We start from the raw sequence: 69181 nt of genomic DNA on the forward strand, positions 1-69181 counted from the left end.
ATGTGACAATTTTAACAGCTTTCTGCTTATGTAATTTCCTCTTTATTTGACACACATAAAAAGGCTACCCCACCTAAACAACCCAATAATTAATGTCCTGTATTAATTAGATGGTAATTGAAATAATCATTCTGAGTCATCTTTATAATGTTAACAGCAATGGCTTTTCTTTTTTCTTCTTTTTTTTAATTTTTTTTCCCCATAGAAAGTCCTTCAAGGTCAATATACAATTGTGGGGTTTTTTGTCTCCTGCCACCACCTTCCCAGTGCATCAGTAAACAACTCTGCTGACACAGAAGTTACAGCAAGGGGGGTGGAAGAGCAAACAAGATTTAGATGGGAAATTTCTTGAATGTGACAGGGACAAGTCCTGCTAAAAAATCATAAACCATTCTATAGCATTTGCTCATCACAGCAAACCACTTTGAATGTAAAAAGACCAGAAGAAGCCAGGAAAATTTCTCCACTGGTAGAAGGACAAAATGACCTCACAGTGATTCTGCAGCTTGAAGAAAGAAAAGGCTCTCAGTTCTTTCTCACATCCCCACCAAGAAGCTTCTTATTAATCCTGATCTGACTTGATGCTGATTTACCACAGAAACTTCAGTAAGGATTTGATGCACCCAGTTTGCAGTAAATTGCATCTTCAATTGGCTGACAGCTTATATTTCATTGAAACCTTGTGCAGCTGAGGAACATTCACATTTTAAAATAGACCACAGGACTTTAAAATAGACTTTACATATTTTATACCCATCACTTTTTAAATGGACCAATCTAGCTTAAAAGTTTGTGGTACTGTAACTTTTAGCAAAAGAGGGGAAGCCTTCTTATCAGTTGCTGCTGGGGTTTGCCCTCATTTTCTTGAGTTCCCCCCTAAACAGTGCTGGCCCTTTCTAACGAAAACAATTTGTCAGAAATTTGAGTATCTTTGAATATATAAGTGTGTGATAATTAGTTTTGAGGGTTTGGTCTACAGAGTAGGTAAGGGAAATAATGCTTTTCTTAGCTGAGATTTCTTTTTTTTTTTTTTGCCATACTCAATAAGATGTGACAGGTCTTGATAGCAAAGTGGAAAAATGTCTTTAAAGCTAAAAAGAATAAAACAATGAAAAAGGAAAATAACCTCTGTGTGTTTCTGTGAATGGAATTTAAGCTGGTATGGGAAAGGATTCTATGGCCCTTGTGATGTTTGCTTTGGCTGCCATCACAGAAAATATTTCAGTGGTGGAACCAAAGGTTAAATGCAACCGGCAGGAAGTTATAAAGGTGAATTGCATAAGATGTTTCTGAATAACAGGAGTTTACAACTCCAGCTATTGCTTCTGTTCAGAGTGCTTGGATGTGTTGTACAGTAGTAGTAGTATATTAAATGCAAATTTCAGAGTTTAGGGTGATAAGTTTTTACAGGTTGAGATGATGTACTTTTACAGGATTAAATTGCATTAATTAATAAATGTCATATAGCATACTTATAACATTGTAATTATAAATATACAATATAATTATACTATATAATTATAGTTATAGTTAATATAATATAAATTATGGCATTTCATCAGTTTGAACAGTGAAGTATTATACGTAGCTTTTTCTAGACGAGACTTTTTTTGGAGTTCCTGCTGTTGAAGCAGTTTGGGGAACAACTAAGGGAACTTGTGTATGGCTACCACACTTGGTTGGAACAGTAGAATGAAATAGCAAAGTGAATTTATTGACACTATTCTATCTCAGCAGTTTCCATGGTGAACATACAGCAGTGCTGCCTCTTTGCAGCTTTCTGCCCAAACCATTCCAGAGTTCACCTGCCACTAATTTAACTACTCAACTTTTGAAATGTGAAGAATGCTTTGAAAACACCCTGAATCATTGCTTTTGTTATGTAATGTGAGCACAGACAGGAGGCTTTTCTCCCAGCATGGGCAGGCCATATGTGGAGTAACCACTGAGCTAAGAAATTTGATATTTAACGCGCATCCTTGTTAAGGTTTTCCAGACTGAGTGTATTCCATGTGGCTCTGTCTAGCACCTATTTCTGGAGGTGACCAAGTTGATGAGCAGTGGAAGGCTGAAAAACCACATCCCTGAGCCTGTGTGAGGTATATTAAGCCTTCATGACAAGGTAATTTTAAAAATAAATGAGATCCAGGAGTCACACTGGTTAAAAGGAATGCCTCTCAACACTATGAAATGCAAAATTGCACATGGTGAGGTGTGTGACAGCTATTCAACACCCTAGAGGAGTAAGGGAAGATTTTCCCACTGAAATTCATAGAGGGAATTCTAACAAGGAGATTCAGCTTATTTCCTGGCCATCTGCAAACATAAATAAATACATAAATAAGTTATCACTACATACAAGTCACTATGAAAGGCAAGGAAGTTTTAACTCTAATATTTGTTAACGTTTGTCTTAATTCTGACTATCACAGTCAGCTTTTGTCTGTTGTGTTTAACACCTTTGTAATGCTAAGATTTTGCAGCTCTTCCAGCAAAAGAGTGAGAGAATCCTTCTTGGTGTGGCGAATCACACTGAAATTATGCTGAGATTAATGAGGTGTACCACTCAGATATCACATTTCCTATGGCATTTTCCTTTCAAATACAAGGCCCACTGGGTTTTCTACTTTGCCCTAAGTCTAATATGGACTTGGCAAATATTGCCCATCATTTTATAATGAACAAGCATAGGAAAACCAAAAAAAAAAAAAATTACATTTGTAAACAATTTTTTGCCATTTACAAAACACTTGTAAATAGGCATATCAAAAACTGCCAAGACATGGTTCTCTCACAAGTGGTGATTCAAGTGCATCATAACTTCAAATATCCTTTGATATATAAATTTCTATAGATACAGATATTGATGTATAAATTTCACATGGGCTGAATGAAACCGAGATTCTTGTCAGCTCCAGTGAGGATACTGGCATAGCTGCACTGACAGAAAGTCCAATTTCAATCAAGCTCAGATTCCAGAGATGACCTTTTATTTAGAAATTCCGTACTGGACAGAATTGCATTTAGAATGCCACATTTGTCTCCTGATAAGATTATTTCCTATTAATTTATTTAAAGGGGGGAAAAGAAATCCCAAACAACAAAGTGCCGAGACCTAAGGGAATGGCATGAAGCTGGGTCAGCAATATCAGGGAAAGGTTCTTCCCCCAGAGAGTGGTGGGGCATTGAACAGGCTCCCCAGGGAATGGTTACAGGCTCCTGAGCTCCAAGAGTGTTTGGACAACACTCCCAGGAATGCACAGATTGGGATTTTGGGGTGTCTGTGCAGGGCCAGGAGATGGGTCAATGATCCCTGTGAGTCCCTTCTAGCTCAGGATATTCTGTGGCTCTGTGATTCCACGACTGGCTGGAGATGAACTGCAGAAAGAATGCCCTCAGCACCAGGCACTTTGAAATTAATGGCACATACAATGAAATAATTCTCAAGTAATCTTGAGTCATTGGCCATTTTTTTTCCCCTATTAATTTTCATGTTCTGTATGTGCAAATCACTGAAATTAATTTGCTCAGCTTTGTTCAGAACTGGATTTGTCAACAGCCACTAACTAGAAGAGTTGGTTAATAAGTATTTACTAGAAAGAACTTTGTTGCTTACGTAGCAAAGTGTGGCACATGAAAATACAGTTTAACCAACCAAACAAAACTGGTATTTATCACATCGTGTATTTGGCATACAAATAATATCTAAAATGGTTTTATTGTCTGTTGTAATTATAAGGCGTTGTTCTTTACTGTGTTTTATTCCATTGTTAACTGACAACCGCCTTTTAGTTTTACATAAAATAATAGCTCATTTCATCATGTGAAGCTGTGAAGCTGCACATTTTTTTCATTTAGCTCTGGAGGCATTGTCGGGGAGAAGAGCTTTCAAGCTGTTCATTAAATAGTATCTGCTTATTACTACTTCTAATTTGGGCCACAGCTACACAGGGAATTAGTTTTAAGCAGCACCTAGCAACGTAATGTTTAGAGTCACTCACTAAATTCCTGCTACATTAGCGGGAAGAGTACTTTTTACAACTGTTACCCATGAAGAAGTGGTAATTATATTGCTGCATTTCAGTTCATCCATCATCTAGACATGCTGCAAATGAGTCTCTTTGAACCCATGTGTAATACCACCAGCTCTGGGTTTGGGGGTTTGCTTTGTTTTGTTTTGTTGCTTGTTTGTTTGTTTTTTAATTAGCTAAGTTTGTCCAATGTATTACAAAATCCAAACAGAATTACTTTTTCTGCAGACCTTTTCAGATCAGGAAAAATAATTTTTGTACTTTGATATTCACCCTGCTTCTTTGGAAGTAGCAAGTTTGGGAGCAGCTCTCTAACAGAGGTTCCCAAACTTGACAGCATGAGGGATATTCTCATAGGAGCCCCAGTAGTTCTAGGAATGAAACAGCATCTCTTTTTCTTAAGAGTAACATTCTTAGGATGATTTGGGGAAAATTTAAGAGATTTTGCTTCTTTGGGCAGCTATTTTATAAGATTTTCTACCAAAAAATGCACAGGACTGGAGCTTGTTTTCAGGACTTGTAATAGAAAAGGATGATTGTGAATTATTCTTAAATTCAAAGGCTATGATTCAAAATTGATGGAGGCAGCTGCATAAAAACCTTAGTGTTTGATAAGAGAAAGCAGAAGTCATAATTCTCATAGAGGTGCTGGCCTGTGTAGAATTACTGTGTGTGTTTTGCTTGCCTGCTATCACTCTTTGCAATGAAAAAAAGATAAGGATTTGCTAACCATGCAGGTCTGGGGCCTGAACCACCCCAAGGATAATACAAAACAATTCAAGACAGAGAACCAGCCAGAGGATTCAGGGGCAGGGCAGGAAAAGGCTGGGAAAATACAGGCCTCCAATGAAATGATAGAAGAAAATTATGTATACAAAGTCTACATGGGACTGAAGGAAACAAAAGCCAAATTAAAAACAATGTTAAAAGAAACCCAAGAAGGAAGACCAGGAATTTGAACCTGGTGAGCAAAACGAGACATGTCCAGTCCTTGACTGAAATTCAGCATTCCTCTCCAGGTGTAATGTTTTCTGCTGTTGCTCCCTGAGGCTGTCTGACATGCAGTTTATAAAACAGCTAGGAATTCTATCTTACTACCATAGTAAATTCAAATTTAACTGACAGCTAAGAGTTACCTGCCTGTTGTATTTCTGCCCTTTGTTTAAATTTTGCCAGGTTAAGTTGCTCTTTTGGGGTCTCTTAAATGTTATTTTTCTATACTATATCTAGTCCTGTTGATAGCTGATACAATTTTTCGCAGTGAAATTCCCCATCAATTCAGATGAATTGAATTAGGATATTGCATCTTCCAACTATGGATTTAATGATTATCTGGTAATCCCAGACGCATAAGCAAAAGCAGAAATTAGGAATATTTTGGGGGGGGCCTTTGGGCCAGTCTTCTTTTCCAAATTTAGATTGTAATTTTTTGCCTGTAAGGAAAATATTTAAGAATAGCATTGCTCATTGTATTTGTAAGACATTTCACTGTCAGGCCTTTAAAGTATTCCAAAGATGTCCAAGACTTTCCTCACCTCTGAAACCGTGTTGAATCTTACCAGGTGCCCAAAAACATGCCCCCATGTGCTTTTCTATCTTTTCACTTGCCTGTTCTAGTTTTATGTCTTGTTTTCACTTTTTTAAAGGAATTGCAATGTGCGAACAAAGTCAGAATATGGCATCACTGGGACAACAGAGCAGGGACCTGACCTTGCCATCCTGTAGCCAAAGCTGAGGACTCCGTGATAGAAAGCAAACCCCTAGAGGTCACTATAATCATAAACATTCACAGAGAGATCTAGATTTGAGTAATGTCACCATTGAAATGAACCATCCATAGAAAGGAGCTTACAGACAGATTTTTGGCCTGTCCTGAAGCGACCCCTCCAAAGCCATGCTGAATGACACTGATGATGGTTTGGCAGCACGATCCATCATTCCACATCAGGGCACAGTGTCAAATTGTCAAAAATCACCAGAGCAGAGCTGGAGGTCTGGGGGGGGTTTGTCTTCTTCGTGGCCAAGAGACAGGAACAGGATGAATTGATCAGCTCGGAGGTGGAGTTCCTGAAGGACAGGCAGCGAGCAAGGAGGAGCATTCCAGCCCAAGGAGGGAAGGACGGTGATGTGGAGGGGAAAGCAGGCTGGCTGTGGAGAAGGAAACCAGAAAATAAGTGAAAAAAAGGCTGTGTTCATCACAGTGGCTTGGCCAAGATAAGTTTGCTAAACGTAATGGACCAGCAGTCCATGTTAAATGGGTGAAGGCTTTATATCAGTGACAACTGCAGAGCAGACACTGTGTTTTGTCTGTGCATTGCAAACACTGTCTCAAAGAGGCTTTCTCATGCACTAAATGGGAACAGATCACTTGGAAGCTCATTCTGGAAAAGTGGAGAAAATGAAGTCCTAACACTTGCAACAAATGCTACAGCAAGGGTAAAATAAGTGTTGGATGATCCGTGCACACCAAAAAACCCACATTGCACAGCATAAACTGAATTGTTCACTCTCCCTTTGATTTATAAACATTCCATACTTCATACGGTTGGGAAGCAGTTTATTATGCTGCGCTCTAACCGTGCAAATATTGATGGAACAAAATCCTGTGGGCACCTATATTCAGCCATTGTATTAAAACCCAGATTCATTCACTACCAACCAATTCACCGGGAGGATGAAACAGGAGCAACTTTGCAAACGCCACAGAGGCTGTATCTAACTATGCAGAAGTTTATTTGGGCTTCTGGCTTTTACCTGGTCCTCTGAGGTTCCACAACATGGTTGTATTTGTGGGTATGTGCTATAATTTGACAGCAAAGAGGACAAAGTATGTGGCATAAAGTGCTGGGACTTCACCGTTTTCGTGTTCATGCTTTGCAGAGTATGCAAAATTTATACAGAGCAGGTTTTCCAGATTATGTTTGAATTTAAACATAAGGGGTTGACATTTAAAGGGTGTGTCCCTTATCAACAAAGTGTAAAGTTGATTTTTTTTTTGTGGTGATGACAAATGATGGAATGCACAGACACATGTGTGTGTGCTGGCTGAGCAGAACTCTCCCATGTCATTTTAGGCACTGGAGAATTTGCATAGTCGTGTCAGATATGATACTCCAAGAAGGCAAGGATTCCTGGATTTGCATACAAATGCCATGTGAGAAGTCCTAGGGTGTCCCAAATGCTGCTGGATGCATGTGTTTGGGCAACTAAATCAGACTTACACTGTTCATGTATCCCCTTAACCTGATGCTCACTGGCAGCATATGAAATAATTAATTTTTGTCTCTTTTGTTGGTATGGACTTATCTCATTACCTCATTACAGTAGCTCTTTGTGTTAACTTCATTAAGTTTTCAACACGACTTCTGAAAACAATGAAAATTCCAAAACAAATTGTATAAGATCTTAGATAACAATGACTTCAAAAGAGAGCATTAATCAAGACTTAGCCCCTGGTGCCTGAATAACTTTCAAAAGGAAACAACAGTGTTTGTTTTACTTTTTTTTTTTCAGTTCAGACTGTCCAAACTGAACTTAAGCCTGGGGCAAAATGAGCTGAAAGGAAAAAAAAGAAAAAAAAAAAGTTGAAACTGAGTTTGAAAAAAAAAAAACAACAAAAGGAATAAGGACAGAAAAAGAATGTATATGTATACAATATCCCAGTCAAAAGGACTAAAAAGGCCCACACCAGATCCCATCCCAGCTGTACAAAGTAATGTATTGTAATGTAATTACAGTGTAATGACATTGACTTCTGGAGGATTGTGTTGATGCAATTGAGAGCAGAACTGGTCCAGAGCATGATTCTGGAAAAGCCACTGAATTTACATCGGAGATATTTTTTAAATGCAAAATTTTAAAATAACCTAATGTCTGTTTTTGGAAACACATTTCTTGCAATATACATGAAAGGAAATTTTTTGTGTTTAGAAAACTTTTTGTCCTCTTTCCCATTTTTTGTGATTGCAATAGGTAATATCCTTTTTATGACACTTGTTTCAAGGCAACTCAATATGATTTCGATAAGAGAGGATCAACACTTAACTATGGAACAAACAGCTAGAAAAAGGCAATAAAAACTGATTAGGCTGAAATATTATTTAGTATGGGTAGAGGCCCCTTTCTATAGACTGACATTTATGCAGGGAAACAGTGATTATTTTAGATCCTCTGGCTGAGATGCCTGGTGAAATGGAATGAAAGAAGGACACTGATTAAAATCTTTAATTCTTCCTCCAGCATTTGAGTTATCAAAGAGTCCAGAGAATCTTTTTTAATATCTGCCTATAAACTGGTATTACATGTTATTAGCTAATAAACTACAGGGTGCTCTCTGAGAACTAATTTATACAAAATAAATATAAATATTATATTCTAACAACATATTTTAAAATAATCAGAATTTTTTCACTGACACTTATAAATCACATACAGAACTCTCCCTCTATCAGAAACACACACTTTTTTTCTGAGAGCTAGCATTATCTTTATTCTGCCGTATTTTTCCTAATAATTATTACTGTATATAACAATCTTATTTATATTTTTATATATTTATATTTATACATATTTATATTTTTATATATGTGTTTATCTATTTATTTACATGTTTATATCATTACCCCATTCTATTAGGAGAGGATTTAGAGTAAAGCATGCAAACAAAATGGCAATAAAAACTGATTCCAGTGAACTACAGACTTCAATTTGCACACAGATCTACCAGGCAAAGGTAGAAGTCAACCTGCTCTTGATATGTCAACACAAGAAACTGTCTCAGGCAGCAGAGTCTGTATTTCTATTATTTAGGTCCTGGCTTTTCCCAGGTGATTTCCTCTTCGCATGAAGCCCATCTTCTTCACAGGTTTCTGCTTCCACCAATTCAGATATGGTCTGATTGCACAGATGGGGAGAAGAAGCAGGCAGGCAAAGTTCTCTGCCACGTTTCTTCATGGTCAACTTGCAAACTCACAGCTGAGACCCATTCCAGTTGTGCACTCTCTCCCCATTAGTATCAGAATGCACTTTTTTTCCTTTTTTATTTTCACACAGTTTCATGAACACAATTTTTCATGTATGCAATTCTTGCAGCGATCCCTTTGTCCTTTGTGCATCTCCCTGGTGTGGTGCCTTTATTATTTAGCAGGGGGTTTGCCCTCAAGAGAAGGGAACTGACTGAAAGCAGATCAGCTGGAACCAGATGTATGAAAACTCAGCCTGCTGCTTGCCCCCATGAAGGTCAGTGACAACCACAGTGCTTGGGGGAGCTGATTCCCAGGCAGGCCATTGGGTGACATTTCTTCCGTCCACTTCGTTCCCACAGTTTGTGGAGATGGTTCAAAGCTCATGGAGTCACTGGGAATACTGCAGTTATCTCCTCTGTGCCTTAGGTCAAGTGCTCCAAGCCCCCAGAGGAAACCACTTGTGGCTGGTGCAGGTTATTTTGCTAGAACAGGGAGAGGGGTTTTGTTGATTCACGCAGCATGATCTGGCCAACATGTGACAGTGGCAAAGTGCCAGGAGGGTTTCAGGGGCACCTGCTGCTCCTGCCACTTCTCCTGAGCCTGTGACCTCAGCTGTGGCAGGGAGACAGCTGAGTGCCTTCTGCTCTGTTTATCTCTACCATTTCTTCTGCCTTCGTCCCAGCTTGCTCTTAGTTAAACAATGTAAAAACTGTGGAGTCTTCATCACGGAGAATCTGTGTCCATTGTGGTTTTCCTGTAATTTCTGTAGTACTGCTCTAGCATCACTATTTCATTAGCCAGATTGGGTAGGCTGTTTTTTTTTTCTATTTGTCTCTATCTACACCGTGGAAGACTGGCAAATCTGACAAGAACAGCATCAGTGATCCACAGCACTTTTCTCCCTCATCTCAGCACTGATGGTGCTTAGACAGGAACAGCAGAATTTCAGGAGTTCCCAACTGAGGATTTGTCATGTCCCTTTACCTCAGCCACAGACACTGGCTGGAGAAAAAAAAAAAAGAAATCAAGGCAGAAGAATTTGCTGATTACTCTCCAACAGAGATATGTTTGCATTGTCAGTTTGCACAAACCTCTTCTACATCTTTAGAGAGGAAAGATGGAGCACAAGTGAAACAATTGGTTCAAATAACATTTATTTAGTAGTACAGCTATTGTAGCCCTGGTGCTGTAAAAATATGAGGCAAAACAAAATTTCTAAGGTAGTATATTCCATTAGACCAGCTAATTAGCACAGTTAGAAAAAGTCAACAAACTTGTGAGCACACAAGGCTTTTCCCCAGACTTGAAACTATTTGAGTTCCTTCCTATATGCAGTACCCACAAAATATCCTTTAGCCACAGTGAAGCAGGCATTAAACTGTAGAATATTTGTATGTCCCCTACCTATTCTGTTGAATTTTCATTCAATGACTGGTTCTGAAGGGCTATATATGCTTCCCCTTTGAAAGACAGAATTTAATATGTTACATACTCAAAATAAAGCCCAGAAGCATCATTATACGTACTTGAAGATACTTAGCCCAGTTTTTGGGCTTGGTTTGGGATTTTTTGTTTGCTTTATTGGTTTTTTTGGTTGGTTGGTTGGTTGGTTTGGTTTTGGTTTTGGTGGGTTTGGGGGGAGGGGGGTGATGTCCTTCCCTTTCCTTTTCCCTTTCCTTTTCCCTTTCCTTTTCCCTTTCCTTTCCATTTTACTTTTTACTTTTTCCTTTTTCATTTCCTTCTTTCCTTTTTCCTTTCTTTTCTTATTTTTTTCCTTGGGACTCCTACAGATTTGAATGGTGTTATAAATGGCTTCCTCTTGGGTGCAGTGTTACTGAATAAGTTCAGGGAGAAAAATCTGAACAACCCAGTGTTCCTCGGGTTCAGTGTTACCTGAGTAGGTTCAGGGATAAAAACCTCATCACTTAATTATTTCAGATATTGTATTGATGTTTAACTGGACACAAAGTTCAGATTTTGGAGAGGACTGACTGTTCAGCTCAGAGTGGTGGGGTACTTTTAAAGATTAATTATTTGGACGAGAAGAATTCCCTCAACCCCTGCACTGGACAGCTGTGGGGGGTTTTGCCCCCAGTCTTTTTTCTTTTTGCTGAGGCAATATGCTTGTCTTATACCTGTTTTGAGGCAGAAGTTCTCCACACAGGCTCGAAATCCCTAAAGTCTTAACTATGCTCTTACAATGACTGCAAACAGCTGCTGAAATAGGAGACAGAACAGGTGAGAGCTCATGACATATAAGATTCTTGAGCTTGCTATTCCTCAGATTCCCTTGGAGCAGAAGAAAACTTTCAGCCCTGCTTTTCCCTCTCTCTCTCTTTTTTCTTTTTTAAATAGAAGCCGAATTGCTTGTTCTTGTTTTTCCAATTTTTCAGGAACTCTCCCAGAGGAAAAGCGTGGGTTGTATAAATCTCCATCTGCCCCAGCTGTGATAACCTTCCTGCAGACACTCATAAGCACAGAACAAGAGCTGGGGACTGGGACCTCGGGGAAGGCATTTGAAATCCTGCCAATTTAGCCAGTTGCCTCCCACTCCTGAATTAAGCTGCAATCTTGTCAGTCAAGGGACTGGACAGCATGGCAGTGCAGGAAATTGGGATCCAGGGAAGAAACTGATGAATCTACTTTAGATTATTTGATTTGCACAGGACAGCAATTTTTTTTTGCTAAGTTTGTATGGGTGTTTTTGTATAGAAACAGAGGGACTAAAAAAACAACCTTTTGAGTCATCTAACCTAATCCTCCAAAACAGTAATTCTCAAGCCCTGAAGAAAGGTAAAAGCACTGAACTCCAAAGTTTGGGTCTCCTTTTCCACCAGATATTGGGATGAGTAGGAGGGAATCACTGCTTCCTTTACCTGAAGAGACAGTGAATATTGACAACAGAACACATAAGTCTCCAAGCTCCAAAAAATTATTTTCTTTGGGCAAAAGCCCCAACAAACTAAACAAAACAAACAAACATACAACAGCAAAAAAGAAACACACACACACACAAAAAAAACCCAAACAACCAAAGCAAAAAACCCTAACACACTTCTTATTTACTACTGAAATTACATCTCAAAAATTCAGAAAGCATCCAGGTGCCTATTACTCTAGAATCTGGGGAAGCAAAGTGGGGGTTTAAATTACTCCTGTTCGGGAGTTTTTCCATAAATTGTCGTGGAAGTCTTTGCTATCTCTGTTTTCTTGATGCTGAAAAGGAACCACAATGTGGCTGCTTCATGAATGTCTGAAGTCCATAATTTGAGTAGGCAGTCCAGGGTTTGGAGTTTTAGTTGACAGATGCTCAAAAATCTGAGCTCTGAGTTAGAAACTTGACAAGGACAGAAGCTTGTGATATTTTCAGGGTTTTCTATGTTCATCTGAAACAGGAAAGAAATTTTTTCATGCCTGTTCCCATTTTATCTGAAAATAATAGGTTACCTTCCTCTTCTTTGAGCTTTAAATTAGCTCTGCCTTTTGAATTAAGCCTCCTTCAGGCTGGCTTTCATTTCAAAAGATCTGCTATTCCTTTCTAAATTCAATTGCAATCTTGAAAATATTCCAATCAATATAATAGGTAGATCAGACCAACATCTGAAACTATTCTCTTGTACAGAAGAAAAAGAAAGCTGGATGATAAAAATAATAATGCCTGCTTTTATTAGCTCTGTATGGTATCATAATATAATCAATTATTGCAAGGTAATGAAGCATTCCACTGGAAAGAAAGGAGAAATTAGATAATGTGCTTGTAAAATAGGCACAAGAAAAAAATTGATAGAAGTCTTAAGCTCTGCCTATCATCTAAATAAACAGTCACAAATTTTTCTGTTTGGACATTTTAGATCTAAAAATGCCATGTGAAAGTACCATTTTTTAATTTTTTTTTTTTTTAATGGAAGAACTGTAGAGAATTTGAAGTAATTAAGGTGTCTGGCTGTCTTCCCACTTACTTTGTTTAAGAAAGAATAGACAGACAGGTGTAGCTCTTTTGAGGTAAGCAAGGTTGTAACTGAAGTAGGTGAAGTTGAAACACAACAATGTGGTTCTTAGCCTGTGGCAACCATAACAGATAATAAGGTGAAAGCTGATAGAATCATGTATATTTACCTTTGGTACCTGATAAATGCCAAGAACAATTATTTCTAAAACCCTGTAAGATTGCTAGAGATAGTCAGGACAAATTATTCTCTTTATTCCATGAAAAAGAAAAGAAATTCCATGAAAGAAAAAAAAGAAGGTTTTTAATAAAATAAATCAGGAGATATTGAAAAAATTATGGTCTAAATAGACTTAGGGAATTTTCTGTCTAAATTTCAATATCTCAGCACCAAAATAAACATTTAAATAAATGTGAATTGCTTGTTTTTGGTTTTGTTTTTTTTTCAATAAAACACACATCTAACTAAAGAGGCCTGAACACAACCTCCTGTTTTGGTGGAGAAATGGGCTAAAAAGAATCACAGCATCTCTGCATGAGCAGTGTCAGTTTTGAACTTGTATTTGAGGGTGGTAATTGAACAATGTGCACTCAGAATTCCTATATCCCAAGTCCTGGACTCACCATAGGATCCAGGAACAGCTCAATTGGAGCTGTGAAGTGCAAGTACTAAAGGAGAGGTGGTCATATTACCAATATTATAAGTTTTCAGTTCTTATCTGGTAATCTGCATTTATTTTGACCTGGCAAAGGCTGGCTGTGATTTGCTGAACCAGACACAAATGTTGAGACTTTGGTCATGGTGAGAAAGGATTAAATACGTTTTCCTGCCTGACAAAGACTGATGATGCCTCACCCAACCCAAATTCAAGAGAGAGGTAAGCAAAGAGGTGAGAAGAAGAAAGTTGGAGTAATTTGAGCAGGCCTGAGGCAAAGAGGTCTGGGGGCATTTATGTCTGGCAAGTATTAATTAGTTTTTGAACAGAGGCGAGCCCGAGGAAAGGGGCTTGATAGTCCTGACAGACACTGTGGGTGTGACTTATGCAGGCATGTCTCTATTTTCCACTTATTTTAGTGGCATTTAAACAGATGCCACTTAAAATTTTTCTTCATTATTGAGAATTTCCTACAGCAGAGGCTTTGGTTCCTTTACTTCAGAAACATTTGGGGAAGAAGGTAGCAAGTTCATTTTTGCTGGGAAGCATTTGCCTCTGAGAAAGCAAAAAGAAAGCAGACTTCCTCCTGACATTGAGTAAAGCACTTAAAATAGCTATTTTATGAACATTTGCTCCAGGAGTCCTGGGCTGCATTTTTTTAAGGCTGCCTTTGCCTTCAGAAGCCAAGTTCTTCAGAACCTGAGTTCTGACCACCTTGTCCCAAGAGGCAGCCAGTGGGAAAAGCTTACAGTGTGCAGGAAGGAGTCTGGGGTGAGTAGGTGGCATGGGGCAGCTTTTGCATCATCAGGCAAAAATACTTTTTTCAAGATGAACATTTTTTCTGTTGCATTCTACTCTTAATTAGTTGGTGAAAAATCAGAGAGTCATGGAATGGTTTGGGTGGGAAGGCACCTGCAATCCCATCTTGTCCAATTCCCTTCCACCAGACCAGGTTGCACCAAGCCCTGGCTTTGAGCCAGGCCAAGGCAAGGCTTAGAAGAAGCCTGAACGTGGTAAAGAAATACTTCTTGCTGCTGTCAAAATGAAGAGCTGGCAAGTTCTCAGAAGATTTCTGCCACCTGGACCTGCTGAGTGAACTCGTGGGTACTACAGACCCTCGAGGTATCCTGCTCAAGACTGAACTTGAGCAAAAATAACAGTCTTATCATGCAAAAATACTTAAGGGTAACAGTCCTCAAAGAGAAGAAATTTAACTAATGACTGTTTGTCCAAGCACTCCTGGGAACTGCTTTTTATAAGTGAATTAAAAAATCAGATGGCAGCAGATGACAGTAAAAAAACAGAAATGCTCTCAAAACAGCCAGGGATTATATTTTTCCCTATGATGATTGAAAGTGTCCAAACAGCACTACAGATGATGCTAAAATGATGACATTGAAAAGGGTGATAACTTATTACTATTATTGTTTTCCTGGTTTTCCTGCTATTCTATTGTTTATTATTATTATTATTATTATTATTATTATTATTAACATCAACATTATTATTATCATTATTATTCTGCAAAGTTTCAAATTGCTGAGCTTCATTTTTGAAATAAATATTTATCTACAGTTTTCAGGAGAATGACATCAGAAGATGATCTGCACTGGTCAAAACAGCCAAAATAAATTTGGATATCACAGGCAAATTCTCATGCTGATTGCAGACAAAGAGTTCAAGAAGAGCTCAATTACAAAAGATGATCATGATTATAGAATTTTTTTGCTTTCTGAGCTGTTGGAGATGAAGGAGTAGGGTCCACTGACTTATGCTTTATTACTGAGGTCATTAAATAGCGTGTGATTTCTTTGAGAAGGGAAGAGAAGGCTGAAAAAAAGCACCAAACAGTAGTTAAAATTAAAGTTAAAAAAATTAAGGGAAATATTTTTCTTTGTATACATGAAAAATATTCTGTGTTCTGGTAGCCATTAACCAGTGATTTCTGATTCTGATTTTTCTGTATTTGAATAAAAAGATGACTTTATTTTGAAGACCCATATCCTGAAGTCTTCATTCATTATTCCCTTGGAATAAATATGCATTCATGCCTTGGCATGCTAAAAGGGTAAAAAATGGGCAGAAGAAGAAGGAGAGAGATATGAAAAAAATAAATCCCAAAGAACTCAGTAATTGATTTTCCATTTTCAAACACTCTTTGTGTTTCATTTGTTTACATTGACACAGCCTGCAGGACTCCGACCTCCACCAACTCGCCCCCTGAATTTATGAAATTTTATCCTCTCAAAACACGCATCATATTTGGCCCTGAGAGCTGCAAATGCTGTGCCGGGTGCGTGACACGTGGCTGGGCTATCTCACTGCTCAGCACAACTTCTGTATACATGAAAACCCCTTTATCTTAGAAAGGAAGGGGTGATTAGATTAAATGTCCTTCACAGAGGTCTAGAAAAGGTGTTTTTTCTGAGCTTTCTGAGCACTATTCCAGGGCTTGGCCCTTTTAGCCTCAGGTGTTCAGACAGTGAACCTTTCTCCTTGGTGTGCTTGATGTGCAAGTTCCAGACAATAATTGAACAAAAGTATGCAGTTATTGTATTCTCTGGCAGTTATGCAATGAACCATCAATTTCAGACTTCACAGGAGAGATCTGAGGACATCAGCACTAGCACACAATGACATCAGAGACAAGTTGGATTTCTTTTGTCCCCTAAATTCCAGCAGCACGCGGGGTGTGTTGTATGTTGGCACAGAATCTTAGTGGCGTTACCTCAAGAGGTATTTTTTCAGAAAGCAATGGCTGTAAGAGGGAAGGAGTACCTTGTTTTGGAGCAAAACTGTGCAATTGTTGCTTTTTCAGATGCCTGGAGCACAGTGTGGCACAGTTGCTCTTGCCACAGGGATGGGCTGTCCATTCCCTGGACTACAGGCCTGTAGATTTGCATCTTAAAAGCAGTGGAAACTATGCCCAGAATTTTACAGCAGGAATGATTGCTCACATCAGCTGAGCTGTTTCATTGTGTGAACGTGATGGCAGGAGATCCTCTCAAGGGCTAGTCCTTATCCCCAGTCTGCCACCCACTGTATGGGTTATATGTATGTTTTATGTAAACGTACAGAGGTAAATGTACCCAAACACACGAGTATATACATAAACATATAGTCACTGAAAATGGGAACAGGCTGCCCAGGGGAGTGTTTGAGTCACCATTCCTGGAAGTGCTCCAAAAACATGCAGCTCTGGCACTTGGGGGGATGTGGTTTAGTGGTGGATGTGGCAGTGCTGGGTTCGTGGCTGGACGTGAGGAGCCCAGAGGTCTTTTCCAGCCTGCACCATTCCATGACTCTGTGGGAAGCACACAATCACACAGATGTACAATTACTAAATTGTATGTTGCACTTAAATAATATATACAATGCCTGTTTTAAAATAATACACACGCATATGTGCACGGCCTAACCAAATTTTCTTTATTTTAATGAAAGTTGGCTTATTTTAAGTAGAAAAGGAACTTTTTCTAGAGTGAAGATAAAGAAGTTCTGAGTTTTATGGATGATAACTATTTACTAAATGTGAATGGGAAAAGCAAGGTGCAATGGTTAGAGCACCCATAATTGTAATATTCATGGTATTCTTGAACCACTAGATGCAGCAAGCACAGGACCACCAGTACAAACTGGCAGGATGTATTTATGAAGAGTGCCTATTTCAGAAATTCTTACATAGGAAAGAGACTGGTGTTTGACACAGGTGAAGATGCAGTCAGCATGACAGTGCTGTCACAGAGCCACCTGAGAAACTCTGACAAAAGTTTTAAGTGCTCTCACCTCCTTGTGTCTCCTTGGGCCCACTCACATCCATTCATGTCCATTCATGGCCACAGCTTCTCTCAGCCCCAAGAAACTTCTTTTAGAGAGTGGTGTAACCAATTGAAAATGTCCCTATTGCAGGTTTCTACAGGCTGACGATGTTATTCACTTCATTCTTTAAAAATAATGCATAATTCATAACGACGCTTTCGAATCTGCTTTAATCTGCATTTATGAGATGAAGTATGTGCAGCTGTGAGCAGTCTTTCATTTAGCTTCAAAATAATCTGGCATTAAGCAAGAGTTCGCAGGGGTTTATTAAGAGAAGTTACTGATGATTTTGATCAATGTGTTTGTCTGTTTATTACACAGTATTTTTTTACTCCTGCAGTGTGTTATTTTCTTCTTTCTTTATTCTGCACCAGGTGCAGAATTAAATCAATAGCACATGCTACAAATTTAAAAAAAAAAAAAAAAATGTGCTTGCCTTCCTTCGTTGTTGCCTTCTCCCCAAGCCAGCACTGCCTTATTTAAACAAGTTTGGTCTGGTTAAAGTCTTCCACTGTGAGTTTTGCAGCATGGATTGTCTGTATTTCTTCTTCATGTCACATTAGTGCAGTGTGAGAGTAATTCATGGCTGAACACTCTTGATGTAACTACACACCAGAATTCACAGGCCTTTTGTTTGTTGTGGTTTTGAACAGCAGTGGGAAGACAACTAAACCAATGTCCCATTAATTTATTCCTTGGTTCTGAAGAAACGACAAAACATCTGAGCTCTGGGGAGAATGATATTAGATTTTTATTTTTAAAGGCACATCAATAGATGCAGAAGGCTGTTAGTGATCAGTATGTTATGCTACAATCAAAGATTTTCATTGGAAGGAGAGGAAATCCTTAAAAGACTAAAATCACTTACTGAGATGATGCTCCACCCTGTTGAACATTATATTATTTGATAACTGTCTACTTACAGTATTCTTTCCCCAGATATGAGTGCATGTAAGAAGTGATGTGGTTTAAGCCTTTATCCATGGATGTCCATGAAAAGGAAAATAGTTTTAACCATTCACGATGTTCAGAAGAGAGAACCTGTATTCTGGGCAAATACCTTGGGTTCTCCCCTCTCCTCCTAAACCCTTGCTGAGACTGAACTTCTTGTGCTGTGTTTCAAGTAAAAATAACACTGTAAGATTTTCCTAGCCAAAACCATAGAATAACACCCTTGTCTTCAGCACTGCAGCTTCATCTCTGTTGTGTCTTTGAAAGGTGATATTCTCATTTAATTGGACTGATATTTGCACGTACTATGTGCTTTTTTCCAGAAATGTTCTTTCCTATTATGACTGGATGAAAATCTTCCGCGAATTTTCTGCAGCTTCTCAGCGGAAAAAGGATTTCTGATTTGTTTTTTGAAAAATCCCTCTGCCTATGAAAACATTCCAGTATCAAACTGCAAAAGTTCATGGAGGGAAACCCTTGGCAAGTGCCTGAGTTTTGTCTTCAATAACCATCTTGATTTTCCTGCTAGCTGGGCTTCCCAACCTGACTCCACTCTTCATGAGACATCACAGCCTTGAGACCACCAGAACCTTTTCCCCAAGAAGAAAGATCAGAGAGAAGATTCACAGATGGATCCCAGGTTGTCTTTAGGGAAAGAAGTGGGAATGTTCAGCCTCTGAGCTACAAATGCTATGTGGAGCACTGAAAAACATTGCTTTGGAGTTTTCCAGCCCAAACTGGAGATTTTCACTGCAGAGAAACAGGGAAACAGAGAGGCACAACCTGTCCTTCTCCCACCCAATCCTCTCACAGATAATTTTATCACATTTCTTTTCCAGCAGCGCTGCTAAACAAAGTTTGGGGAGAATGAGTGAAAGTTTCTTAATTTTGGTCCATCACCTCCAGAACAGTTTCATAAATCCTATCAGCTGCATTCTGCAACCACCAGTGTAAATGTTAGTTCAGTACCTTTGAGAAAACATGCCAATTCCTGTTCCACAGCTCAGCCTACTTGAGAGGAGATATATTTACCTGTCCTCTCAAGGATCAAACAGGAGCAGATGAAGGGCACTGTAGAGGCAAATAACAAACTTCTCATTCATAAACGAGGCCTTTGTGGGACAGGTTAAAGAGAAATACTGCAGACAGTAATCCCAAGCCTGGTATTTTTTTAGAGAGTTTTCAGGGCAGAACACCAGCAGTGAATGCCTAAAAGACATATCCTGTGCTTCTGTGACCAGGACTTAATCATGACATCACAGTAATGTTAAATCTTTAATCTGTGTACACAGATGTGCCTAGTTGGAACACTCACATGTGGCTTTTGCCCTTCTCACACCTCATATGGGGAAGGGACAGAAACTTCTGAGTTATGTTCCTCAAATCTCCTGCTTTGCGTATCTTCACAAGGGCTGGGGGTCATTTGAGTTCTGAGTTGGAAATAACTGTTGCTTGGGTATTCTTTGGCTGAGTAAAGGGAACTTTGTCTCCTCTGGCACAGGTCAGCAGAGCCCCTCAGCTGAGCATGGACTGGCCCCGTGGCACTCAGGCGTGACACAGCCTGCAGTGAGCTCCAAGCAGGCAGCAGTTCTGGCCTGTGAGGTCTGGCTGCTTCAGACTGCTCATTCCTGATTAGTTTTCCTCTGCTCTGCTTTCCCCATCAGATGGATTTGTAATTCACATCAGCTGACTCAAGCAAACTTCACTGTTGTATTCCCCACACACGCACACACCTGAGAAGATGGACTGGAAAAAGTGGGGGAAGCTCAGTTGCTAGAGCTGATCTAGATTACATCTAGGCATTCGGAGCATTATTGCCTTCTTCAGCGTTTTAGGGAGTTACATCACTGTTTCCTTCTGATGAACCTGATATGGTCAATTTCCAAGGCACAGAGCAGTGATTCCATTGGAATGTACCACAGCGTGACGAGGAATTAAAGCAAGGCTTACATTTCTCGAGTGCACATTTGTATTTTCTTTTTTTCTTTGCGTTTTTATCTAGAAAGTTTTCTGCCACCACATGGTCTGTGTGCAACTGATTTTTATCTGATTTTCCAACCTTTGCTTCATGAGCAATAGTGACTAAAGCACCAAATTTCTTTATTGCTCTGTCTGGACCACAGACAGCGATAATGATCTCTTCTTGTGAAGATATCTCTTGCAGGGCAGCTGCTCTCCTCCGCTGTGAAATCTGCCATGCATTCCTCCCCAGCTGCATCCACTGTGTGATTAATAACATTTGGTGCCTGGCCACAGAACCTACACCTTGGACATATATCCCTCTCACCATCTTTTCATTCTTTCTCATGCTTTGGACAGCACTAGCAAAAGTGTTTTACAATCTCTTGTGTCATTTACCTTACACTCTTCCTTTATCCTTAGTTTTGAAATAAAAAACATTGTCCAAATGCTTCTTTTCTCCCTTCTTTCTACCACCTCTCTGCTGGATTTGGGGTCAGGACTTTGGTTTGAAACTTTCTTCCATTTCCAGTCAGACCTTTGCATACCTTGAATTATACTTTTGTGGTTTTGTCGTTACATATCCTGCTTTCACACCATTTCTGATGGCTGCCAGCCCAGACAGTTTTCCTTTTTGGTGACTTTTCTATCAACAAGATGAATATGCAGTGGAAGCCTGGTACGGCCACTGTCATACAGCTCCTGACGGATTAAAACCTCTCCACTAACACTTTCAGTATTTTTACTGAAGTTCCCATTCTCTGGGGCCAAATGCCAAATGAAAATGTGAACTTTAATCTGCTGCATGTTCACAGTTAGGAAAGAGAAGTTTGGAACATGAAGGTTATTGTAGGAGCAGAGGAGTGTAAAGAGTATGATTTTTGTTACAACTTTGGGTTTTGAGAGCTCAGTGTTTCTGAAGGTACCTGACAATACCCTTGTCCTTGACAGAGGTTTCTGAAGGTCACTTAGCAACCCAGCACAGCAAATGCTTGTCTGTGACTGTTCCTGAGACTGGTGCCTGAGGACCTCAAAGAAAAAAAATATCAAGGTATGTAAATAAACCATAGGAGCCAAAGGTTGAGATTAAAAAAACATTGAATGCTATAATAAAGTCTTTCTCTTATGAGTGACGGGGCCCTTTCACACTTTATCCTCCTGAACTCTTGGTTAAAGGAGTAGCTGGGCCTCAGAAACATATCATGCACTTTCCTTCCCTTCCCTTCCCTTGTTCTTTATTAAGGAAAATATTTAGACAAAAAGGGGTCCTTATTTCCTAACAGTTCATCCGCCTCTCCTGTTTATTCTCTACCTGGTGTCACAGTCGTCTGAGTTTTGGCAGTGTAATAATTTCCATAGCAGTCCTGCTGGGATGTCACAAGTAGAGGATTAGGATTTCAGATTTTTAATAAATAGAAAAAGAAAGATGAATACTTAAACAAAGGCTCCGTCTTCAAGTAAATATCCTCAATAATGTACAATAAGGAAAGAAAAACAGGGGAAATGTCTAATACCTAGGCAGAAATGTACAAGAACAGTTTAGCTTTTTCAAACTTTTCCACACACTCCCAGATGGACTTCAGGAATGTCATTGCCTTTTGTCTTCATCCTCTGTTAGAAAGCTGCCTCTGTATTTTTTTTGGGCAGAAGAAAGTGCTTGGCAACATTTCATTCTGGACTGAATAAGATTTTAACGACCTTTTTTGCAAAGCTAAATGGAAGGACCCCACCTTAAATATAGGCCTGGATTCCCAAAATAAATAGAGAGAATTCCTTCAGATGGAGGCAGAGCAAGGTGGGTATGAGATGGGCTGGGGAGAACCAGGCAGTGCTGCTGCTGATCACGTTTAGGGCTTGGGGCTGTGAAAACAGCATCAGATGTGGTTCTGAGGAGGCCCTCAGTAGTTTTTTAGGGTTATTGTCACCTCCCCACTGTGGATCACACCAAAACAGGTAGGTGGGTTAGACAAGTTGGGTGGGTGAGACAAGTACCCAAATTAGTGAGCCTGTAAGATTTTAATCACAAGCATGGTTGAGCCTAGGAAGCAATTAGAGTTTGAAATCATGAACACAAACCTCCAGATGTAGCTCACATAACCTCACGTGCAGGTTGAAATAATCACAAGGGGACAGATTGTGCCATCATTATTCCCACAGGGTGGTAGTTTATTCTCCAAGTAAATCTCTTTGAAACCCAGCCTGTTTAAAACAGCAAAATCTGCTGTAAATAGCTACCAGCAAATGACCAGGTGGAAAAAAAACCAATCCTCCGAAAAATTACACTTCCATGTCCTAGTTGTCTAACAGAGTTGCTAAAATAAGGCTTTAAGTGATGTGTATTTTTACTGTTACCAGAATAATATTTCAGTGACAGCTATCCAAGTCGCAGAATTCCAAGTCTTTGTGGGATGGTACAACTACAGTCCTTGAAAAATCTGCATTTTTTTCTGAGATGAAAACACACTGATATAAACCCCAAAGTTTTGAGACCCTCAAAAAAACAATGTGCTGTTTTCCATGGAACATGTTCCACTGCAGTTTTGCAGATAGGTCAGGCAGATAATTTTTATGCTTTGGTTGAAAGAAACAGCACAGTTTTAAAAACACTGGTATTTTAAACATTGAAATTTCTTTTTCCAACAATGATAATGTCTTAGGTTAAACACTTCTCTCCAAAGCACTGGATTGCTTACCTATCTGTCTCTGGGGAAGTAAGTCCTAAAGTACTGAAAATAAAGCACAAAAATAGAAGGTGGCCCTTGAGCACACTGGATAAACAGTCTGCTGCCCTCTCATTCCAGCAGGTTTTCAGGACTGCATTTGCATTTTGTGTTACACGGACCAATTAGTAATACTCTGATGTGTTTTCTTTTACATGCCTGTAGCAAGACATTGTGTAATTTGTTCAAAGAGTGCTTCCATTTGCATATGCAGTCATTACAGTTATATCTGCAAATGAAATATGTATTCATGTACACACAGGGGTTTACCACATACACTTCCTTCTTCTACTGTTTGGACTATACTTATTTTTTCAGGTCAACATTTATCCAGTATGCATAATTCCATAAGTCTTCCTTCTGGATGGGAGCAATAGTAGCCTGCAAAGTACTTACCTATGCCAGGAAATGTGTTTGCTGGCATTTTTACAGCTCCATCTCTACACCAAGTTGTAGAATATTGTGATGTCAAAAACTCTCTCCATTGCAAGTGCAGTTCCTGATGGTTGGAGTGCAAAGCCCTCCACAGCTGAGCTATTCCCTCTGGCATTTTACCTGTGGCAGCATTGTCTAATCAACCACACATTTCCACTGCTTTTGGGGCAGTTTTCTGGCTGACAATGAATTCTGTTGGTGCAGGTGGATTTGCAATGTGTAGCATTACTAGTTGAAAGCTACTTTTCCTATTTTCTCCTACTCTGTGCTAATCTTTACACATGCAAAAACAGACAGGAAGATTTTTTAAAATTAGGATTTAATGTCACTGGGGGCATCTAGGGATTTGGATGGGGTTTTTTTTTGGGGTGGGGTGTTGTCTGGGTTGTGGCTTAGGTGGGGTTTTTCCCTCCTTTTACGAGAAATGATGAGAAATTAATTTCTTACTGTGAGACCCTATGTCAAAGACAAGAAGAGAAACGACAAGTGGGGTGAATAAGTAACTTCAAATCGTTTTCCCCTGCTGTGCCAGGGTGGAGCAATCTGTTACCTGTAGATCAATTACACATTGGCAAGTGGTGGCAGGTTTCAACTGCAGGTATGTGGCCTTAAATAATGGGGTAAAAACACTCTGTACAGGCACCCCCTGTGGATGAATTGTGTGTCACTTGTGCATTTTCAGTTCTTGCAGGTGCATGACCACCACTCATGCATTAACCAAAGCATGCTGTGGAATCCCTGGTGTTAAGCACCCTGAGGTTGTCTCACTGAGGGAAATTTGGCAAAGAACTCAAGGATTTTTTTAGTTCACAGCATCCAAATTCAGGCAGCAGTAAACACTACAAAGCCCCCAGCCCTTCCAGAATCGGTCTTGGGAAACAGGATATGGGATTTAGCATGCTGAGTAGTGAAAAAAACACTACTTTTATGTAGACAAGGTTAAAAACAACAGGAAAGCCAACTTCTTGTGGAGCCAAGGGTCCATAAGGATTTTAAACAGGAATTGTCTTTCTGCAGTAGCACATCTGCAGGTGCAGATGGAAACATCTTTGAGTAGGAGTCACAGAGGAGATTTTTCTCAACTATGGATGATGGAAAAACGTGTGTTTTAAAAGTCAGAGGAACTCCCATAGGATTTTAGGGTGTTCCTAAAATACTGGATAACCTGCTACCACAAAATCCTATCCAATGCAGGATTCATTTAACTGCTTGTTCCTGAAAGACTGGGCTTCAAAACTGCTGTTTATGTCTCTGTGAGGCTGAGGGGCTACGAGGAACACACAGTCAGTTTAATACACCTTTCTAGATGTGGAAGGACTTGTGACAGGTCAGGGTGCTAACAGGAATGTGTCTGCTGCAAGGATAAAATTACTACGCCTTTTAAAAAATACATTATTAGAAAATCTAGGAGTTCTACAGTCTTGTAATGGTAATATGCACCCTAAACTGAACTTTGCAGCTTCCACTAAGGAAACAGGGTGAGAAGTGTGCTCACAGGGGCATTCAGAGAGCAGGAGTCTCTTTTTTGAAGGTCAGATGGAGTTGTTGCACAAGTTAAGGTCAGAAGTTCTTTATTTTCTGACTGAAGAGTTAATCCTTGGAGGGCCAGAGGAGCTGGATTTAGGCTAGGCATTACAATAACAGCCTCTCTGACAGCTCATTTTGGAACATTGGCTTTTATTTTTTTTTTAAGTTAACACAGATTAGAGAGAGAAAAAAACAAAACCAGGATCTGGGAGAAGAGAATTTATCTGGTGAGGAGATGCTGAGGTTTCTGACATTGCTGTATTTTTTTCATCAAGCAGCTCCTTCTGCTCTCTCATGTCCATGAAGTCACATATTGTGATTGCCCTGGAAATACAGCACCCCTTCTGTAATGGCTGGGTTGCTTTCATGTCTTTATCCTTGTTCATTACGCATTTCTTCTGTGAATCATTACCATAATTTTGTTCTAAGCATATTTGGGGTTGAAAAAAAAGTATTTGTGCCTAAAAATCAGGAGACTCTGGAGGGTTATGGTGTCAGGTTTAGTCTCTTTTATTTTAAGAATAAAGACTTTTTTTGAGATTAAATGAATGAGAGATAATCACAGTTCTGACATTTTTAGGACTCGCTGAGGTCCCTTCATGGACCAAAAGTTAATTTCTAGGACACACCACTATTATTTTATTTTCAAGCTTATATCAAATGCATTGCAACAAACCATTCAATTTATTATCTTTACCATAGGAAATGAATGGCCCTTCATTTGCAGCCTCAGACTTTCCTGAAAAAGTATTGGATAAACTGTGGATCAATATAGTACCACTCTTAGCCATTTGATTGAATATTTTCATTAAACAGATGTATGTGAGATAAATATTTTTACAAAAATATTTTCAGGTATTTTCCTTAGCGCAGACCATAAAATGTTTCAGCACTGTGCTGAAGAAGAAAAGTTAGAAAACAAATTGAAATTTTCTGTTGAAAGGAAAATCAAATCATAAAACCAGCAAAAACATGAAACAGGAATAACTGCTCAATTTGTCATGCATGTTTTATTTTAAACTATTAATTGCAGAAGACAAAGCTTTCTTAGGGCTTATGGAATGTATCTTGATTCAAATCTCACCTGCTGAGCTCAGGGTTAATATTTAGTGTCGTAGGAACAGGATCTGTTGCTACAGAGAGAGACATTGTGAGTTTAGAGCCTCTCAGACCTGGCTGGGAGTTCTGCTGTGTGCAGGCATTGCAGCTGATCTGAAATGTCTCAAGAATACTACAAAGCTACCAAGGATACTAGAAAATTTGTAGCTTGGCATTTTCTTGGTTTGTTTTTTTTTAATTTGTGTGGTTGATAGGCCAAGTTGCTAGTTTATTGTACAGTAATTCTTCAATTATTCCTCTGCATTGCCATGAAATAAAATGAAATTGTGAAATGTGGCCAATATTAAAAGTTACTGAAATATGAGCAGTGATTCATAGCATGCAACTTTCCCTTACACATTGAAGATGTGTAAAAATTTTACAAGAAAAAAAAAGTTCTCATGCATGTTCAATTATTCTTTTTCCTGTAGAAAGTTTTACATAGTTTTACATCTATTCAGATGGAGGCATCCTAAGGAATTTCAATTTTTTGCTTCCACATGTCAACAAAATTAAATGCAGCAAGAATTAAATGTATGATTAGAACGTCAGGGGGCTTTGGTGAGTTACCCATATATCCAAACACCATTCAATCAAGGGTTTCACAGTGTGGTCAGAAGGTAAAAATGTGATGCCTTGAGTAAAAAAAAAAAAAATTGCACTATGGTAATGAGTCATTTTATCAAAAGGAACCAGCAAGCATACTCGACCTCTAAAGCTAGTCTTTTTTCAAGAAGACAAGAGTGTGTCTATCCGAAATTTACTTCAGCAATGAAATTTTTTAAGTGTTTATTACATATTAAATATATTTTAAAATTCATTTAATATATTAAACATTTAAAGTGTTTATTAAATCTGATGTGGAGGGGTTGCTGAGGTCAGTAATTAATTAAGTAGAGGAGGTGCAAATGACCTCTGTGTGCTGATCAAGCTGTGATGGGGGTCCAAACACTTGTTTAACACAGCTGGCAACCTAAATGGAGCACCACATATTGCTTTATCATCAACAGCAGACATGCAAGAGTTTGTCACCCACTGCTCTGCTTCCCTAGCACTGTAAAGCTGTGCCAGAAAGAGAATTCCTATATTGCCCTTTAATTTGGACTCCAACCTTTTCTTCATCCTCATGCTTTCACTGCAGTATCTTCATTGAAAAATTGTTTTCTATCTTGGGACTCCCAGGTGCTCTAATAATTCAAGTAACAATATTGTGAAGGAATATCCAGAGCAGTAATTGTCAATTTTGTCTTAAAATAGGGGAAAAGGGATCAAAGGCTGTTAAACAGCTTTAGCAGAAAAAAACTACACAAGAAAGGTGGGGAAAGACCCTTTTACAAGGGCTGTGGTGACAGGACAAGGGGCACAGCTCCAAGCTGAGAGATTTAGGCTGGGTGTGAGGAACGTGTTTTGTGTGCTGAGGCTGGTGAGACACTGGGACAACTTCCCAGGGAAGCTGTGGATGCCCCATCATTGGATGAGCTCAGTGTTAGGCTGGAGTGGCCCTTCCTGTTCTGGTGAAAGATATCCCTTCCCATGGTGGTGGGGGTGGACCAGATGCTCTCTAAAGGCCCCCTCTGAACTTAGCCGCTCCATATTTTTTTTTCCTATGACAGTTTCCTGATTTTCCATTCACAAGATCTCAACCCCCTCCAGCTGTGACTCCCTGTTTGCTCCCCCACAACTTTGGGAAAATGACTTGACCTGGAAAGTCTCAGGTGAGTTACTGCTGATGAGTAACAAGGTGGTTTGCCAGACCGTGCTGCATGAAGGTGCATTCTGAATCCATTGATTGTCTGAATCATGAGAAGGCTGGAACAATCAGGTGTTCACCAAGCAGCACTGAACAACAGAAACACTCAGTACATTTCCAGTGTAAAACACCACCTGAGGTTTCCTTGCCTCTTAACAAAACTTATCACAAGCCTCAACATAAAATAAAATGTTTATCGTGCTTTTTTTTTTTCCCTGCCCTCAAAGAATGCTGAGTTTCACGGGTGAAATAAATCATGTAGTTGACTTTGAGATTGTCCTGAAACGTGATGTTACTCCAAACTTCTTTTGCACTTGTTGCTAAGAGGGGAAATTGCACACAGAGAGGAAGGCTTTGAGACCAGTTTATTGCTACATAAATTTAATTCCATATAAACAGGGAATGTTTGCCCCATAGGGACAGTGGTATGTTTATATGTTTACCATAAAGGCTCAGTGCATACAGTGGGAAGGACACAGATTTGCAGCTTGGGGAAAGCCAGTTCCTTCTGGCAGGGTCTGGAGGAGATTTTATATCATTGACCTTTATTTATGGTTTGTTGCCTTCTATTCTGTGTGTTGAAACATTCAGCATTTCTTATATAAAGCTCTGCTTCAGCCATTATGTTAGAAAGAAAATTTAACATAAACAGATAAATTGCACAAGCAAGGTGGGTCTTTATTGGCTTTCCCACTGAAGCCAATTTAAAGTGTAGATATTGGGGGTTTTTTCAGTTGGTATTAACAGAAACAAAGCATTAGTGAATAACCTTGTTAAACGGTGAACTGAAGTCTACCACTGAATGACAGAAGTAATTGCATATGGAAATATAGGAGCTAAATATCTGGTATACTGAGGGAAACTGTGCTTCTGCAGAATATCCTTGAAGATATTGTCCCTTATTTCCATGTGACTGTTCTAGTAGCCTGTGACTTCAAAAATTAGTTGTAACCTGGATTATGTGCTCTTCTTGTTGTTGTAGTTTTCTGGTTTTAAGCTCCCCAAGCATTTGCATTTCTGCTCTAGGTGTGTGAAACCTGTGACTAGATCAAATATATCAGCACTGCTGTGGATTATCCAGTCCTGTCCTGGCTAAAACAAACTCTGGTCTCACATTGATGTGGCAGGTTCACGGGACGCTTCAATGTAGCACCAACTAGTTCCACTAGATTCACAGCATTCTTGTGCCCAGACACGAGGCTGCTCTGAAGAGCCTCTGAGTCAGAACTGGTTTACTTCACTTTTTTATTTTTTTGGGGGCAGCAAACTTGTTTTAAAACAAGCACAGAAGTCAAAACTTTAGAAATCGCAAGCCCCAACCAATGAAAGAACTCACAAAACCTGCTGTGATAGGGACCATTCTTCAAGGTACTTTAGGTCAAGGTGGCAGCCAAAAAAATAGTGTTACCCACACTGGTTTAGGTGTTTAAATCCCCTTAAAAATCTGGCTTTCACCCATGTGTATTGTATTTAGATGTCAGAACACTTGCAGTGATTCTTTTACAACTCACATTTTGTTTCTGAAGTTGAGAATACATAATTTCTGTGAACCCTATACTTGCCATATTTCATGTGCTCTCCTTCCTTCCCCTTTTTGTTCTGTAACTTTCCTCTAGGAAAAGAGTATGGAAAAAAAGTTGGATACTGGATTTGAAGACGTTCACCTTTTTCATTGTTTAAGAAGCCAGTAAATCATCAACTATTCAACCTCATTCTATGGTAAACCTTAAAGGTTCAAGATCTCTTCCCAATTCCTCTCTCTCAGTATCATGATAGTTGTCAGCTGTTTGCAGCACGGATAGCAATCTGTCTTCACATAACTGGTATCAAAATATACAGTGCTAAAAATTATAAATAAAAGATAATTAGAACTCCTCAGACACAGCTGCTCAAAGTTTTAACTTGAGTTTTCCAGCAGGAAATTCACACTTGTCAGCTTCAGTCACAGCTCTTTAACCTAGGTTTGTTTTGGTTTTTTTTTTAACTTTTATAGGAATATGAGTAGCAAAGTGACCAGAGGAAAAGGAAATTTCTCACCTATGCCAAGTGAAATTGAACAGACCTTTTTTTTAAAGTTTATTTTAAAGGAAAGCCTGCCAGAATGGGTCTGTAGAGATCTCAGACCAGTCGGGGAGAGAGACATTAGGTTCTGCTTCATTCTGCTGTCATCTACTCAGGTTTCACTGTAGTGTTAGAAGGTAAAGCAACTGGAACAATCTTCAGAGCAAAGTGAAAAGAAGATGCAGCAGTTGGTAGCAGATTTGGAGTCCAAGGCTATTCTCCTTGCTAAAATTTCTTAAAAGTTTTTGTCAGATGTACCAAATGGCAGTAATGTCAGGATAAATCTCACTGAAACTTCTGGGAAATGGAGGTTTCTTAACCAAAAATACTGAGTTCATAATGTGATATCAAGCCAGATAATGTCCGCACAGTTCTCAGAAGTGAAATATACCATAGCAATTGTATATTGCATTCAGCAATAAGCAGAACTTCTGCTGCTTAATTGTATCATTTAGAAGCTGAAAATGGGCAAATTTCAAAGCCAAGTCAGGAAGCTGAGCCTTAATGATAAGTTTAATCATACAATTAGCAAGGTATGAATAACCTTGGGTGAGGGAGCCAAGGTGTCGGTCAAACTGGAAAGAATTCAGCCACCACACTCATTAGGGAAAGCACTGAAAAATAAACAGAAATTCTGGAGTTCAAAGTTACTAAGCAACTGCACTTAAAGGAAGAAATATCAGACTATGCATTTCTCTTTGTGTGTCCTAATTTTTTAATTCACTGCAAAATTATTGCAAAGCTAACCTGGGAAATTTCTTAGATATTCTCTCAGTTTTGTTCCCAGTGCCTTTTATTTGTCTGGAACACATTTCATTAACACTTTGTAAATGTTTATGACACGAAAAAAGACAACCTAGGCAAACTGTGGTGTGATAATGCCAGCCAAGTGGACAAATTCCCTAAGGATGTGAAGACTACAAAACTGCATGAGAAAGCACGAGATCTGTACTTTCTCTCATGCCCGTAGCTGGCTGAAAAAAAGGAAGTGGAAATACCAGTTGCTGTTCTACCTCACTCAGACAGCAGGGTGGGAATAATCCTTGGGGACAGAGAAGATTTTTTTTTAAGAGAAATTTCTATAAATCTAGAGCCACGCTGTGTCTGACCCCTGTGCAGAATGCCACTGAGCTGACCAAGAGCCTCACAAAATCTATGGGTCAGTCAGAGCTGCTGTCCAAGCACTTTCCTTCTTCCTCCTCAGATGATTAAATCCCACAGTATGGTCAGAGGAATGGTCCTGACCACAGCTCATCAGCAGCTCAAGGTGGGAGAAAGGGGAGGGATGTCACTCCTTGCAAAGTAAGGGGGGAGCTTTTTGTGAGCTCAGGGAAGACTTTTGATTGTTGTTTCTACCATTTTCTGAGTATAAAACTTTTTACAACATGAAATCTCATTCATTCTCTGCAGTCTATAAGGACAGCTTTTATCTTCAGGAGTGCAATCCTTCCTCACAACAGCAGCAGTCTCTCTGTTATATAGATAATTTAGAGACTCTGCCCCAGACTCCACAGTCTCTCCTAGAGACTGAATTAGTGTCTCCCAGCTGCCACTTGTGATCATATTTAAATATTTTTTACTACATCTTCTTTAAGATCCATAACTTATTTCACTTAATCACAGTTTGGTGAGGAAAGTCTAGGTAGACTTTGTATCATTTTAGGACACAGAAAGTCAGTTGTGTGAAGGACATTATGAGATATTAAAACACTGAATGGACACCATTCAACTGACAGTTTAATTTTGTCACATGCCATGAGATGATACATCCCCTTGGCCCCCTCTAGACTTTAGGAGGCTGCTGGTACTGTACAGCATCAAATTGAAGGTTGGTAGAAAAAAGTTCTAAATTATTTTCCACTAGAGAAAGCTGCTGTGACAGGAATTTCTTTGTTAAACAAATCATAGCACTTTTGATCTAATTTTCTTGTGGTTGTTTGCAAAAATATATATTAGAAAGTGTTAAAAAGTATCCAAAGGCCCATTTTGATATTTTAAATGTATGTTTTATTGATAATTTCAAAATAATTATTTGCTTTTGGATTTTCTCACAGTGTTTCAAAGGGACTTGAATTCCAAATAAAATGTTTCACATTTATTAAAGTAAAACACTTATGTTGATCCAGTTTGGTCTTTCCAGACATGTGACAGTATTCATGAGCTTGAAAACCAATTTTCTGACAAGGCATAACTAAGATTATGACAGAAAATATGAATTCATATACTATAATAATTAGCAAGATTCTTGCATAAAGCAGTGAGTCACTTCAGTTAGTCCAAGAACAATTACCCTGTAGCCATGTAAAAATTTAGTAAATTCAGAGTAAAGTAAATTCGAAGCAAATTTACCTTTACAGGAAAGCAAAAGCTGCTTTGGAAGCAGTCCTTCTGGAGTGAAAAATCATCGTTTTCAAAGCCACTGCCACCAGGCTATATTCAAATAGTCATAGTCACAAAAGGCTGTAACAGCAACTTCATTTGATGGGTCTTGTACTGATTTCACCCTGAGTCTGGGAGAACTAAGATCCAAAGCAGGTGAAAGGTACAGCATAAACAGACCTTTAGATTTCTATGCACTTTACAGAGAGAAGCAAGCACTGACATTCCTGTTTGACAGACACAAGAGATGGTGACTCCAGGGAGGTTACTCAGGCAGGCAGGCACTGGTGAAGCTGGGAAACAGCTCTGGGAGGAGCTGCTCTGAAAGCCCTGATGTTCCCACCAGAAATATGCCAGCTGTAGGAGAGCTGAGGAACCGCTCAGAGCAGCCTGTGTGGGTTTGGTACAGCAACCCTACAAAAATCCCAAAGCGCAATATTTAAAATTTTTTAGAAGGGATTATTGCTACTTATCACCTAGGCCCTCATGAAGCACAGAGCTTAAGCATCGTTGCTAATCCCTTTGACTTGAATGAGCTTTGAGTCAGTTGCTTTTTCGTATTCATTCTCTTTATTGTAAGTGTTTTCTGATGCAAAGCAGAGCCTAAGTTGGTTGTATTGCCTACTTGCATACAAATGCTGTGGTTGTTGTTTCATGGTTAGTTACCAAATCCAGAAGCATGGAACCTGCCCAAAGATTCCAAAGCAGCATCATATCACACTCCTTATTGGCCAGCATCCCGTGTACACCACATAATATATGTGAAAATGTGATCCCGAGAGGAATTTGGTGCTCTAAAACATCCCTTACTCTTTGCAGCATGACTTATCCTTTGGAATCCCTTCGGGGCAATGACATGAAAGAAACATCCTACTTAAACACAAAAACTTTCATTCTGTTCTTCCTGGGATTTAAGAAAAAATAATGTATGGTTTTGTGATTGTGATTGCTTCTGCAGTCGAGTCCAGTGTCATATTTGCTTCATCAAGGAAAAATTCTGCAGGTTAAGCTAAATGTTTAGTCAAGTCAGAGGGCTGAAGAACAAAACAAAACTACCCCTCCATCTGTATAGCTCCTGTAGGACACTAGAAAATATCTTCAAAAATAAAGAATCGTAAGAAATATAAATGTTAAGTTGAGCATGCCTACAGGTCTACTACTATTCTATTTCACAGTCACAACTAGCTGAACACAAGGTATGAGGTATTCTCTGTTTAATAAACAATTTTTCTCATTTTACCCTACTCTTAAAAATATTTTCCTCTTTGTTTAGTGTGAAATGAGATCATCCATACATACAGACATGCTAATGAGTCATTTCAACACTTGAAGGAAGAAAGTATCACATGAAAGCATTGCACAAAGAGAAAAGACCTTGGCAGTAGGTCTAAACTACAGCAATGTAGCTATGAACACAGTTTGGGGGAAAAAAACACTTTTAATCAATATTTGGCTTGTGATTGGAACGTTTTTCTCATTAATTTCATTCCTATGTGTTTACAAGGCAGTGAGAGCAAAAGTGAGAATGATAGTGTTCTATCAGTAACCTTGGAAAATTAGACAACTCATGAACTTGACAACTTTTTGTTCCTGCTTAAACGTGATGGAAAAGTACCAATTCCCAAAGATGCAGCCAAATAAATGGTATGCAGAGGGGGATTTATGGGAATGGCAGTTGAGATACATGAGAAAATATAAATGAGTTTGCAAAACTTAGAAAGTGCTGTCTGAGTTGAAAAACTAGTGGTGTTGTTTACATTGAAGTCCTAAATAAGTTGCCAGATCAGTGTGAGAGCTATGTAGAAAGTAAATGATTAAGCTTTTCCTAAGCCTTGAATTAAATAATTGTTCATTTTTACAGAATGTGTCCCTGAAAGGATATGTTTGCACAAGGGGACAAATAGCTTTGCACTTTGCTTTGTTTTGGTTCCTCTAAAGAAATTATATGTCAGTTGTGAGAAAACAGAACAAAAGCAACACAGGAAGCAAGAAGAGACCCAAAAATTGCTTTGATGTGAATAAAATTATCTGTTTGTATAAAAAAGCAAGCAAGTCCAGAGGAGGACCACAAAGGGGATGAGAGGGCTGGGGCAGCTCTGCTCTGGGGACAGGCTGGGAGGGCTGAGGGTGCTCAGCCTGGAGAAGAGAAGGCTCCAGGGAGACCTTAGAGCCCTGTGCAGTGCCTAAAGGGGCTCCAGGAGAGCTGGAGAGGGACTTTTGACAAGGGCCTGGAGGGAGAGGACAAGGGGGAATGGCTTCACACTGAAAGAGGGCAGATTTAGATTGGATATTAGGAGGAAATTGCTCCCTGGGAGGGTGGGCAGGCCCTGGCACAGGGTGCCCAGAGCAGCTGGGGCTGCCCCTGGATCCCTGGCAGTGCCCAAGGCCAGGCTGGACATTGGGGCTGGGAGCAGCCTGGGACAGTGGAAGGTGTCCCTGCCCATGGCAGGGGGTGGCACTGGATGGGATTTAAGGCCTTTTCCAACTCAAACCATTCCATGATCCTGTGGAAACACCAGATTCATACAGGTGGATTTCTGCTGACCGCCGACGGTATTGACTATTTTTTATACATTATTTATTTCTACTTTTGTGTTTAAATTAAAGAACATGGGGCCTGATCTTAGGAATTTTGGAACTGATGCAAAGTCTTTCCCTTTTTGTTTTGCATTCACTGGGTTCATCTCATGGAGGATAGAAGAACAAATATGGAAAAAAAGGCTTGATTATGGGCTCTCTCCCAGGCCCTTTCAACTTGCTTTGGGGTTTTGCAGGCTCTTCTGGAGGCAAAAGTTTGAAATAACTTTCTGTAAGTGTAGTTTCCTCACTGTTGTGTGTACAGAAGTGCATCTCTTGCAGAACTGACAATGGGAAGACCAGTGCAGTGGCTTCAACTGCCCATGCTTTAGCCAGTTTTATTGCTGTTTTTCTTTCAAGGCAACTATCACCTAAGCATGTTGCAGTTTTGTTTGAAATAACTTAAGATTTGGATAGAAATCTCAGTGAGACTTTCAAAAGCTGACATTTATCTTTAAATTAATTAGGTGTGCAGGGGGTTGCAAGTTCTGCTTAGGTGTGCAATTTTTAGATAATTTTTAGATACCCTTAAAACCTCTAAATACCAGCACCTTGATAAATACCAGCATTGGTTTTCAGGGACATCCTTCCAGGAAGTAATAAGCTGTCCTTGCAGAACAAAACTAATTTCTATCTGACATTTATTGCACATGCTTACTAGTTTAAACAAATGGGTCATTTCAGGCTACAGAGTGGGAAAAACAAAGAACCTCTTGCAGATTATGTAGAAAATAAAAACATATTTCAGAGGTGATTAAACATCTAAGCACTTAAGCTCCACTATCAAATGCAAACGACTGAAACATGTACACTGCCATTTGTTCATATTAAAAAATGTGGCAATACATGGAGAATATACAGATTAAGTTTTATTTTTTAACTCTTGCAAGAAGAAAGGCTCAGACAAACATTTTTGTCCAACGTAGGATGGAATACAAACTAAACAAACAGCTCCCATCAACTGAGAAGTTGGTTCCTGCTTGTCATCTTCGTGGATCTGCAGTGACAGCCTTGCAGCTCTCACGACATCTTGTCTCTCTGTAAACCTCTCCCCACATGAAGTCCAACGAGTTTTGGGTTTTCTGCAGATTGTGTCCTAAACATGCAAGCACCACAGCACCTGGGACTAGTGATCATTTCCCACTATAGCCCTAACACCTGTGAAACTATTCTCACTTCAGTCACTGGTGTCACGCAGCTGTAGGTCAGTAAAGGCACTTCCCTCCTGTATTCCCTCTTGACCACATGCATTGAAAGGCAGTAGGTCCCTCTCCCTTCCCTCCCTTCTCTGCCCAAGGCAAGGGAATTTCCATGCAGCTTCCATCCTTGAGGGGCAACATTTAGTAGATACTGTGCATTTCCCAAAGAGCAATGGAGCCACATTCTCTGACCTTTCATTTAGCTCTCACAGCAGCTTTGTTCCACTGACAATGCACAGTCCTGCCTAGCTGGGTTCTGCAAGACTGGCTGTAAAACCAGTTTTAAGGGTGGGTGTTTACAAGTGGCATTGCTTGCCCGCTCATTAACTTCTCAAACAGTCAGAATCCAGGAACTGAGTATCACAGTTATGAGTTTAAAAACAAACAATTGGGATTGTTATCCTGCTCCCCTATCCCTCATCCCCCCAGTTTCACCAAAAGCGTCCTGGTGCCACAATGTGAAGCCAGGAGCTGCCACATGCTGAATTCTGCATGCAGATGTGAGTGCTTCGTATTGAAAAGCAGCAGGATGAGAAAAGGTTCACACAGTCCAGATAAAGGATAAGATCCATGAACAGGAGTGGCATGGAAGTGGGAAGATACACACTGAAGCTCCTCAGGCAGCAGACCATACAAATCACAGGGAACATGGGTAGGCATGACCTGACTGTATCTTCAAATACAAGAGTTAGGAAACATCTGGCAACACATCTAACAGAGCTTGTCTTGCAGTCTTGCAGGTTCAGCTAAAGCAAAAAGGAAATACAAAAATTTTCAAAAAGTGACCATAAAAAGCTTAATGGAAGCACAATCCAGCAAGAGCTATTAAATATAGTGGAGGAGTCCTTGGCGTGGTAATTGCAGGAGGTTGTGACTTTTCTGGGAAAGTACTTGTCCTCAGTTCTTATTTTAGGTATCCAGTGTTGAGGGCCATTTCCTTTATTACTCCAGTTATTTTTGTGCTTTTCTGCAGATTTTGAAAAGACAACATTGACACCGTTGGTGCTCTCAAATCTTTTTTTTTTTTTTTTTTTGATTTCCACAAGTATCAGTGTATCTGTCATGGTGATTGCTGCCCTGACACTGCAGGTACACTAAATACACGCTTCCCAAAAACAAGGGATGCACACCACTGCAGGTTTAATTCACTCACTTCCTTTGGCAATAACCATCTTTATCCCTCAGAATAATAGGGAAGTGTCCATTTCTCTCCTCCATTTTGCTACATTGGTCATGCTTTATATCTGACTTCTTTATGTTTATCTTGCAAATTTGGTGAAGCAGACCTCGCAGACAAGAACTGCCGGTTATGGAACAGCTTCCTTTCACAAAAGATCAAGTTGAATTTCCTTAGCATTTTAATTCTTGCACATTTTGGGGATTATTTAAAAGACTCCATACAAGTAGCCATTTCTTTGTACACCTTACACAGTGTGCTCTCTCCTGTTTGCAGGTAGAGCGTAGCCAGAACTCCTCTCCTTGCTTCTTGCTGGCTGCTCCCGCTCCCCACAGCCTGGAGACAAGCAGTTTGAGAGGCTACCATGGAATTCACTCCAATCAAACTTGGTATTTATTGTGATCCTACTAATTTACTCTGCCAGGAAGGTCAAGTGAGCAGCTTTACAAAGAGCTGTGTGAGAGAGGAGCTGCCAGAAAAAAAAAAAACAAACAATCTGTCTGGTGGTGGTGGTGACTTGTTCTGCGTGGAGCCTTGGATCCAATGGAAAGAGGAAAGCCTCAAGAGCTGGATTAAATAGAGCGGCAAAATAAGCAAATTAGGTGGTAAAATAAGCAAGTCAGGTGTCTTACACACCTTCAGCACTTCTTATACCCACACACCAGAAACTACTGACTGCAAAACCAGAAAGGACACCTGCAGATTTTTTTCTGAGCTTGCCTGCAAAAAACTAAGGAAAGACTTCTGGAACTGTGTCCAAGGTGAGTAGAGAGTGTCTGGGTATTTCAGCACAGCATGTGCACTCCCTCCTCTGAGCTACCCTGTGGTATGTGCAGTATTGGTACCCAACTATAGATTGACCTGAAAATTTTCTTGCCTGATGGACTGAACAGAAATAAATCCCACATGTAACGTTATGTAAACTCCTTTGCAACTCCCCAGTAGCTATTTTCCCATTTTTTAATTTTTTTCATCTGCTATGAACATGGTAATCAAGTTTATCCCATTGTATTTGTGCTTTTTGCATTCTCTGAGGATACAAGAAAAAATGCACCGGCTACCTGACTTAAAAGAGTGAGCCATTCACTTTACCTGCCAGAAAAGCCTCCTCGCACTTTTTTTATCTTTGAAAGGGATTAACTATTTATAGTTTTTTTCCACATTCCTGTAAGCAGAGACATGGGAGTAGCACTCCCTATTTAAAGAAATGGGCACAAAGAAATACCCAAAAGTCAGACTGAGAACAAGCTCCAGTTTTGACTTTAACTTGACAATCCTGCTCAAACCAACAGGAAACTCTAAAAAACCTTCTCACAAACCTTCTTTTCCTTTGATAAACCTGCACATATACAAATATACAAAACCCTCACCACCTTTCATAGGTGCAGCATTATGACTCCAAAAGCAGCTTGTGGAGCAGGCATATTCCCTGGAGGACTGAAACCAAGTTCCTGTGGTGTGATCACAAATTGCCTTGTGCCTCAGAACAGCCCCCTTTACTGCAGAACTCTTTGTTTCAGCCTTGCTCCCTCATTGAGACACCCAGTCATGGGAAACAGCGATTAAAACCCTCCTCCCAACACACTGTGGGAAGAGTCCTTTCAGCCGCTGCCATGGCTACAAGATATAAGCCAAGGTCATTGTTTGTTGTGATTGTAGCTGTGCTGAGCCTGTTCGTCTTTTTTTTTTTTTTTTTTTTTTTTTAATCGACAGCTGTTGCATATCAGGGAAATTAAATCATGTTTGAGGCAGATATAAAGTGTAGGATTCCTCTAATTCAGGTGAGTCATGCTGATATTTCTGTCTTCTCCGTGGTGCTATCTCTGATCTCCATTATCACCACAGAATAACACACCTAATTGCCCTGCACCACAGGAAGGGTATCAGAACATGTAAATTCACATTAATAGCTTGAAATAAGCTGGTAGTTGCAGAAGTGAGTTAAATCTGCATGCTTGCAAACTTTGATATTTTACAGACGTGTTTTCTAAAACTAATGACATTGCTGGCAATCTGTACTTGCACTGTATTTAAGTCGTATTATCCTCTGAATTAATCAGATTTATCAGATTTATTCTGCGTGGATTTAGTATCAGTCACTCACAAGCAACTTCAAAAACAAGCTCAACAAAGAGACCTGGTGTAAAAAATAAGGACCCTTCTCTTTATAACTGCAAGGCTGATTTGGCTATTTTTGTGGGTTTTTCTAATTTAAAGAGGTTACTTTTTAGGCACCTGGATTATAAGAAAATCAGTCACACACTTTAAATGAGCCTTCTGTACATAGGACCACTTCCATACATGGTGAAACCATACCATAGGATGCAAGTAGCTGGTCCAAAGCACTCTTCTTGTTTTTTTTCAGGCAAAAACAGAGGTAAACCCAATTGCTGAAGTAACTTAAAGCAGATCCAGGATTGCTTTGCTGGGTATGAACTGGAATTATTTCCTCAAGTGACTAAATGCAGATCAAAATTGCTGCAGCAGTGTAGCAGGGTTTTGATATGGAGCAGAACCCAAGGCAGCAAATGGGATATGGTGTGATACTGGATAAGAGACTATTTCTTTGGAGTAGCTTTTCCTTAGCAAAACACAGAGAGCTAAAATACAAGAGGCACAACAGGTAATGTTTTGCATTTTATTTACTTTCTGTTTTTAAAAGCCTCCTTTCAAGTGTAACTCTCTAAAATGGATAACAATGGTTATGACAGGTATTCGTCACAAAAGAGAAGTATTGCCAAGGTTTGTATTTCCCTGCAGGAAACTTTCCATACTTCTGTATTTTCCTTTCGAAAATGACGTGAAATACAGCGCGTCGCATCTCTAGATGAAATATGAGTATTCTCCAAACATCCACTTCCTTTCAAAAAAAAAAAAAAATGTATATACACACATATAATCAAAACTGTGCTTATCTTTCATTTCATGTGGGCAGTCATGTAATACGTGTTCTTAAATGCATCCATGACCTCAGTTAAACCTAACAGAGCACGCTCTTATTTTCCATCATTTCCTTTCTGAAAGAGTTGACACTAAGCCAAGGGAGCAGAGAGAATCCCTATCCTGATGTATAAAGAAATAATTAAGGGCATTATTCTTCCGGGGCCGAATCATCCAGTTTCAGAAAAGCATATGGAATAAAACACTTCAGAACAGATCACAGAGCTATTTATCTCTTTGCTTTCAAGCCTTAGCATATTGCAGTATTTGTGAATGTAAACAGACTGAAGGTTTGTTAATAGGGAGAATACTGGATGACAAATTCTTGGGTAAAATTATTTACAGGAAGATAGGAAATGAGTCAGGATTCTCAGGAAAAAATAGCTATCTTACAGGCATCTGAAAAAATGTCCAAAGGGTTTTTTTAGACGGAGAAAGGAAAGGGAAATGTATCAATAGTAGTTACAAATCACAAATTCCTAGCTTCCTTCTTAGCTGCATACCAACTTTGTCTTAAGCTTTGTCTTAAACTTCTAGTACTAGGCACCAATGGGCAAAAGAGAGAGATTGTTTGGCTGTATTCTGTATATTAAAGACTCCTGGATGCAGGCACCAAATAGAACTTGAATAAGTAATTTGCTCTGCTTCTGAAATTCTTTGGAAATATCAATAGCACTGCACAGAAAGGGTTTCTGAAAGCTGCTTCAGGAGCTTTTGATATGCAATGCAGAATGCATTTTCATATGCTAAGCAGAATAACAGAATAATTAGTATGTGGTGTCTATAGTTTTGCGTGCTCAGAAGAATCCAAAATGTTCATGGAAAGAATAAAGAAGGTATCAGAGCAAATGATCACTAAGTGACATTATTTAGACTTTGGTATTTCAAACAAAATTGGCTTTATAGTTGAGGAAAGTAAGATTTCAGCAGAGTCATGCAGTACATTCTTTGGGGAAGACTTGCCATTGCATGCAGCAGCACATGACATGGGTGTCCTTCTGCATGCTCAACTCTCACCCTTGCCTTGGTACCAAAAAACAATAAAGAGTCCGTGAGACTCTTTCTAGGACCAAATGACAGAAGTTGCATTCTGGCTAGAAATTTGAGGTGGATGAAGAGCAGGGGAATACTGTGGATACTTTTTGTTTTGCTAAGCCAAGAATTGCTAAGAATTCTCACTTGTAAGATGTAAGTTTGTAGGTGACACTGAATGAGGATCTGCTGTGGGGCAGGAGGGCTCTGCAGAGGGATCTGGACACGCTGCATCCATGGGATGAGGCCAGTGGGGTGAGGTACAACCAGGGGAACTGCTGGGCCCTGCCCTTGGGTCACAACAACCCCCTGCAGCTCCAGACTGGGGAAAAAGTGTCTGGAGAACTGGAAAAGACCCTGGGGGTGCTGGTGATGGCAGCTGGACATGAGCCCAGGGGTGCCCAGGTGGCCAAGAAGGCCAATGGCCCCTGAGCTGGTCCCAGCTGTGGTGTGGCAGCAGGAGCAGGGCAGTGACTGTCCCTGTGCTGGGCACTGCTGAGGCCACACCTCGAGTGCTGTGTCCACTTCTGGGCCCCTCACGACATGAAAGACCAACAAGTTCAGAGAGGGGAACAGAGCTGGGGAAGGTTCTGGAGCCCCAGGAGCGGCTGAGGGAGCTGGGAAAGGGGCTCAGCCTGGAGCAAAGGAGGCTCAGGGGGGACCTTGTGGCTCTGCACAAGTCCCTGACAGGAGGGGGCAGCCGGGGGGGTCGGGCTCTGCTCCCAGGGAACAGGGACCGGACAAGGAAATGCCCTCAAGTTGCACCAGAGGAGTTTTAGATTGGAATTTAGGAAACTTTTCTTCACCCAAAGGGTTGTCAGGCATTGAAACAGGCTGCCCAGGGAAGTGGTTGAGTCACCATCCCTGGAGGGATTTGAAAAACGTGTAGATGTGGCACTTGGGGACACAGTTTAGTGCTGTACTTCACAGTGCTGGCTCCATGACTGGACTCAATGTTCTCAATGTTCTTAAGGGTTTTTTCCAACAACTGATTCTGTGATTCCAAGAACATGAACCCAGGGAGAAAGACCTCGTTTTTCCAGGCAGTCTGATTAAATTTTAAAAAACACATTGGTTCAAACGGGCAAGTTGTACTGACATAGTGGCATGAAAGTTGTTACTGCCCTAAGAATAGTCAGGATCTCTGTAGAAGAGCTTCCATGCTGCAGAGAGCAGCTGCTCCCAAGGCCTTTTCCCAGTTTTGGAAGATAGAAGCAGGTGTGGGTATTTTTCAACTAAACTGTTGTCCTTTGTGCTAAAAATTAACCCTTTAAGATTACTCAGATCCAGTCTGACATTTTTGTTTCCATTTTAGAAGGTCAGCTTATAGCTCCACAACCCACAAAACCATTCACTTAAATCAGTTGGGGAACATCTTCTCTTAGCCCCAAGAGAGCCCCAGCTTCCAGAACTCTAAATCATTTTTCTCAAGCTCTTTGAAAAGGTGGTGATTCCCTGGGAAAAGAAGCACGTGTCAATTAAATCTCACTGACTGAGGTCTTTTTTGTATAGTACACATAATTTAGTTTATTATAATCATCAGGTACATATATTTCAGCAGCAAAAAAGCCAGGCCAGGAAGGCTTTAAAGAACAATAAATTTCCGTATATTAAGAAAAAGTATATGCAGATGATTAATAAAGTTTGGTTGGGGTTTTTTGTTGGGTTTGTTTTTGTTTTGTTTTGTTTTGGTCGGGTTTTTTTTAACACAGGCCTGCTTAGGTTAAATTGTTATGATTCTATTTGCTGCTGTTCCCCAAAATGCATGTTTAAATTTAGGGCTGCTCCTGCATAAAAATACCTCCAGCTTTGACTGTCACAGACACATCTTCTATTGTGCAATGGTCCTAGGTTATGATTTGGCAAAACAGGCAGAAAATTACCTAATTGATTCTCTGTACTTATTTCAGTCTTTCCAAAACTGCAGAAAAGTATTTTAGGTATGTAACCCTATATTTTAGGTAGTCTATGTTCTTTTGTGAATATTATTAATTGAAAAGAAATAGTTAGGGTATTTTTATAGAGAACAGTTCAATCCCTTCCTTTGCAGTTCCCAGAATGGGTGGTTATCACAAAATGAATACTCAGCCAGTAATGTTAAGCAATCATTTGCATTATTTACTGTCCATCACTGACATTACATTGTACACACAGAAAGATAAATTTCCTCCTAGATTTTCCTCTAGTAGTCTCATGATTTTAGGACTTCTAATGTAATTTCAATATGAGTTTTTAATATGATTTCATCACACTCCAAGGTCCTCTGTCTACTTGCATTTGCAAGCTTTTAAAATGTCTATTTAATTTTTGGGTACTTACTACCTTGTTTCAAAATCCTGAAAATTATTTAAGATATATTTGTATCTACGTCTGGATGCAAATGCCAGTGTGTGGAGCCAAAGCCCTGGTCTCTGAAATATCTGTTTAAGGCAAATATTTCATAAGTCCTCCTCCTTAAATTAATGTCATGGATTACGTTGTTCTTTCAGCCATGTAGGCTGAAACAACAATAGGTCTCATTAATTAATTAATGAGAAGGATAAGAAAGAAAAGAATCAGCTTATCACAAATACATTCAACAGTTTAGTCATAATAAGGTTCTCTTATCACCATGTGACCTTTCAGGATACAGGATTGAGCAAAATGGGCACAGCTTTCTTTATAAAGGTCAGATGCTGTTGAAATTTCTCTTCCACACAGAATAGAATTTGTTTTACTCTCCAAGTTCTCACAAGGTGAAAACTGTCAGCCAAATTCAGTTTAAATACCTGATTCTAAGGTCCTGGTGTTCCAATATTTTTGCCTTTTTAGCTGAGAAAATCTACAAAGATTAGAATAATTTCTCTAAAGGTCCTCTGAAATGGAGTAACTTTCATTTATAATGATATTTCAGTCTTAATTCCTGTAAGTGCCAGATTTCTCCTTTCACCTTTGAATCAAGAGCATGTTCTATTTTACCAGTTTGATTTAAAGGCCAGAAAGTTGTTCAAGACTGCTGATCATCCCAAAACCTGCATACAGCTTAAATATGGTGGTGAGGAGGGAAGACAGCTATACAATAGTTTTATTGATATGAATAAATTTTTTTGAGTCATCTTGGCTTATACCAATGGGTTTTTTTTTCAATATTATAGCAGCATTTTAGGATTTCAAGAAGAAGGGTTGAATTCTTATTATGTTACTGCAATCACAGTAAAAACCAGTCAGACCTCTGACAACAGGAAAACCATGAAGAGAAAATGGAGTCACAGAAAAAACATGATCTAGTTGTTATATAGCCACCTGTTGATGATCTTAATGTGTTTATATACTTGTTATTAGCTTTCTTATTTATTGCCCTTTATATATGATTATATATCTTCTCCATCTATAATAACCATATCTGAGCAGACTTTCCCAGTATAACAACCTGCACAAGACTGTCAAATAAACTAACCTGTTTTAAAGATAACTAATTTAAAGATCCATATCCCTGTTTGTCACAAAAAAAAAGAAGCCTGGGAACACTGAGGGCAGGCTTAAAAGCTTGTCTTACTAAGAGTAGTACGGCATGAGCTCTGTAACATGCATTATCAGTGAACTCTCACATTACTGCAGAGGTTGACTGGAGCACGACAATTTCATTTCTCGTTACAGGTAAACCAGACCGACCCATGCAGCTGGCAAAAATTAGAAAAAATTAGACAAAATGAGAATCCCTTAGATTCATCTTGGCCTTCTGCCCTTTAAGGAGAAAGTGAGTCCAGCAACATAACTTTTCCACAAAATTAGGACTGGAAAGGAATCTATGAATCACAAAATTTGTAGCCTAATCTTTTATTATGCTTGCATTTTCCCTCAGGACTTCAAGGCATTGTACTTCTGGAATTAGGATGCTAGACTCAAAAAAGAAAATGAGATATTCTTCCTGACCTCCTGCTCAGGAAGTTACTAGAATGGTATTTATTTTCAGTGACTAAACCCTGGGTTAACCATGCCCCAGATTAGCAGAGCAAATCATCTCTCCCAGTTGAAAGTGTTTTGCTTTGGCCTGTAAATAACCAAGCACATTTTTCAACACACAAGAACCTTGAATGGCAGTAATTAATTCATGAGACATGGCAGTTGAAGAAAACTTGTCCTGTTGATTAAATTCTTGGATGGGAATCAATGGCTTCATTGCTTGGACGTATTAACTTTCTAAATATCATCGCTGTGTGTTCCATTACAGGGAGCACAGTGGATGGCACATCCTTTCCAAAGTGAGGGCAGATTGTCAAAAGAAATAGCTTGCTTGTATTTTTTCCTTCAGTTTCCATATATTATAGCTTGGGAGTGACCTACTCTGCCACAGTGAGGTGGATATTCATTACATTTCTTGAATATATGCATATATGCAAATTATTTCAGTGGACTTATTTGGATATGAGTAGGAGTCTTTTGAGGGTCTTTGGTGATCTTTTGGGAACATCGCATTCCCCAAATTTCCCTTCTGTGGTTCTGGATCTTCTAACAAATCTTTTCTCCTTGAGAGTATCTCGAGTATGTGGTCAGGTCAAGATGTACTTCTGTTATCATTCTTTGCTCTGACACACAATCCTTGTTCTCAAAACTAAGAAGTCTACTAGTACATTTTATCACATATTAATCAATGATATAGGTATCAAACACTATTGTGCTAAAGTTAAAAGAATTTTCCAACATCTTCCCCCACTGCTGCATATACTCCTTTTTAAAGAACTTGTTGGGTAATGCTATAAACTTTTTTTTTTAATGAGTTCCTTGGTTTTGCTCTTTTTCCCTTACCATTTTTTTAATCTAAAACTTATTTGCCTCATGTTCTGTTCCTGCTTTCAGTGATTTTTGTCTAAATTTTTGTTCTGTAAGGAGAAAAATCCACCAAAACTTCTGAAACAAAGCTGAAATTGGTCTATAGTTATCATTCAGGAAATATGCCTGGCTACAAATGTAGGACCTACTACTGTCCCATTTGGTACGAGGTTGGTGACAGAAATTTTGTTTAGTTTATTCTGGAAATGGCTCCAAATGACCATGCAGGAGTCTCCAGGCTTCTGAAACCTTCTCCAGAATGTCCACCCTTGGTTAAAGTACCGATCTTCCTACCAGATCTTCTTCCACCCCACAGTGGGTATAGCACATGGCCTGTCCCAAGCACTAACACTTCCTTAAAAATATGGGCATATTCTCCCCTGAGACAATCCACAGTGCACCTTTTTTTTAAACTGTTTTTGTGGCAAGATTAGAAGAGCAAAGAAAACATTATGTTTCCTAAAGTTTTTTAAAATTTCCCCTCCAAAAACTGCCATTTCTATGATATTCTACACAGATTTCCACTTCCAGGGCCAGAAGAAGTTCTTTTACTTGGCATTATTTGGTATTTTGAGTAGATATATAGTTAAAAATCTTTTTTCTCTAACAACGTAGGAGCTGGAATCCTGATGTTCAGAATATGCCAGTGCTGAAAAGATAAATATCGCTGCTCCATTAACATCTTAATGAACTTACAGAAAAGACCATCAGATGTCTTAAACTCATGTTTCACACATGCTGAACAGTCTTGTGTTCCTTTTACATTCCTTTGAAGTCCTTACACGCAGAGGACCGTCACAGGATTTTTTTTCACAGCCTCAGATATTGAGAGCAGTTACAGGTCTGACTCCAAGCACGGTGCTGACTGCTGATATATGGCATAGCAGAGAGAAAACAAAGCGCCAGGCCTTCGTCATGAACACCACCTGTTTCAGACACTGTCAGTCACTGGCCTTTTGAACCTCTGATTTCACTGCAGACATGGCAATGAGAAGGAGGAAAGGGAGCTGGGGAAGGACAGAAAGATTTCAAGGCAAAAGCTCTAAAAACAAACTGCGGTTTCCTTCCAGCCCAGGGAGTACACCAGAAATGTCCCTGCCTGAAACAAAGCAGAGGGAGGAAGGGTGAGGTTGAATTTTGTGTTTTACACTCTATCTCAATTCCACAAGAGCATTCACTATAGATCTGGCCTGGAACACAGTTATTTCTGCATCAGCACAGAAGAGATCAACTTGTTTCGGCATTTCCTTCACAAAGCAGTTTTTGTGGTTTCACAGGTACGCTCTGAGATGGACCACTTCCAAGGTCCTTTTAATCTGTGAGACATACGACAACTATGAAGGAACACAGTTTTCCATCTAAACCCTTTTGGCAGTGATTTTCAAAATACCTTAAAAGACTGAGTGAAAATCTAGTATTTAACTCAAATTTTCAAAAATTCTTGCATTGTAATTTCAGGAATTGAATTCCAAATTTTGTAACCCTATCAGAATCACTGTTTAATAAAATGAGATGAAGGCATTTAATTTTTCCCAGTTCTGGTGGGGCAATTATCTGTAGGGTGATGAGAGAAAGAAAGAATTGCTCCTCTGTGACGCCAGCTTACCACAGCCTAGAAGGCTAAAACCATTTTATGGGAATTTTATCTCATCCAAGTCATGGATCCTGGGAATATTAATACTGTGGATTCACATTTTTGTTAAAAGAATATCCCATGGGTCAGGCTGGAGAGCCATAAACGATACTACTGCCCAGGGCAGACTGGGAGCTGCAGAGAGGGTTTTTCAGGGAGACCCTTCCATTGAGCCAGCAGGTGTGGAAGGGACCCCCTCAATTTCTGCACTCCTTCTCAGAGTGAGGCTGGATCCAGTCCCAACCCCAGACTCAGCCAACAATTTATGTCTAAACGATTGCATAGGTGTAATAGACCCTTTGGATTAAGGATGGCAAACCAGACGTGTTTATATAAAAGTAAGTTAAGTTATTATAGTACCAGATGAAGAATTGTTTGCACCTGGTGGGTAAATACAATGCTTATTCTTCAAAAACCACTGGCCTATGGAACCACACAATGCTCATTCTGTAGGAAGAAGAAATGGAAAGCCACCAGCCCAGTTGTTCCAAGTTTTACCAGTTCACTGGGTGGTCAGGCGTGATTTTGGGGTCACCAACCACCAGGGACCACCACAGAGACCCCCAGGACAGAAGAATGCATGAGCAGACAGGAGAGAACACCTCCCTGGCAATGATTTCAGGGCAATTATTATTGTTTGTATGTTTTTCCTGGGAAAAACTATCAATATGTATGTAAAATATAGTGTATAAACAGGGGCTTTTTCTGTACTCAGCAGGCTTAATATTTCAGAGATTACGTGCATCCTGCTGAATAAAGAATGCCTGCTGCTTCATTCTACCTTGGTGTCAAGGAGTTTTTATCTATTTTTGGTAACATTATGATAATGATTGGACCAAAAGATTTTAATCAGAATTCTCTACTACACAGTACAGATAGCTGTAACTACTGTATAGCACAGTGCACTATTTTTGAAGCAGCATCGATGCAATTGTATTAAAGCTAAAAAAATCCGTTTTAAAGCAGAGGTCGGTGTTGCTCATCCACACCAACTTGGGGTAAATATCTCTCTCAGCCTCAAGTGATAACCATGGGGGGAGTCTCCCTTCTCCACGGAGGAATCTCCACACACACTCAAAGAAGGAGTGCGTGAGAAAATCCTCCCTTTAAAAAGTGGAACTGGGCTTTTATAGTATCAGGTGATGGATTCTCAGTCAGATGCTGCCAGGCCAGCTGTTTCAGCTCAGCAGCCTTAGATAAGTTATCAGTAGTATCACTTGTTGGTTCCTTTATCGGGTACTTCACCATGCCTGCCACATCCTCACCTCACTCTCACGAGGTTTGACTTTTGCCAGTGGTGAGTCGGGCTGGTCTCAGCTTTATTCAACACCAAAACCACCCAGACCCCTCCCTCTCCATTCACCACTGATAGGGTATTGTCGTAGCTGTTTTACCCCCATTCCAGGCAGAGCTTCCTGCTACAATTACTCCTCACTCTCTTTTTTCTCTGGAGCACATTAAGTGCTGGATGTGGGTTGGAATACTTCTCAGATGGTTTTTCCCCTCTCATTCTGATTATGTGGATGGAGAAGCATTTACTGAGGAGATGTTTGTTTTGTTGTTGGGTCTTTTTTTCTAAAAAAAAGGTCCTTATGAGCCGAAAGCAACATTTCCACCTTCAAAAAGATCAACCAACTGGAGTGCTTGGATTCTGGGACAAGAAATAGTGCTGATTTAATTACTTACAATGCTGTTGTCAATGTGCAAACAAGCTTTCTGACTGAAGACTGTCATACCAGGAAGCTGCTTGGCAGAAGAAGAAATGGTATCTTAAGGACACTTGTGCTGCTTAAGGTAAAGCAAGTGTTGTAAGGCACAATAGAGACTTTGAAAAGCAGCATTGGCTTGTTGTGATTACAAATCATATTTATGTCACTTCAGTTGTCACAGACTCAGAAAAGCCTTACAAACTTGAGTCATCCTGGATGACATCCAACCTCCTACATACAACCTGTAAAAAACGGTCCTTTATAAATATATATCTTAAATATCCTACCCATTTTCCAGAGTGACTGTTTGATATTCTGTTGTCTTCGTGTTGTAAGAGCCTTATGCATGGCAAATAATATATAATTTCTTACTGTTTTCCTAGTAAGACCTTAAAATCCTTGAAGCAGGTAGGAGTCAGCTTCCTAATAACATACACACTGCTGAGAAAACTAAGAAATTATTAGGAAGTCACTGCTATTCTGGTACATGGTGCATTACTCATATGTTCCTGCAGACTGGAATTCAACTTTTTATATAAGCACTGAGTGAATATGAATGAAATATTCTCAAAGTACTTAAAACATCCCAGAACTGCCACTGACCACTAGACATCCTGGGCAATTTCCCATCAGTGACTCCACATGAAAAGTGGAGAACCAGAGGCAAATCAAACTCTGAGAACCCTAAGAGCACTCAGTATTAAGGTTTTAACAGCTGTAGCAGATGCTGAACAATACTAAAAAGGCACAATTTAGTTTTTGGATCAAAGCTGGAGGACTCTATGTTTTGCTATGTGTCTAGCATTCTTGGGGACATTGCTTTACTGGATGTTTTTTAAAATCAGAAATAGATGCTTTTCTTGTTTGCCTAGTGCATACCATGGAAGATAAACCTGTCACTTGAAATCATTTGAGATCTGACCTGTACAGGACCTAACAGGGTGAGCTTTATATGCCGTTCTGCTCCCTCATCGGGTACCACTCACTGCCAGCCCAGCTTGCCACCAAAGGAATTTGGGTTGTTTAAACATCATGAAGTTTGTATTTGTTTTGTTGACATTCAGAGGGTGTTGTGTGTTTAAATGAAATATGGGACCTTGGTAAAACTCTAACATCCAACCTTATCAGCAGTGTACCAATTTTCTCACGTTTCTGAATCTTCGAACTCTGAATAAAATCTGCTTTTATAGCATCTAACACAAAACTGAGCTTCACAGCAGCTTATGAACTGCTGGATTCTTTTAAAAATTATGCTGGCAAATATTTAGGTGGGGAAGGTGTCATTTTTAGAAACGTGTTTACTCACCTACTGCACTGTCATAATCTCCCTTTTAATTGATGTATATTTGTTGGATTCTGACAGAGTTGCAAAACATGCCTCTGACGATTGCGTACATTTAAACACATGTAGATAGCACTTGCCTCAAGCAATTGGTGCTGTGAAAGCAATCCTTATGCAAAAGGGGTGAAAAAACCCTCTAAACTAAAGAGGAGACAATGTGCTGTCATCTTCAGAAACACAGTCAGTCAGACACAAACACCAAGCACGCTAAAACAGTGGAAAAACCCCAAGCACTATATGTCAGCCTTCCAGTACCTTTCACAAATGGTTCTTGCAGCTTTGTGACAAGAAGACACAAGACATCAGTCTTGTCCCCATCTGCAACAATAAAATCATATGCTGCTTGGGACATGTAATTTATTTTTTCTGTCTTGCATGCAGGAAATGTTTTGTCATGCACTGAAACACTCTGAAATACATGTGGAGCAGTGCTGTGCCAGCGACAAACCTCATTGCGATGTATCATAATAGTGATAAGTGAGAAGTAAGGTATGCCAGGGTGGATTTCTCTGCTGTATTTAGACATCTGGAAAAATGATTTGCACAGAGTGTTCTGTCATCTAAACAGTTGACTTGGTTGCCTTAATGGGTCATCATTCTTTTCTTTCTACGAGAAGGTCACCAGCATTCACAGATCACCCTGACTCAACGATTAGTACTGGCACCTGGCTCCCTCTCACTCTGACAGTAGAAGGCATGAAGGAGGTGCCAGTTATGCCAAGAGGGAAAGAATGAGGGGAAGGAGTGCAACACAAATTACAACTCAGGGAAAAGGCGGCGGAGGTCACTAACGTGATTAAACGAAAGAATTCCTCAACAAAAGAATGTTCAGCAACCTGTTTCTATCACAAGTATTTGTTATGACACTGGTGTGTCTTGAAAACAATTCACTTCCAGTGCACAGCAGATTCTGCCTGAAAAACCCATTAAATAACAATATTAGGAAGTGTGTGAGTGGCTGCCCAGCAATTCGAACACCTCCGCGTGCCTGCACTGCCTCTTGCTTGAATTTAGTAATGAAGAGGATTAAAGCTGTCAGTTACATACAAGGGTTAAGAACTCCAAAAGGATTTATGATCTCTGTGCAGTCTCCAGGGAGAATAAGCAGACTGCTCCCTGCCAAAACACTCCTAAGCTGCCCTGCAGTGAGGAGCATTACAGGAAAAGTACCAGTTAGACAGGGGGAGGGGGAAGAGCTAAGGAATAGGGAAATGCAGCTGTCAGCATCTTACCTGCTGTGTGTATTCCCCATTCTTACTCCCTTGTGCTTCCTCTTTTCTTTCAAAAAATGTATTTAAATTGACTGAAATGTAATGCAAAGTTTAATTAATTCAAGTTACAGAGTACTAGTACATCTGCTGCATATAGAAGCTTCCTTAGAATAATGAACTTAAGGAACTCAGAAATAATGAACTGCTAAGAATAGTGAACTATTAATGAAGATGTCTCCTTTCTCAATTTGCTTATTCATTGCTTGAGCCAATATTAATAGTTTACAACTGATGGATGAGACAATTATTATTGTTTTAGCGCTCTCCTGGAGAATAATGTTTATCAAACTGTAATGAAAGGTTACAGTATTTTAGTATCTGAAAATCTGGAATTTCAGCTCCTCTCATCTAGGTGTTAATAAAAGAAAGCCTTCTGGTATTATCACGGTCCAGTCTCTTGTCAAAACATAATCACATCATCTGCCCCTGCCTTTTGCACAAAATTACCAGTCAGCAGAGGTATTTCAGTCACTAATTTCTCAAAGTCATCGCGAAGGGGCTGTTGAGAGGACAGAAACCCCAGATGAGGAAAAATCTCTGTGATTTGACTGCAGATCTGCAGCTGAGGCCAACTGCTTATGAGCCGCAGCTTTGTGAAGCCTCCAGCTGGAAGAACACGCGTCTCTGTAAATATCAAAACCATGCCTCAACTGCAGTTCACCTCACTGAGCAGTCCACATTTCCACAGCTGCATCAGACTGTGGCAAAGGTGATGATAAAGGTTTACAAGAGCTTAAGCTCACCCACACGCTTAATCACGCGATTCGCGTAATTTGGGTTGGCATTTTGAAAACTGCCCAGTTGGCTCCAGATCTGATGCACAGGAGCACGGCCACAGGGGTCAACCCAACCTTGAATGCGGGGTGGAGGGGGGTTGTTTTTCACTGCACAGCTTTTCTCCATTACTGATGAAGAAGCAGAGTTTTGTCAGCCCCAAAAAGAGAGGAAAACAAGCCAAAGGGAGGGTTTCACTGTCTGGCACAGGGAAGGGCCATGATGACTGCACCTGAGTAGCCTTTTCAAGCATAATGTTGCATGTCCTCACTTGTGTAGCAATTTATATCTTGTTTGCATAAGGTGTGTGAATGAGATGCATCTTTCCTGTGAAATGGGAGCATTTCTGAACAGTTATGTAATAAAGGTATTAGCGTGCCTGTCTGCATGCATAATGCCAAAGGAAAGGGAGAATTGTGGCTGAAACTGGAGGAAAAATTAAAAGGCTTAAAGCTTCTCTGTAGCTCCAAATCAAACTTCTGTACATCTTTGGTCAATACCTTTTCACATCATAGAACACTGGCAAAAGGGAATGTAGTGGGGTGCAAGCTGTGCAGAAACAACTTAACTGTGGCTCTGAGCCCCAAGTACTGCTAAAACTGGGTGAGCAGGGTAAGAATTCGATACCTGTGTATATTAGATTGACTCCAAGACACACATTCTTAGTGTATCCTCAGTGTGAAGTAATTTTCTTTTACTTCCATTGGATGTTTTAATCAAATGAGCATCCATGTGTAACAATTCATGTGAGAAAAAAACTCCAGCAGATCCTTAGAGAGATGCAGTTCTCCCTGAACTGTGCAATTCAGCACAGTTTGGGTTAAATTGGCTGACAGAATGACTCATTGAACCTGGATGGTTACATTGGAAAAGAGCTCTTCTGGAGGGAAATTAATGAGCTGTAGGTACAATCTAGCAAGACCCAGGATACCAGTATCATTTCCAAGGAAATAGGCGGATTCTTCATGGAACACGTGTATTTTTGGATAGCACTAAGACAGTGCCATAAGGAACTGTAGGAGGAGAGCAGATTACAAGCCAGGATCTCAGAAAAAGTCAGAGGCAGGAAACAAGCAGAGGAAGCTGTGGGGAGCCTGTCCAGATCCAAAAGTCTCTTTGGAAAAACTGAAGTTAGAAACTGAAAAGGTAAAGAAAGAGAAAGACAAGTTAATGTATCTTCAAATTATATAATGCTTCTATTGTTATCCCCATCCCTTGCATGTCAGAGCTCTTACGACTCTTTTTTTGTCAGGAAATGAACTGAAGCAGTACTCCAGCATCCCCTTTTTTTTTTTAGTTCCAGTGCTGGGCTCCTGTGTCAGTCTTGTCACTTCAACACCTGACTTGTTCCTTTTCCAGGCAATGCAGGACATTTTAGCCTTGTGTGAACCCCTTTCTAGCGTGGTTCCTCCTCCACGTGGCCCAGAAGTCCCAGGCAGATGGCTGATAGCAGTTCACTTTGTCTCTAGTCACTCACTGAATATGAAAAAAAATTAAACTAAGACTAAATACCATAAATTGACCACAAAATTATCAGGAATACAGTTCCTTCCAGCAGTCCACTGTTAGGCACTAAAAGCGGTATAAAACAAGGAAAAAAATCTTAATATTTCTTGTTTCCCCAAGTCCCAGGATTTGTTTTTTTTTCTTAAGTTTAGCAGTAGTCCCATAGTCAGGTGACGGTAATTCCCTGCAATCCCTGACAAATTCTTCTGAACTATTTACTCTTCTGGAGTATGTAGCTTTTTGGGATTTCCCCCAAATAATTTTACCTGTTTGAAAGTTAGATGTCTTCCATAGAACTAGGTGGCTTCTCCACTGGAAAGACAGGCACTTTGCATCTATCTTACATTTCTATCTTCAGGCGGCTGAATCATCCACTGGAGATGCTTATCTCTCTCCATTAGTGCACCGTGAGAATAGGCAGGTAATTTAAACTTGATGTTTAAATTTAGATGGTTAAAATTCAAATAGATCAGTCTGTTAGTGAATAGATTAAAAAAACATTATGAACAAACACTCTTTATAAAGGTATTTATCATTAAATGCATTAATGTCCAGAAGATGTTCAGAGCACACTGACTAGACCATCTTCTTTTTTTGGTCAATATTAGGACTATTCTGCCTATGTTGGCAAGAGTTAAAAAGGGGAATGTAATAATTTTTAAATCAAAGCCCTGTTTAATGGCAGTGCTCCCTTTCAGGTGCATGTGATTTGGTTTTCCTATGCTGAGTTCTGATACTACATTCCCATGTTCCTATGTTTCTATCCTAGGATGTTTTGTTGAATTATGCTGACTTCTGATACTCTGCAGAAATGCACAAGATCCTTGACTATTACACGAAAAACAGTTCCTAGATATCTTTAATTGGCTTTGCAGGATCACGGGATGCTTTTGAAATCCCTGATATGAATGATACTCGAGGTGACCCCCAAAGACAGCAGCATACCTAGGAATAAAGCCTACTTATTCTCAATCTGCTGTTTCAAATATGGGGGGGTGGGGGAGATATGGGAGGGGGTGGGGTTCTAGGACTAGCTTTTTACCACAAAATTGGAGAAATATAATCACAGAATACCAGCATCTTGTGCAGCATGTATTCAAGGGAGCCCTAGACACATGGATGAAATTCCCAGAGGCATCTATCACACATCAGTGTAATGTGAAAGTCGTTAACTTTCATACTTCACACATTTTCTCTTTTTTATCTTTTTTTCCCCTGTGAATCATTAACTGAAAGCATTATCTTCTTACCAATAATGAACAAAAACGAATATTATTTGATTGTGACCTTGACTCATGGCCTTGTCCAGGCAGCAAAGCAAAATCTTGTGACTACGAAACTAAAACTGCACACTCAAGGAACAGAAAAGTTCAGAGAGCCTGCAATCCCCTCAGAAGGTGGCTGGCAGGTGAAACAAGTGAGGAAGAACCTCGGCAGTGAGTGCTGTACTGTGGCCTTTCAGTCCATCACAAAACATGTGCCTGACACAGGTTTACCCACTTTTTAAAGGGAAAGAGCAAGAGGAAAGCTGGTTCCTTGAGTGCAGCCGATCCGCAGAGAGCAGCAACGTTTTCCTCCTGGCACTTGGGAAAACATTTCCATGGTTTGATCCCTGCACAGAGAAGCACTGCAGCATTCAGGAAACGCCTGTCTTCACCAGTTTTGCTTATTAGGAGCTATCTGCCATCTTGTTACAAAGTGACTTCATCTGAGAAACTTGCAACCCCTTACAGTCAAGTGTCAAAGAATGCAAACAGTAAGGCAGAGAGGGTAGAAGTTTAGTATTTACTACGTGGTTTAAAACAGAACATCTTTTCCACCATATGCAGGGGTTTAGATGCCGTGCAAAAGGCAGAGCTCTCGTCTGAGGAGCAGTGCACCAGCTATTCTTATCCTGCAGCTTTCCCTCTTCTGCTTTTCAGCTTTAATGAGATGTCACAAGCAATTCTGTATCCACATCAATTTACACATTGCCATGTCCTTGTCAGGATAATTTTTTGTAATTTTTTTTTTCCTGGAACATTACTGAGAGGAGAGGTAATTGGAAGATGTGTGTAACTTCAAACACTTGCAGATTCATATGAAGTTTCTTGTTTATGTTTCCCATGACTTACAGAATTGGGAGACAGGCCCAAGTCAATAAGTCAAGTATATGCACTGTGTAAATATGGCCACATCCCAAAGAGAAGCATTAAGTGGGAGGGGACTGGACACTAGGAAGGTTTTTGTTGATATTTTGTACATCTGTACAACCTGTAAAAAGGATAATTATGTATGTGGCACTCCTATGGCTTGTTTTTCAGAAACTAGAATACTAACATTTAGTAGGTTTTCAGTTGTAGTTGTTCTGTTTAAGTACAGGTTTAGTCTTTTATTATTCAAAATCCTGGCAACAGGTATTCAGACCCTACTTTCTAAATCCATGCCTTTAGGTTCTAGGTTGTAGTTCAGAATAACCCGAGGTCAAAGCACCAACCCAGGCACTGGCATTTTGCTATTTCTCTTGGAGCTATGGTTCCTACACAGTACTTGGGAAAGCTGTTTCTCAAAGGAATGGCCCTTCAGAAGATAAAGTGAGCACAAGGCTTGAAAGGAAAGCTTAGGACAGGAGCTTATGACTAATCTGATTCAGCCAGCTGATAGGCATGTCTCTTTCTCAAGCTAATCAGCCTTCAATCCTTTCCTGGTGGTAGTAACCATTCAAGAATCTTAGTTTGGACCTGCTAAACCCCTGTACTTGTCATTCACTTGCACTGGCTTCCTCCCATGTATTCCTTAAATTCCAAGTGTTTTCTGCACCAGTCCTCTACTGTCTCTCACTATTATGGATCTGTCTTCCCTCATGACTGTTAAGTAATAGTTATCAGGCACGTTGTAAGAGAGCCAACGATAAGGAAAGGCTGCCTGGGGCTCATGTTGTGAATATTTCAGCTGTGGCACCCACAACAGTCTACCTCACATGTGGCTAGACTGAAAACTGCCAGGCAGTCCTAATCCTAACCTCGGTAACAAGCTTATCCTGAGACCAAGTTCCACAGTTAGCAACTTCCAGTCCAGCCAACATCCAGACTAAATCCACTGGGAACTCATGTCATCTGTCTTTGACCCCAGAGAGCTCTTTTCTTTTGGCCTCTAGGTATATTTCCTGGGGTCCAGCCTTTGTGAATTCTTTGAGAGATGGTTCATAACACCAGGAAGGTTGGTTCAATGAATTCTGCCTTTTCAGCCTACCTAAACAATCCACTTTGGGGGCCTTGGGACATTTGAAGTTGAGTTTTCCATAATCTTTTAGTCCTGGGGAGGCACATTGTGGTTTCTACACATGAAAAGGTAGAAAGATAAGTGCTAGTGGACAGTCATCCTGGTGCCTTTTCCTGGTCTTAAAATCAAGAACCAAACACGGTCAGAAGGGAAAAAGGGATTTTACCTCTGCATTTATTTTAAGGATCTTTAGGTGCACTACATCCAGATGGAATGCCCCAAAATGCACACCGCAATACACACCCTCAAAAGATCTGGTATAACATTATAGATCTTACTAATTAGCAGATCTATCAAAGATTCCCCAATGAGAGGCTTAAATGAGCCCCCCTCCCCAAGGAACCTTCCCCTGCATGGTTCTATCTTAATTTACAGAATGTGTTCTGGAGACGACCTTGGGGTCTGGGGCACACTGATCCCTAACTACAAAGCTTCTAAAATGTTTAGTCTCTTAGCTTGACAAATAAGTCTAAGAATGTAGGCTAAAAACACTAAGAATACAGAAGTTATAAGGTATAGAAGGGGTATAGAAGAAAAGGCAAAAAATCATCATGGCATCAATCCAAGTAATTCTGAAGTTTTGTGCTGGACCCAGATGGGAACAAAACCCATGAAATTGCTATCATGACTTGCATGTCAGCCTCTCTTCATCTATTTATTAATTTTTTGATCCAGTAATGGCTACAGAGTAAGCATGAATAGGTCCGTCCTTATCATTGTATAAAATTAAATATGTAGAAATATATATTGTTGCTTTTTTTAGTGCTTTCTAAAAGTGTATTTGGAGCCTCTCTGAGGTACATGATGTCCTGCTTGCAGTCAGGCAGCCAGCAAGAAGATTGAGCATTCTGTGCTATGCAAAACTGACATTCTGAGAACATTGCACCTCCTAAACATTAGCCTGAAAGCAATTTACCCGAGTACAAACCTGCATATTATCAAATAAGAAAGATCTTACTTGTTAATGTGGAAGTAAAGTGATGAGAAGATTTGGACAAACTCTAAATGACCAGAATCATTCTATTTAGCAGAGATCATCTTAATCCAAGTAAACTTCAAGTTTGAAAATGCTCTGCAGCACCTTCTGTGACGTGATGCTTCACATCCACCTTGTTATTATCAACACTTGAATGATCATCCTGGGAAGGGTCCCTGAAACCAGATTAAAAAATCCTCTCACTGCTGCTTAAGCAAATTTTCAGAATATTTGCTTTTGCTTCTGCTTCACCTATGAGTTTGTAGGGCTGATGGAGGCATTGGGGTGGCCCTGCCCATGTGCTTGCAAAGCACAGACAGTGGCACAGGCACAGAAATGCTGATCCTGGCAAAGGTCTGCCAGGGAAGCAGCTAGCTGATCAATGGAGCAAGGCTCTAAGAACATATTATTGTCATTATTGCTATCAAAATACAAGTGTTGTTTCCAACTCCCCTACTACTGGGCATCTCCTGAGTAGTTCAGTACCCTCAGCATTGCTACACACACAACTCTGTGAGATCTCAGCCTAAGGAGCATTCTTTTGAATCCCTCTGTAAATATTTAATTACTGGCTACAGCGTAACATCCAGTTGACATAAGCATGCACACATCCTGGTGTCTGCATTTCCATTACCTTACAGTCACACAATATTTGTGTGCATCATGCTGTGTTAGAAGTCATTTAAACGTTTTGCATCATATAAAAACCACTGTGGAGCATATTGGGTATTTTCACAAAGAGATGCAAAAATCCACACAATCATGAACTGATAATGTCTGATAATTAAAATTCAATTTAATAATGCCATGAATGTATTGATATGCATTAAGAAAAATACATTTTAAAAAACCCTCTTAAAATTTAGTGATCCATTTCATAGGGATTTGACTTAAAGAAAAGATATTCCTGCATTTTGATTCCTGCACAACAATGCATGGAAATACTTATACTGCGTTGTAACTCTAAGCTCTGCTGTAGTATATAAGATTTTATGAAGATATGTCAAGTAAATTGTTCGTATCTGGATCACAGCAATACAGCAAATCTAATCCAAGATTCAAAACACAGCAGAATGCATATACAATCTCAACAATTCTGCCTGAGAGATATTCATATGGAAGTGGTTTGTTTGGATCTGGGATAGCTTGTTCCATTTTTAACACTTCCAGTAGAAAACAAGTAAACTCAGCATTCGAAGGTGAAAAGAAATGTGAAAGCACTTATCATTTCATGAACGTGTGGAAAAGATGGCATCTCTGGCAGCGTTGTTATTAAAATCACTGTGTCTGCAGAGAGCCACTTAGGCTCCTGTGCAACAAACTCCTTCAGCTAATGCCAGCATTTCAGCACCAACAGATCCTATTCCCGATCAACAAAGCATATAGTCAATTTCAACAGAGTTTAAATTTGTATAAAAATTGGAAGTTTAAGTGTGTGGCTCAAACTGGCTGTTCTTCTGACAAAGAATTTTAAGTCACATGAACGTAAATGCCACAAATTAAACTGAAGCTGACCTCTTTCACTCTGGGAATTTTAACCTTACTCATACAGCACTTAGTTTGAGGTTACTCTACTGAAATTAATCAGTTTTGCTATCATGAGGGTTAGATTTAAACTTTAACTTCAAAAAATCCCAACCAACAACATATTTCAATCCAGTTCACAAGGAATGGTAGTTTTGTATAATGCAGATTTCTAGGTTTTAACAATATAGAGGATACTGCTTAAATCTAAATTCCACTGAAACTTAGTAAGCAGCACACTGCAAACAAAGGAAAATGTATTCCTCAAAGTGCAAGTTGTCAAAGTGCCTCATAGTTCTAATAATAGCTTTCTGGCATTAACAACCTAGAACACAAATGACATCCGCTGAATATTTGTTAATTGTGTTTTTCAATTGCTTATGACTACACCAGAGGATATATTCCAGGCTCTGATTTCTATTAATAGATGCTTGCTTTGGAAAGCATGAAACTCCCTCTGTCCTATCCAACCTCTCCATGGCTAAGACAGCAAGTGCCCATCTTTTAGACTACCTACTCTCAACAAAATGCATATAAAAACTCCCATAATGTATAGGGAATATCCATGTGGATGCACAATGCGTAGTTCTGTAATTTCTATGAAAGCCTCTGTGAGCCCTTAAGAAATGCAGAAGTTTAATTATTCGGAGCCAGCAGTTAAATTTAATGCTTTCACAGACTCCAGTGTTCTGTAACCCTTCTGGAATAGGTGAGGTTCAGTTCAAAGGGATGTTTATCGCAGCTATCTGAATGCATTGAGATTAGACTCGACTGTAAATAGAATAAAGTGAACTTTCTTACTAGGCATCTATTAATTTCTGTTTTGATCACTCGGAAACAATTCAAGCGCAATCAGAGCCCAAGCCAAAACCTGGAACTGTGGAGCCGTAAAGTTTACACAATGTTTTGATAACAACTGTTGAATTTCAGAAATTTCTCACAAAAACTGATGTCTGCATTTTAGCTCTTCAGCTTTACAAAACCGATTGACTCTAAAGAAGGGCCAAAGGCATGTAAGTTTTCTCCCTAGTTTTGGGACCCTACAAATCTAACTGCTATTCCATATTACATGAGCACAAATAATCTGCCCCACTATCACTGTTAAGTCCTCTTCTGTTTTTACACCCATGAGGAGGAAGACATATGGTGAAGTAGTTGCTTCCACATGAGTGTTTCCAATAGAAAATACAAGACTTATTTTGAAAAGTCAGAGGATGTAAAGAGGGCAACATGATTTAATCCTGAAAATGCCACGGAATTATCTCCTCAGGAGATGTAATATTGCTGCAACAAAACCAGATATTCTAAAATTTTCAGTACTTATTAAAAAAATACTATAATTATGGTGCCAGTAACACTGTTAAATTAATTGCTCTTTTTGTGTAAAAAGGAGATAGTCTTTTAAGAAGTATTACCCCATTTTTCCAAAAATGTCCTTGAAAAGTACATGCTCACTGCAGACACAAACATTTACATGTTGCAGCTCGTGGTACAGATAAAAAAAAAAAAAATTCTATGAAAACATATTACGTATGTATTGACAAGTTGGATAAGAATGCAAAGACTGATCCAGGAACATGTATCTGCTACTTTTGGCATGGAATTAGCCTGACATTACACCTGCCCTGGCTAGGTGAAAGATTGCCTAGATATGAAAAGACAGAACAAACACCAACAATGACGCTTTCGTGCAAGAGGCTGGAGAACTTTGTGGTGTGAGGGTAGGGCAGATAGAAACGTCTGCTCAAAAGCTCTCCAAGGGCAGCGAATCAAAGCTACTTAAACACCAGATGAGAGAGAGGCAGTGGAAAATCTACCATTGCGAGTTTTATTGGGCAAACATATACCCTGAATGTCATTGGGGCAGTTGATTTGTCTTATCCCAAAGCTACAGATACACACCTTCTGAAAAATCTGTTTTCCTTCCTCCTCACCCTGCCCATTATTATTCTCACAATCTGAGTCCACGGCACATTTTTCTTGGTCACATTTGCCTCTCTATACCACCTAGGGCTCTAATAACCCTACTGCTTCTTTTCACAGAGGGAAAAAGAATCAAGAAACCTGGACACACTGCATCCAGAAGCAAAGGTTTTATTCTCCAGTGGCACAATCCTGTGTAAAACAGCTCTGTTCTCACAGAATGGGTGACAAAAATCTGCCCTCTCCTCTCCTTGTCTGACAGCGTCGGCAGTCCTGAGTTTCGATGCAAGCACTGACATAACCTCTTGGGTTGTGTGCCAGCTGCCTAATTTTGCAGAGCTTAAGAACTCAGCTGGCCTATCTGCTCTCCGCAGCCAGCAGAAAGGAGTTAGGACACTCTGGAGGGAGGGTTAGGCTGACTGCCTTCTGGGAAGTTCTCCCCCACACCCATTCCAGGCTGACTCTGGGAAGATGAGGTACCTCAGCTGAACAGATTAATTCATTTCATGAATTAACTGAGGCTTCTGTGCTGGACAATAAATGATTTTCCTCAGAGAATAGGATTGCAAAACTAAAGGGCTCTTAGAGTTAACCTTTAACTCAAATGGCTAACACAGTGCTTTGCCTACTGAGGGCAGGCAAGTTCCTAGTGTTCCCATCAGAAGAGAAGGACAAGGTGATTTGGCACAGCCAGGTTGTAGGGACTGGGAGACAGTTCAAATGGGAGCTCTGCAAGAGGGTGTTCTATTGCTGTCTTTGGGCAATTCCCATTCAGGCTAAGGCTGCCAAAGAGAAATGAGGAATAAAAGCAGCAAATTTATTCACAGAGAAAGGATTTTTGACAGCTAAAAGTCATGTTTATGGTGGTGGCTTTGTAAGGTGGGGAGCAAAAGAAGGACCTGGCTCTAACTGATTGTGGGGAGGGAGAGAGAGAAAGCAGAGGGAGAGAAAGAACAGCCTTACCCTGGCGGGAAAAGAATGGTGAGAGAGAGAGGAAAGAATTTTCCCTGCATAATTTCCCAAGTAGGACCACCACTGAGGAAGCATCTGATTTAGCTGCCTGAAAGTTGTTTGCATACTTGAATCTTTGGCGATAATTTGACATACAAAGTAGTTACTCCTGTATTTACCAGGCAAGAAAAACTGAAGTACAGCATTTCTTTTGTGAAATTAAGAAGACAACAAATGATTGAGACCAAATTAGTCACATGGCTTATAACACTATTGGCAAATGTATATGTGTACATACATAATTTTTTAATATTGTACTACCTAAATCAGACTGTCATAATTAATTTATATTTAACTAAAGAAGCCCTGGTTTCCTGTATAATAAATAAATAAAAAATCAAGGGTTTGAGTTTTCATTTCCAAAACAGTTTTAATGCAAGAGTGGTAATGTTTTATCTTCCCTATGTATCCATAGCTCCTGTGAATTACTGGGATATTATTGTGACAATGAACCTCTAGAGCTTTTCCTGAAAATTCACTACTTTGAAGAAATGCCATTTCACATTTAGAAAATAAATGTCAGGAAAATACAACTGGCAGCAAGATATCAACTTACAGACCCACTAACCAGACTCAGAACAAGGTAGAAGGGTATCTACTACCAAACCAGTCTCCAAACCTGAAAAGAATTTAAATAGAGGTTCAATATCTCCCAGACAGGACAGGACGAAAACAAATAGATTGATAATATATTTTGATCTGGGGGTTGGTTTGGGTTTGGGGTTTGGGGTTTTTTTTAATAACAATAGTAAATTAGCAAAGCATTTTATTTCATTTATTCAATTTTTATCAAATAGATTTTAAAAAGCAGCACAACATAAATGTAAGTTAGAGACAATGTCACTGCAGAACAATGGAAAAATTATCCAGCAGAACTTAAGTTTTTTCTTGGTACTGTGTCTGATATCTGCAGAAAAACTTGACTGGCGAAAAATGGGTCTTGAACTGGACCCATGTCCAAGTCAGAATGAAGGTGAAGAAATCAAGAGTGACTTCAGTTGTGTGTGTGAAATGTTTAGTGTCCAATCTGACATTAGCCAGATTAAAAACAAGAGTTTTGGTACATCTGGATAGTACAGAAAGAGGGATGGCAACAGCTGCAAAAATTTAAAACATACTATGTATCATAACTTTTTGTCCTGGATTTCTAAACTTTCTGCCTTTAGCCCTGACCTTCCTTCCTGTGCATACTGGATAAACAGAAAACAAAATTTTTACTGTGAACTCTCAGTGAATCATATTTGTATTTATGAGGCAGTTATCTTAAAGGAATAGTCATTCATCCACTAAAATATTATTTATCAAAACAGTAATTATTTTCCAGAACTGTAAGGACTACATCACTTGAAGTATTCCTAGCTAACACAGCAGTTTTAATGTAAAGTTATTTTCTAATTTTATTGTTTTAGGTGGTAAAATCATTACATTACATCATGTTTGAGAAAACTAATTCGTTCTCTTTGGGACTAAATTGATTTATTATTGTAGTTTTTTAATTGAAAAAAAATTAATGAAATGTCATCAGAAATCTGATTGAAGATGCAAACACATGAAAAATGATTGGATAATAATGTCAAAGTTGCAGTTTTCACAGAGCACTGCTAAGTATAAGTTTTCAGGTAATCTCATTGGGGAATGCCTTTCTGGTGTCTTAAATTATATTTAATAATGTCTACACTTTAGTATGCAGATACAATAGTAATATTTCACAAATTGACAAGACAATTTATTTGTATCTAGCTGCCAAATGCTTGAGATGTTAACACTTCATCAACCTGTTGACAGAGAATTAAGGAATGAGTAGAGTGACAAGCACTGCCTTCCAAAATGCCAGTTTCAGCATTTACCTATTTTACTCATTAAAAAAAGAGCAAGCACCTTCTCTCCTGTTGAAACATGAAAATACATATGTTAATAGTCTGCCTAAATAGAAATAATTGTCAACCTAGCAAAGTCATGGTGCCATCCATATTGTAATAGAAGTAGGAACTTAGAAAAAATACTCACATTTTTCTAATATTACATTTCTGAAGTGTATACTTCCCTTTCCATTAAATATGCTGTGTGTTATTTCCTGCAAAAGCAGTTTCCCCCAAATACTATGCAGAATTCTTCCTTATATTTAATACAAGAACATGTTACAATAGCTGTGGATGGATGACAGCGTATCCTCACCCAAGGAGCAGGAGTTGTAGGGTCAAATGGAAAAACCTGGTATGAATCATAAAATAATCATTTATGGAGGCCATTATCTGTGGTTCACAACTAGGCTCAGTTGCTAGAAAACTAAATCCAGGGAAATTCTATGTAAATATCATCACTCAGTTCTATTTCCAACTTTTATTAAATACATTTCCTTTAAAATAAAAAAAAAAAAAATCAACCAAACTTCAGTGACAATATTTAAATATGTCCGATGAGAGGTGAAGTGTTTCAATCTGGAACTCCAATCTCCATGTTAGTGTCCATATTTTTTACCTCTTCCCCCCCCCCCCCCCCTCATGCTCCAAACTTCAAAATGATGTTTTATGAGGGATTTTCTTTTAGAAATCTTTAGATTTCTTTTCACCTCTGTTTGTCATGTTTCTTAAACAAACTGCTTTACCTTAGTGGACCTCAGCAAGTTTAATGCTAAATTCATTCTCCAGCGCCTTGCTGAATAGCACAGGAGACAAACATATGCTTACATAATTTGCTAAGCTGGGTGTCTAGCTATGTATATAATCCAGCTATTCAACTGAACATTTGTTTCAATACAGTACAGATCATTAAGAATTTTTTTAAATTCAGTGGCCTAGAGCAGTACTGAAAACTGTAATCTGGGATCAGATACCTTTCAACCTGCTAAAGCTCTATCACTGACAAAGGCCAAGAGGAAAGACAGAAAAGATGAGGAATATAAAACAGAATACTAGTAGTAGCTTTTGGAGGAACAAATAGACAGGGATTCAAAATTTCACACATAAGTGAGACAAGACAGGGGCAGAATGGAGGCAAATCCTTGTCTAAGGTGTGTCTTTGCTGTGGAAGGTAGCTGGTCACACAGGGAACAAGTTTGTCTTTGCAGGGCCAAACAGAAGCACAAAGTAATGAAGAATCAGTTATCATTTCCATTACAAAACAGAACAAAAATATTCTTTGAAGAGATCATACGATAATGGGATAGGAAGAAAAACTGCTGCTTGCGACAGAGTAAAGAGATAAGAAGGAGCACAGCCAAAAGACAAAATCAGTTATTTTTGCATTTTGATGTTCTAGTTGAGAAGGACAACCAGATTTCAAAAGTAGAGGATGTGCAGAGACAGCTGCAGGACAGTATTTCTACTGCATTTTCTTCCAGTCCATCCTGAAGATTAGGGAGTGCCTAGGATATTAACTCCCTTTGACATAAATGGGTGATGACAATAGACTGCGATGTGGTGGGGTGATGTTTGCCATATGTTTTTTGACAGAGTTGAAGAAGTTATTTTTGAAACTGGATAAAACAGACTTTACAATATGACATGTGGGACAGGAACGAGCTATAGTTACAGCACAAGTTCTCCCTCTTGGTCTGAATGAGCTGCCTACAGGATGTTTTGAAAATATGAACCAGTTAATCCATCAAAGGAGCAGCAAGTCAGTGTCTCTTTGATGGTGCTTTAGGTACCTTTCATCAAGGGGGAAGCAAATGATAAAAGAAGATTCTCTTTTGAACATTTCTGCAAGAATTTGCATCAGATTTTGTGCTGCCAGTTTAGTTTCCCAGCATTTATAAAGGTGCCTGATGTCCACTTTTTCCACCAGATGCCTCTGAATAGGGGTGTTTTCCTAGGAGCAGCAGCACTACATGAAGTAAGTTAATGCAAACAGTATCTGGAAATCCAATCCCTAAAGTGATCAGTCCCAGATAAAAGCATTAGAAAATTCAGATAGCAACTTATACACTGATTTTGAGATGAAATTCTGCCAAATCCTTGCTAAGAGTTCACATATTTGACAGAAACAAATTAAGAACTTCAATATTTTCCTCCACCTGAAAACTGCTGATGTTTTACTGGTCATTTGAATGGCTAGTCCTTTCTTCCCACCTACCTAAGTCTATGGCATTTGCATCAGCAAGTATATAATGCTGCTTGTCATCATTTTTTACCTTAATTGATAGTTCCATTATAGTTGAAAGACTGCCTGTAGCTCCATTTTCCCTCTCCCAGTGCCTTGCAGCATTCTGCACACACAAAGCTCCTTCCTATTTGACCCCTCAGAAGAGCCACAGCCTTTCATTTTCAGTCCCTCATTTTTCCACTTCTAAGCACTTTAATATCTATTTTTTAGAAAACTGGAAATTTTTGTCTATTGTGCCTTTTTTTTAATGCAGACTAATCAATCAGAACTGTCTGTATGATTCCAAATGGAGATGAGTGGCTAACTGAATATCACTGCAACAATTTCATAGAATCATAAAGTAACAGAATCATAGAATGGCTTCAATCAGAAGGGACTTCTAGGAGCACCTCATTCCAACACCCTGCCAGGGAAAGGGACACCTTCCACTATCCCAGGCTGCTCGAAATTCTGTCCAACCTGGCCTTCCACGGATGGGGCAGACACAGCTTCTCTGGGCAAATTGTGCCAGGACCTCACCACCCTCACAGGTTTGATCCCTTTTTCAGCTTTTTGCACCATAACGGGGTTTTCATTTTTTTTCTTTTTTAAACAATCATGTTTACTTAGAAGTGTCATATACATGTTAGCTACATGCTATCTTTTTCAATTAATTTTTCATAAACATTAAATTTCCTTAGCGCTCCCAGGGACCATTCACTCAGGTCACCCTGAACTTATCCTAGGGAAAGAGTACAAAAACATTTTTAATGATAAGAGGAAAAACATTTGGATTCTAGCCCTATACAAACACATGGGGCTACCTTTTTTTTTTTTTTTAATAAAACCTGGGTGTAATGATTTTCAGAGATCAGTGATAAACACTTTGAAAGGATGCAGGTGAGTCACTATCTGAGCATTTAAAAGCTTCAACAGTACACACAAAAATACCCCAAGAAAAAAGAACACTTGACCAAAATACTTAGCATTGTACAGGAATACAATATATAGCAACTTACCCTGCCAACATATCTTTAAAAGTTACACAAAGGACCTACAACTACTATCTGTAATGCAATCTCTATTTCTTAGCCTGAAAGCAAGGGGAAAACAAGTGCATTGCTACAAACCTGCTTTTTCAGCTTCCACTACTTATAAGATTAGAATGGATTTGACTGCCTCCAGTATTAGCAATTTCCCCAATGAATCTGTGGGTGGAACAAAAATGTGGAAATGAAAACTGAGAGGGTATTGTGTGTTCAAAATAATCCACCTCCACTCTCACACAGTAGATTCGATTCGGGCTGTCATCTTTCTATGCCTCAGTTTTCCCATCTGTAAAATGGTTCAAGTCAGAATATGCTCTTTTACCACTACATCTTCTCACACCTTAGCTCTTTGTGCTCCCACACTAATTTCCTGTTCTGAAGATGAATGGGGAGAATAGTTATTAAAACTGCTTATGAACAAGCTTCCTTGATTAGCTCCCAGTGGCTGCAGTCCAAAGGCTGGACATGCACTCTGGCACAAGTACCCTCTACAGACATCCTCGGGGATGCAGTAAAGGTTCATCTTCCCTGCCTGATTTCCAAGGATCCCAGCCTCTGATGACAAATATATACCATAAGCATCACAATTACATACCATACTTCCCCAAGGATTTGAATATAAATTAAAGTTAAGGAGTAAGAGATGACATTGGTGACATATGATAGAAGTAATGCAATACTCCTTTCCCATAATCTCAACTTCCTGAACATGTAAACTCTACAAACTCATATATTAACATGAAAAAAATTTATAATGACTTGATAAACAACACTTGATGTTGATGGCATATGGGACACGTTTTGTCATATCAGAGGAGGGTATAATGATTTCCACTCAAACAATTTCACTTTTCCCTCCAGCCTTAACTACTCAGTTTTAAGTTGTAATAAGGCAGGACAAAAACTAGATGTTTTCTAAACACTGAATTAAGAAGGCAAAGTGAAAAAAAAAAAGCAAACCAAAACCAAAACCACCAAAAGGATGACTTTCGCATAAACGATTGGTAACTTCCATTCAGTTTTGATAATGAGTGTTTATAGAACGTGGAAAAATAAAAAAATATTAATGAACTGACTGTCATAGTACAA

The 69181-nt window shown here is 39.5% G+C and overlaps 1 long non-coding RNA gene across 1 annotated transcript; it reads right to left on the minus strand.

Annotated features, from left to right (window-relative positions):
* Window positions 1-35720: 35720 nt before the first annotated feature.
* Window positions 35721-38702, minus strand: LOC138103435 (uncharacterized). Its single transcript, XR_011147728.1, has 2 exons — window positions 38623-38702; window positions 35721-37816 (listed from the first exon to the last, which is right to left on the minus strand). It is a non-coding gene; the product is annotated as an uncharacterized lncRNA (long non-coding RNA).
* Between the last annotated feature and the right edge of the window lie 30479 nt (window positions 38703-69181).

The sequence above is a fragment of the Aphelocoma coerulescens genome, assembly GCF_041296385.1.
Source record: "Aphelocoma coerulescens isolate FSJ_1873_10779 chromosome Z unlocalized genomic scaffold, UR_Acoe_1.0 ChrZ, whole genome shotgun sequence".
Classification (NCBI taxonomy): Eukaryota; Metazoa; Chordata; class Aves; order Passeriformes; family Corvidae; genus Aphelocoma; species Aphelocoma coerulescens.